The 72,089-nt window shown below is 39.5% G+C and overlaps 2 protein-coding genes across 3 annotated transcripts in view; both read left to right on the top strand.

Moving 5' to 3' along the window:
- The first annotated feature begins 22,998 nt into the window (after positions 1 to 22,998).
- Positions 22,999 to 30,318, top strand: LOC147003633 (vomeronasal type-1 receptor 4-like). The gene is made up of 3 exons (XM_085842281.1): positions 22,999 to 23,132; positions 25,022 to 25,145; positions 27,821 to 30,318. Exons 2-3 carry the CDS (start codon positions 25,073 to 25,075, stop codon positions 28,741 to 28,743), a joined length of 996 nt encoding a protein of 331 aa, XP_085698407.1. The 5' UTR covers positions 22,999 to 23,132; positions 25,022 to 25,072; the 3' UTR covers positions 28,744 to 30,318.
- A 32,894-nt stretch (positions 30,319 to 63,212) lies between these two features.
- Positions 63,213 to 72,089, top strand: part of LOC147003632 (vomeronasal type-1 receptor 4-like) — an 8,937-nt gene continuing 60 nt past the window's right edge. Inside the window, exons 1-4 of one of the 2 annotated variants that reach the window (XM_085842280.1) lie at positions 63,213 to 63,389; positions 65,279 to 65,402; positions 68,088 to 68,704; positions 70,152 to 72,089. The exon at positions 70,152 to 72,089 is cut by the window's right edge and continues 60 nt beyond it. In XM_085842280.1, the coding sequence (XP_085698406.1) occupies positions 65,330 to 65,402; positions 68,088 to 68,704; positions 70,152 to 70,340 (879 nt within the window). In that variant the 5' untranslated portion in view covers positions 63,213 to 63,389; positions 65,279 to 65,329 and the 3' untranslated portion in view covers positions 70,341 to 72,089. Of the gene's footprint in view, positions 63,390 to 65,278; positions 65,403 to 68,087 lie in introns of both variants that reach the window. The other variant, XM_085842279.1, reaches the window with a different exon arrangement.

Genomic DNA, 72,089 nt, shown 5'->3' with positions numbered 1-72,089 from the left:
GAGAGCACTTGTCAAGTCACCCTGGAGTTGTGAGGGCTGCCAAGGCTCAGAGCTGGAAAATACACCATAGCTGTCTCTCGGTTTCTCTGGCCTTGCAAAAGGGCTGTGCTTGGGTATCTAGTTGGCATCAGGCACAAGTGATAATCTGATGTGAACCCAGGCAGTTATTCCATCCACTTTTGATGGAGGTCAGGGTGGTCAGCAATACCAAGAATGGCCCTCTCCACTTTGCTTCCCAGTGTTCAGTACAATGTCTCTTGACATATACCTAACCTCCAACTTGGTACTTGTGTGGAACATCTGGAGTACCTGCGTTATACAGGGTACTAATATTAGGCCACAATTCCAGGTGGCTGATCTGGAAAGCTTGCAATTAAGCCATAAGATCCTTGTCAACCTGAAAAGTCACTCTGGGGGGATCAAGAGCCAAGGGAGTGGGTGTTCCATGCAGGATCTCAAAAGGGGTCCTGTTAAAATAGTAGGGGGTTTTCAGGGCCACAGGGAGGGGCACCAACCAGTCCAAGCCAGTCTCCAAGGTCAATTTAGTCAAGGTCTCTTGTAGGGGTTCTGTTTATTTTCTCTACCTGCCCTAAGCTCTGGGGATGAACATACAATGGGGCTTCCAATTAGTTCCCAATAGCTCTGCCAACCCCTGACTTACGTTAAGAGACAAAAGCAGGACTATTGAGCAATCCAATTATCTTTGGCACTCTGAACCTCTGGAAATTTTTCTTCTAACATATTCTTAGCTACCACAGTAGCTGTTTCCTGCTTGGTAGGCAATGTTTCAACACATCTAAGGAAAACATCTACAAACACTAGAAGGTATTTGTAACCCATATTTTCCTGGCTTAACTTCTGCAAAAATCGACCTACCAATAAACTTTAGGCAGTTCTCCCCTAGGTCTTTTGCCCTGTTTACTCTTGGCTGCATAAGCATTTACTTGCTGGCATACCTTACATTGTTCTACTATCTCTCTGGTCCAGAACCTGAGGTCTATTATATATACTTTAGGTCCCTTAACTGCTTGGACAAGCTTATTATCCCCTAAATTAGTCCATTGGTGCATTTGGCCCAATACGTTTTTTACTTGCTTTCTGGGGAGTATAGTTCTCCCTTCTCGTGTATGCTATTGTCCTACCTTCTCTTGGTAATAGTTGGTAGGGTGGCTAACAATCTGAGTCCTTTTTTCATATATATATTTAAGTGAAGCCATCTCTTAGTCCAGTCCCATTTCCAGCAGGTTTTCCTTGCAGGCCCATAACCATGATAGGCTCCTGTATAGCCTGGTTATTGCCCAGGGACACTGAGTCTCTTCCCTTCTGATGTCTTGAGCAATGAATAATACTCACAGATTCTGGCTACATCTGATGGAATATTTCCTGCTTGTTTCTCTTCCATCTGATTTGAGCAGTCCTTTCTCTTGGTATATAGTCTTGTGGGCATGGGCTGTGGCAAAGGCATACCTGCTATCTGTGTAGATGTTGATCTTTTTGTCTGACCCCAGGTCCAAGACTTTGGTCAGAGCTATTAGCTATGTCATTTTGGCTATCATTCCAGGAGGATGCAGTTCTGCCCAGACCACCTTGTGCCCATCCACAATGGAGGCCCCTGCCTTGCATTATCCCTCCACCATGTAGCTGCTGCCATCAGTGAACCAGGTCACCTCAGCATCAGGGAGTGGCTGATCAACGGGTCCTTTCACTTGGGGTCAGAAAACGGAGTGGCCAGGTTGAGGGCCACTGATGACATGAAGGTCACCCAATCTGAATTTAGCAACAGAGTCTGGTAATGAGTCATGCAGGCATTGGTCAGCCATTGATCCTGGGGCTAGTGAACAATGCTTTCCAAGGCATGTCACAGACAGGTTCTGCCCCAGAGTCAATTTATCAGCATCTAAAACTGGTACCACTGCCACTATCCATAGGCAAGCAGGCCACTCAGCAGTGACAGGGTCTAATTTCTTTGACAGACAGGCAACTGGGGGTTTCCAGGTACCCAGCCACTGAGTGAGCACCCCCTTGGCTATCCCCCTGTTCTCAGCCACATAAATGTGGAACAGTCTACTGTCACCAGGCAGTCCTAGAGCAGGGACCTTGAGCAGAGCCTGCTTAATCATGTGAAAAGCCTTTGACCTTCCACCATTTTTAGTCAGGGGGTAGAGGGGATGGGTCAGCCAATTCAACAAACCTTGGGATCCATAGCCAGCAGAATCCAGCCCTACCTAGAAATTCCTGTGCCTGCTTGGGGCTTTTTCTCTGGCAGATTTGAGCCTTCTTGGCTGAGACAATGTGTCTCAACCCTCCAAGCTCCTCCAAGGGTATTTAGTCCCCTCTAGACAGTCTTCCTTTGTCTTTGGCCCCAGGTTTCTTCACAGGCAGGAGGGAAGTATTCCAAGCCAATTGGCACTTCTACAGGATCCTTTGTTCCAGGAACCTGACAATGTGAGGCCAGATTCTGTCCCAGGCCTCCCTCAACATCAGATATTGGTGCACAGAGATTGGGAAGTCTTGGGCTCTGAGCTCCATATGGATGGGAAACTGGTTGGTGGCCCTTGCCACCCCTGCTTTCTCAGCCCAGGCCTGGGAAAAGGCCTTAAGCCACCAGTCTGAGACCTGGGGTGCCCTGCCCAAGGTCTCAAAGAACTTGCATTCATCCTCTAGCCTGAGAGTCAGGATTCTCTTTAGATTCCTTCCCTTCACTTTTCTTTCTCTCTCTGCTCCTTTTCTTCCTCTGTCTCCCTGTTATAGTAGACTTTCTCAGCAATCTGCACTAAATCCCTCAAAGACTTATCCCGTCTTTCTAGCCTCTGACACTTTTTCTTGATATCTCTACTAACCTGGTCTGAAAGCCAATGTCACATTAGTTTTGTGCTCTTTGCTGCTGGGGTCATGGGGTGTTTATTGGTGCTCTAAAAAGGCTGCAGGCAACTCATCTGGTCTCTGCTTAACCTCACATACCATGGTCAAATTTGTGGGTTGTCATGCAGTCTCCTTGAGACATGCCAGTGGAGTTTGGTGGTAGACCTTGCCCCTTACCTTTTACAATATTAAAGTCCCAGTCAGGTCTAGTCACGGAAAACCAGCCTGGTCAATGAATGGTGACCCTGTGTCCTAGGGGGTATTCTTTCTGGCTTCTGGCTTCCTGCATTATAAATAAAACAGTCTCAAAGAGATTAACAGGCCCTTAGTGGGAAAGCCACTGTAATATCAGATGAGGTGGCACTCAGATTATATGTCCCCATCCAGGATGGGGAAGTTGGGAGTCTCCTTCTATTCCTCCCTCCAGTAAAGGGGGGGGGGGGGTTGCAATGGCCCCAGTCTCCTATGGGCTGAGGATCCTGGAACAAGTACTGGCACTGGTAGGGCCATGAGAGTAAGGGTAGGGAGATATGGAGGAGGAGGGTCTTGGAGCAACAGGTCTGCTGGTGAAGGGTCTTGGAGGATCAACTTCTTCTCAGGTCTGGATCTCTCCTCCCGTGCTCCCTTCTTCCTGACAGCCAGAACCTGTGAGGTGGGTCTTAGGAAAGGAAGACTTTTAACCTTGAGGGGGGTGTCCCCCACTAGACTTTTCCAGGTAACTATATAGAATACTTGGTCTGGGTGCCTCAGGAATCCTGGCCTCTCTCCTCTCCTGCTTTGATCATGTGCAATTCGAAGATCCCTACAGGTGACTACCCTACTCTGAAAGTGGGCCATTGGGAGAAACAGAGAGTGACTAACTTGTTTTTCAATCTGTCCAATGTCCAAAAAATATCCATCAGTCTAAGTCCAAGAACATAGAACAAGATACTAACAAACACAGAGAAAAACAGTCAACCACACAGACAGCTCAACCCTGCCACGGGTGGGCATCCAGGTCCAAGAACATAGAAAAAGACAATTAACACAGTTTGCCTCTTTCGTGGGCCCAGTTACAGACACCAGGTGCTCCTGCCTATACGTCAGGAGCCAAGTAAGCCAGGTTATAGCAAGACTCAGCTCCTGCTGATATTGCCTTGCTGTTTCCAGAAGGAGCAGAGCCCTCCCGATTTTCTCCGTGGGGGGTGGGGGGCTGAAGCATCTGTCAGCACCCACACATGGTCATGATGTTAAAGCATGTCTGCCCATCCCAGTTAACCATACCAGACACGGTAGGCTCTCTGAGCCTCCTGACACTTGCAAGCAAAAGTTCAAACAGACTTACAGACTCAGACTCTGATGAACAGAAAGACAAACAGGAACCATGGTAAAAGCTCAAGACCTCTGAATCACTGCTCCAGTGTGTTCCCACAAGGAGTCACTTCCTGGCCAATGCACCAAATGTAAGACTCCAGGGAGCCTTAGCTTACCAGAGACTCCCTGAGTGGACCACATGGAACTGGGATTGATGCAAAAAGCAAGAAGAATATATTATTCAATTTCACTGGGGTTGTCCCAGACCCAAAGGAGAGGCGCTGACCTCCAGCACCCATTCAGCAATTTTTTCTATGGTTTCCAGGAGCAGAATAGAGCATTAGCAACTAGGCACAAAACGATATGGCAGAACAGTGCACACTTTAAACTAATTGGTCTTTAGGGAATGAGGTGACAAGGACTTCCCTTGTCTGAAGGTGGGTAACAGTCTGTCCTGTGTAATGTGTTCCCACTTGCAGGTCAGTTCTGCCCTGTTGTCTGAGACATGTTAATTAGCCTCTCCCTTCAAGAGGCACAAGTGTTTCATTGACCCTCCCAAAGTTCCTAAGCTGACCTTTTCACCTTCACAGAAGATGATCTTCAGAAAGCTCAGATATTCACCATAGCAGTTTCTCATCACTATGAAGAAATGCATTGAGTACATATTTATATGTCCTACATGGTTTTAGTCTGAATGGGCAAAAGGTGTGCTTATGAGGGCCAGTGATCAGACACAGGCAACTGTAATTCTTGAGCTCTTATCAACCTAAGACAGAGACAAGCACCAAAAAGGCTATTTGTCCAAACAAACACTAACAAGCTGTGCTTGTTCTCCCAGAAAGGGAGAACATATTTCCTAGAAGGGGTCATGGAATACAAGTAAATCTTGTGCCCTTTGTTCTGCTCATCTACACACACACATCTACATGGCTGCTGGACAGCTATAGTCTGTGAGCTGTATCTTGGTTATTATGAGCTGTTTGTCTAATATGGATTCATCAGTTAGTGCATACGATGTGTGTTCTTTCGTGACTGGGTTACCTCACTCAGAATATTTTCTAGTTCCATCCATTTGCCTAAGAGTTTCATGAACTCATTGTTTTTAATAGCTGAGTAGTACTCCATTGTATAAATGTACCACTTTTTTTTTTAATCCATTCCTCTGTTGAGGGACATATGGGTTGTTTCCAGATTCTGGATATTATAAATAAGCCTGCTATGAACATACTGGAGCATGTGTACTTGTTATATGTTGTAGCATCTTTTGTGTATATGCCTAGGAGTGGTATAACTGGATCCTTAGGTATATCCAATTTTCTGAGGAAGGAAGCACTAGATTAGTTTCCAGGAAGGTTATACCAGCATGTAATTCCACCAGCAATAGAGGAGTGTTCCTCTTCTCCACATCCTTGCCAGCATCTGCTGTCACCTAAATTTTTGATCTTAGCCATTCTGACTGGTGTGAAGTGGAATCTCAGGGTTGTTTTGATTTGTATTTCCCTGATGACTAAGGAGACTGAAGCACCTAAAGAGGTGCTTCTCACTCATTCGATAGTCCACAGTTGAGAATTATTTATCTCTATACCCCATTTTTAATAGGGCTATTTGATTCTCTGGAGTCTCTGGAGATAAAATTATGTTGTATCTTTTTTCAAAGCCTAGATTTGCAAAATTCTCAATCATTAACAGAAATGTGGAAGGAGCTGAAAAATTTCAAACACACTATATATACAATCCTACACATCAAGTCAGTAAGAGTTCCTATTATTTCAGATTATTTCAGAGTTCCTATTTTGTTTGGGTTTTTGTTTCCTTGTTTGATTAATTGGTTGGTTTGTCACTTTTATTTGTCATTTGCAACTTGGTTTCCTTACGTAGTCCTGGTTGGCCTTGGAATTACCCTCCCTCTGCTTCTCAAGTGCTATGTAAAATGTTTTGACCACCATACCATTCCAGTTAAGTATTATACTACATATACACTTAGAGTTTTATTTTAAGTTTAGAATTTCATGATTGGGACTACATACCAAGTACACTGCTCCCACAATATCCAGTCATGTTCCTGAGAGCAGAGAACTTGTGCTTCTTTGAGACAATGCACTTAAAGGACAATCAGGTTAAGTTAGGCCAATCTAGAAACATGGACTGGAAAAAGCAACTCAATATGGGAAGAATTTTCCCATGATTAGACTAAAGAGTCATATTGAATGTAATTAGAAAAATAAAATCATCCTGAGTGAGGAAAAACAAACCATGAAAGACAGACATAGTATATACTCATTTATAAATGGAAACATCCAGTTATAAGCTGCAAAGTAAAAGATAAACATGCTGTAATCCATAAATCCAGAGAGGCTAAGTGACAAAGAGGACTGAAGACAGGATGCAAGGATCTCCCTGGAAAGGAAATAGACAATATTTTCTTTTCACCCTGATATCAACTTCCCACAAGAACAGCAAGGTATGGGACCATAACATATATATATGTAGAGGACCCAAATCAGATCTCTACAGACTCCCTGATTTCTGTGAGCCCCCATAAATCCTAATCAGTTGATTCTCTAGCCCATGTTGCCATGGTGTCCCTGACCCCTCCAGTTCCTATGATTCTTCTCTATATATGTGACCTTCAGAGCTCTGCTTATGTTTGGATGTAGGACTCTGTGTCTGCTTTGATCAGTTGCTAGGTGAAATATCTCTGGTCTTGATGATAATTATGATAAGCTCCAGACCCAGAACACTTTGTAAGCAGAACAAACTGCAAGTCAAAGCTTTTATAGCTAAGTTTGCAACCCAATCACTCCACTTATGGCCTTGCCTGCTTAGAGAAGATGGCCAGTTCTGGTCCCTATCCTCTCTTACTGGTAATCTGCTAGTCATACATTCCATGCTGCTTTCATAGATTCCATGAAGTTTCTATTGCACTAGGTTTCCACCTCATTCCCAATATTCTCCTCCACCACTTCACCCTTTTATCCCAGTATATTCTCCCTCCCCTCAATATTATCACTTCTGTTCCAAACCCATTTCACCCCCAGTCCACTTGGAAAAGCTATTTTATTTCCCCTTAACAGGGATACTCTTAAATTTCCTCCTACAGCCCTACTTTGTACTTAGCTTCTCTGGGTCTATGGATAACAGTGTAACCATCTTTTGCTTTACACCTAATGTATACTTAGAAATGAATACATTTCATATTTCTTTTTCTGAGTTTGGATTACTTCACTCAGGTAGCTCTTTTTTAAATGACATCTGTTGATTTCAAATTTCCTGACATCATTAATTTTAAGAGCTGAGTAATACACCATTGTATACCTGAACCACATTTACTTTACCCATTCTCCAGTTGAGGGGCATTTAGGCTATTTCCAGTTTCTGCCTCTTATGAATTAAGATGAATTAAGATGTAATTAGACACCAATAAATAGATAACCCAATTAAAAATTGCCGTAGCTGGGCAAATGCCTGTGTGTCATGATGGGTATATACCCAGATTTGGTATAGTTGAGCCTTGAGGTAGACTGATTCTCAATTTTCTGCAAAACAGTCATATTGACACAAAAGTAACTGTGGAAGACTACACTACCACCAATATTTGAGGAATGTTCCTCTTGCTGGACATCCTTGCCAGCATTAGCTGTCACTTGTGTTTTTGATAATAACCATTCTGACAGGAGTAAGATGAAATTGCAACATCATTTTTAATTGCATTTCCCTGTTGGCTATGGCTGAGGATCCATGAATGTTGAATTTTTCTTTAAATGTTTTTCTCCAGATTCCTATGTTGAGAGTTCTCTTTGTAGATCTGTACACAAATTTTAATTGGGTTATCTATTTATTGGTGTCTAATTACATGAGTTCTTTATATATTTTAGATATTAGCCCTAAGTCAAATGTAAGGTTGGTGAAATCCTTTTCCCATTAGGTGGGCTGCCATTCTGTCCTATTAAATGTTTCTTTTCCTTTAAAGACCATTTTAATTCCATGAGGTACAGTTTGATCAACTGATGATAGTAGTGCCTATCTTACATTGTGTTCTGTTCAAGTTTTCTCCTCTGCCAAAGTATTCAAGATTGTTCCCCATATTTTCTTCTATCAGACTCAGTGTATCTGGATTATGTTGAGGCCTTTGATCTTCATGGACATAAGGTTTAACCAAGGTTGTAAACATAGGTCTATTGGCATTCTTCTACATATTGACATCTAGTTAGACCAGCACTATTTTTTTAAAGATTTTGTTTCCAGTGTATATATTTCAGTCTTCCTCAAAATTGAATTATTCATAGGTTTGTGTATTTGTCTGGTATTTCAATTATCTTTATCAATGTATCTGTTTTTATGACAATTCCATGTAGTTTTTTATTACTACTTTTCTGTAGTTCAGCTTGTTATTCTTTTCCTTTCTTTCCTTTTATTTGTAATTTTGCAAGATAGAGTATATCTGTGTATTCTGAATGTCCAGGAAGTCATTTTGTAGACTAGGTTGGCTTTGAAATCACAGAGATCTACCTGATTCTGTCCCCAAAGTACTGGGATTAAAAACACGTTCCATTATCACACCAGCTTGCCATTCTTTTTTTTTCCCATGTTGCCTCATTATTTTTTATTGGATATTTTCTTTATTTACATTTCAAATTTTATCCCCTTTCCTGCCCCCTCCCCCAGAAACCCTCTATCTCATCCTCCCTTCCCCTGCTTCTATGTGGGTGTTCCTCCACACACCAACCCACTTCCACCTCCCTGTCCTCAGTTCCCCTTCACTGGAGCATCTATCAAGCCTTCATAGGACCAAGGACCTCTCCCCCTATTGATGCATGACAAGGCCATCCTCTGCAATGTATGCAGCTGGAGCCATGCCTACTTCTTTGTTAATGGCTTAGTCAGTCCCTGGAAGCTCTTGGGGAACTTGTTGGTTGGTATTGTTGATCTTCCTGTGGGGTTACAATACCCCTCAACTCCTTTGGTCCTTTCTCTAACTCCTCCATTGGGGACCCCATGCTCAGTCCAATGGCCGCAAGCATCTGTCTTTGAATTTGTAAGGTTCTGACAGGGCGACTCAGGAGACAGCTATATCAGGCTCCTTTCAGCATGCACTTTTTGGCATCCACAATAGTGCCTGGGTTTAGTAACTGTATATGGGATAAATCCCCAGGTGGGACAGTGTCTGGATGGGTTTTCCTTCAGTCTCTGCTCTAGACTGTATCTCCATATTTGCTCTTGTGGGTATATTGTGTTCTCCTTCTAAGAAGGACCAAGACACCTACACTTTGGTCTCCCTTCTTCCAGCTTGCCATTCTTAAGAAGCATTAACATTTTATTTTCTAGCTATCTGTGACACCACTAAGCCATGTGCACCAGCTTCAACTCTGTTTATTGAATCTGTATCCTCACTTTTAAGATTAATTTGTTCAGATATCTCATTTTCAGTTTTACTTTCATTTGTCTATTTCATTAAAAAGGACAATTATCTTTATTTTTATTTGTATGAAGCTTAACACTGTTTTAAATCATCTCAGATTTGCCTGTTGTCTAATACAGTATCTGAGAGTTTTCTCTACATTTACATATACATATCTCTACATGTACATATTTGTAGTTTTTCTGATGAAAATACAATTTATATGTGAACATTCTTCAAACTAAAAGGCTTGCTAAATGCTACAATTAATACTGCATCAGATTTTTTTCTTTTCATTTTTGGAATGATTTTCTTTCTTTTTTTATTAAATTATTTTATTTATTTACTTTCCAAAAGTTGCCCCATTTCCTGGTCCCCTCTCCTTGAGATCTTCATCCTCTCCACACTCCCCTATCTCCCTGCCTCTGAGTTGGTGCACTCCCACCTGTCCACCCATCCCCACCTCATCCACATCAGCTTCCCTCTTCCCTGGGATGTCAAGTTTCCACCAGATTAAATGCATCCTCTCTCACTGAGACTATACAAGGCAATCCTCTGCTACATGTTTCCAGGGTCATGAACCAGCCCATGTTTGCTCCTTGGTTTCAGGCTTAGTCTTTCAGAGCTATGAGGGTCTGAGCTGGGTAACACTGTTGTTCTTTCTATAGGGTTTCAAACTCACTCAGCTCTTTCAGTCCTTTGTCTAACTCATCTATATTGGTCCCGACCTCAACCCATTTTTGGCTGAAAGTATATGCATTTGTCTCAGTCAGTTATTGGGTGAGCTTCTCAGAGGACAGCCATGCCAGTCTCCTATCTGTACACAAAATATGGCCACAGTTATAGTATCAGGATTTGGTGTACACACATGGGATGGAAGCCAAATTGATCGAAAGTGCTTTGTATCTTTTGCCACCAAAGATGCCATTGCGATTTTGGGGGAAATGTGATAATAAGAAATGTGATAATATTGCTACATGGATATAAATAATCTGGGTGGCTTTATACACGTTTGTGTACACAGCAGAAATTGGATGTTGTAAATTATGAAAAATAAAAGACATGAAGCTGCAATGGCATCTGAATATTGGGATGAATCTAGAGGACTTAAGAGGATAAGTAAGGGTGTGAAAATGATCAATGTGCACTTATGCATATATAACACTCTCAAATAATTAGTAAAAATGCTTTATTTCAAAAACCCCAGAATAAACATAAGCCTGACTTCAATCTACACAGGCAAATATTCCAAGTGAGCAGTACACTTCTGTGATGAAAAAAGAGTTCAGAGGAAATACTCTTAAACACCCATCCATATAAATTACTTTATACATACAATGGAAATTGTAATTAAAAAAAAAAAAACATTCACAATTGAAGAGTAACATGAATCTGTCCTTTAGGAAATATGGACTGAAGAAAGAGACACAAAGGTCATTCACTGTAACTCCTTTCTTCAGGTTTATTAATTCTGTTTCTATTTAGAGTCTAAACATATATCTGAGGATGTCTAGATATTGGAAATAGTTCTCAACTTGTTCTGTATTCATGAACTTCACATTGGCTCTTTGTGCTTTCTGCATCCCTCCTTGTAACACTGTGGGATCACAGAGCTCTTTACTTCCTAAGTATTCCTAATTGCTTCATTGCATTTGTTCCTGTGATATGCACACCTTTGCACTGACATATAATTGTTAGAAAGTCATTTAAAATTTTTTTCTCAGCCCTCTATGTTGATGGTGTTGTGGATCTAGAGTTGAGTTGAAAATCACTTCTGTAGTAGAAAGGAGACCTGTGAATAAATACCTACACATCAAGGGCCAGAATCTCATGTCAACACAGAACAGACTTAGCCTTTAAACTCAGCACTTTTTCTTGTGGCAATGCACAATATGCAGGTGAGAAGTGCTTTCATGTCAAGTGGTGGATAATTATAAACTTGAAACTCACCTAGATACAGAGATATTGACCATGATGCTATGACTGGAATTGAGACTTGAAATGATTTTAAGAGGAATTGGAAGATATTTATTGCAGAAAAATTTGTGTCAACTCTTCATGTGAAAATAGGATTTACCTCTACAAGATCCCAAAGACTCTCCTTGATATCTTTCTCCTTTAACTGGGATTCTGCTCTTCATTTCTTCTTTCTGCTGCCTAGGTATTTCTTCATCCTAATCTCCCTGCATTTTCATTCTACTTTTGATAAAAATTTGTTAAATTTCTAGCACTTATCAAGGAGAAACCTGCAAATAATAGCTACTAGGGCAGGTAAAAGCAGTTCTCTTCACTAAAGTGATACCAGGAATATCAACCACATTGAGGTCAGGCCTCATACTCAGGAATCATTGGGCAACAGTTTTCAGACTAATTTTAGTGATATTTTCCCCTTTTTGTCTTTGGTGTTGCCTTTTCTCAAGAAGGAGAATGAATATAAAGTTTAGTGTGTATGGGTTAAGGGGGTATTTGAGAGGAGTTGATCAATGTGATAGAATCTACTTTAATATACTTTATCAATTGTCAAAGAATAAACATTTTAAATGTTTGAACAATAATATGAAGAAATATAGATATTACACCTCAAATTCTAAAATTTCTTCAATAATCCAAAATATTATTATCCAAAAAAGATTTTTTTTTTGCTTCACCAAAGCCTTTTACGATGTTGAATTGAAAATGTATGTGTGACAGATGGAGAAAAACTAACACGTGTGTGTGTCTTATTTCTCTTGGACAGCTGTGTGTGATTTGATGTGGAAAGCAAGTTCATATTGAAGACTGATTTTGGTTAGTTGAGAAAAAATTTTGGCAATTAAGTATTATGCTGCTTATGCAAATGAATACCAGGGAAAGTAGCTATTATCGTTCTATATTACACAGTTAACTACCACCATAGGCATTTATCCATCATAGTCTAGGGATTAAGGGTGAACATTGACTAATGTGAATCTGTTATGCTGTGAATCTGAGGACCAGAGTATGAAATGAAACCAGGATGTTATAAGGAACAAAAAAAAATATTGGAGTTGAGTTTAGACTATAAATTAATATCCCTCTCATATGAGTCAGAAAGAAGAATGTCCCTTTAAAAGATGTGTCTATTAGTTGATTCCAAAGATTCCACTCAGCCAAGAGTGGACAGAGGCACAAAATACATTGGTCCCTCCTGTTTGTGGAATAATGGGAAACACTATTCTCCTAGGCATGTATCTAAAGATGCTCCACAATATTACAAGGACACATGTTTCACTATGATCCTAGAAACCTTATTTATCTGAGCCAGAAGATAGAAGTAACCCAGATGTTCCTCAACTAAAGAATGGACAAAGAAAATGTGGTTGATTTACACATCATGATACTATTCAGCTATTAAAACAAGGATATCATTATTTTTGCTGGAAAAATGGATGAAACTAAAAAATATTATTCTAAGTAAAGCAACCCAGACTCCAAAAGACATGGATTATATGTACTCACTGTAAAGTGAACATTAGCCAAAATGTATGGAATACCTGTGACACACCCCAGAGAACCTAAGATGTTAAACAAGAAGGAAGGCACAAGTGAAAATCCTTCCATCCCACTTAGAAATGGAACAAAATAATCATGGGAGGCAGAAGGAGGGAGAGACCTGGGTGATACAGGGAGAGGACAGGGAAAATGATGTGTAGGGAGGGAGGAAAAAGGCCCAGATGTCCAATAGAATGAATGGAAATATGCAGCTGCAAGGGTAGGGGTAGGTGTAACCTAGAAAGTTTCAGAGATGTAAGATGAGATAAATTTCCAGGATACAATGTGGGGACCTTTGCCAAAATGTCCAACATTATGGATATGGATGCTGAAGAACACACTTCCAGTAGATAGATAAGACCCCCAGTGAAAGAATGGGGGACACCAAACCATCTTCAAATTTTTTGACCCAAAGTTGTTCCTGCCAAAATGAAATGCAGGAATAAAAGTGGAGCAGAGACTGAACAAATGGCCAACCAGTGACTAGGCCAACTTGGAATCCATCTTATGAGCAAGCAGCAGTCCCTAACACCATTACTGAAGTTATGTTGTGCTTGCAGACAGGAGCCTATCATGGGTGATCTCTGAGAGGCTCAACCTGCAGCTAACTGAGACAGATGCAGATACTCACAGCCAAGCATTGGACTGAGGTCTGGGACCCCTAAAGAAAGAGTTAAGGGAAGGACTGAAGGAACTGAAGGGGGTGGCAACTCCATAGAAATACCAACAGTGTCAAAAATTCTGGACCCCTGAGAACTCCTAGAGACTAAGCCACCAACCAAAGAACCTATGCGCATTAGGCCAAGGCCCTTGGAACATATATAGCAGAGGACTACCTTGTCTGTCCTCAGTGGGAGAGGATGTGTCTAATCCTGTAGAGACTTGATACTCCAGGGAGGGAGCTTTTCAGAGGCTAAGGGCAGGGCATAGGAGGGGAAGAACTCTGAGATGGGGTATTAGAGAGGCAACACTTGGGATGTAAATAAATAAAATATTCAATACTACTACTAACAATAATAGTGAATTAATAATGGCATGTGGATAGTCAGATATCAACTTGATGATACAACTACAACTATAAACCTAGAAATATGTACCTGTATCATTTATAGTCCTGGCAGTCAGCAAAAGCATGCCTAATCTAGGCTATATGAAAGCCTCTTAGAAAAGAGGAGCAATTATTCTTTTCTTTATAAACAGTTTGCAGTGTTTTGAGATTTGTTTGTTTGTTCATGTGTTTTGCATCATATAAATATTTTACTTGCATGGACGTATGTTTTCCTTTGTTTTTATTTTGATATTTTCTTTATATACATTTCAAATTTCAAATGCTATTCCGAAAGTTCCCTATACCCAACCCCCGCCCTGCTCCCCTACACACCCATTATTGCTTCTTGGCCCTGGCATTACCCTGTACTGGGGCACATAAAGTTTGCAATACCAAGGGGTCTCTCTTCCCAGTGATGGCCGACTAGGCCATCTTCTGCTACATATGCAGCTAGAGACATGAGCTCTGGGGGGTACTGGTTAGTTCATATTGTTGTTCCACCTATAGGGTTGCAGACACCTTCAGCTCCTTGGATGTTTTCTCTAGCTTCTCCATTGGGGGCCCTGTGTTCCATCTTATAGATGACTATGAGCATCCACTTCTGTATTTGCCAGACACTGACATAAACTCATATGAGACAGCTATATCAGGATCCCTTCAGCAAAATCTTGCTGGCATATGCAGTAGTGTCTGGGTTTGGTTGTTGATTATGGGATGGATCTCCGGGTGAGGTAGTCTCTGGTTAGTTTATCCTCAAAGAATGAAGATGTATGTTGTTCTTAGTGGGTGGATTGTTTGGATTTACGAAACCATGCTTGACAACAATGTCTTGACTATCCATGTAACCCCCATAACATGCTAGGGCATGGCTTAGCATTGAACCTTTCTTTCATTTTTTTCTTCTTCTAGGAGCACACTGAGTGCTCATGGACTCATGGGAAAAGTTTCTTTGCAACACATTGTAATTGATTTCTTGAACTTATTTGTTCAATTTGTTCATATTTTACTCCAAGATAATATTAAGGGAAAGTGACTTAAAAGTAATTTTCAATCCTTTAGGTAGATGGTATTACAGACATACAGTGGTTCTGAAAATAACAATTGCTCTGTTTGGAAAGACTGAAGGAAATCCTAAATTTACTTGTGAGGGAAGTGAAAACAGATAGGTCAGCTGCAGCAATTCCTGGAACACTACTGAAGTGAACAGTCCTGTTAATATTCTTGGTAATCGGGTGGACTCCCTTCTCATCACCCAGAAAGAAAACTAGCATGAGCTAGTGGAGGTGTTTTTTTTTGTTGTTTTGTTTTGTTTTGTTTTTTGTTTTTTTTTTGTTTTTGTTTTGTTTTGTTTTGTTGAGTTCCTCAGGATATCAGAAGAGCTACTCAAGGCACCAGATCTAGGAACTGAGCCTTGGGGCAACTTTTTCTGAAGATGTCCCTATGGATGTACTGGAGAAAAGTCTTTGTGACACTAGGGCCAGAGAAGTGACCTCTCCTTCCTGTGTGTTCTCTGCAGCACTGTGGTTATAAGTGTATTTGAAGGGTCTGGGACATTCCTCATATTTATGTGGTTTGGGGACTCAGTGGAATCTCTTTTGGTGACCCTCACATGTAGAGATTGCCTCATAATTCTTGCAAACAAGGACAGGCTCAGAGGAAGGCTGCCTACCTGGAAAACTACCCTAAAGCCCTCCTTTGTGCTTATCTTTACTAGGACTGTGAATGATAGCATGATTGCCTTTTGCTTTTCAATTAATGTCCACTTACAAAGGAGAATACACCAGATTTTGGGGGGGGGGTCTGGATTACCCCACTCAGGATGGTCTTTTCTAATTTCATCCATTGAGTTCAAATTTCATGATACTATTACTTTTAATAGCTGATTAATACGCCATCATATAAATGGATCACATTTTCTTTATCAACTCTCTAGTTGAGGGGCATCTAGGCTGTTTCCAGTTTCTGAACATTATGAATTAAGCTGCTACGAACCTAACTGTGCAAGTGCCATTATAGTGTGGTGGGCCATTCTTTGGTTATATACCTATGAGTGGTATATCTGGACCTTGTGGTAGTTTGATTTTCAATTTTCTTAGCAATTGGCAAACTAATTCCGAAAGTGGCTGTAGAATATTGCACTTCTGCCAACACTGGAAGAATGCTCCCCTTGCTTCACATCCTTTCCATCATGAGCTGTCATTTGTGTTTTGATCTCAGCCACTCGGTCAGGTGTAAGATAAAATGTCATTTTTATTTGCAGTTCCATGATTACTATCATCAAGGATGTTGAGCAGTTGAGCATTTTGTAAGTGCTTCCCATTCATTTGACATTCTCTTGAGAATGCTCTCTTTTTTTTTTTTTTTTTTTTTTTTTTTTTTTTGAGACAGGGTTTCTCTGTATAGCCCTGGCTGTCCTGGAACTCACTTTGTAGACCAGGCTGGCCTCGAACTCAGAAATCTGCCTGTCTCTGCCTCCTGAGTGCTGGGATTAAAAGTTTGTGCCACCATGCCCGGCTCTGTACTCCATTCTTAATTAGGTTGCTAGGTTTGTGGGTGTTTAAAATCTTGAGTTCTTATATTTTAGATATTAACTCCCTGTCAGATGTAAAGTTGGTGAAAATCTTTTGCTATTCTGTGGGCTATCATTTTGTCCTATTGATGAGGTCTTTTGCCTTAAAGGACCATTTTGGTTTCTTGGTATTCAATATATTGATTGATGACATAGCTTCCTGTACTATTGGTGTTCTGTTCAAGAAGTCTCTTCTACCAATGTATTCAGGACTATTTGCCACTTTATCTTTTATCAGACTCAGTGTATCTGGTTTATGTTGAGGTCTTTGATCTAATTGGATTTGAGATTTGTCCATGGTAATAAATATAGTTCTATTTAAATTCTTCTGAATATGGACACCTTGCTAAAGTAAAAACATTTGTTCAAGATGCTTTCTGTTTTCTGTTGTTTATGTCTTGTTTATCAACATTCAAGTACCCATTGTATTGTAGAATTAAGTCTGGTTTTTCGATTCTGTTCCCTTGACTAACATCTGTTTTTATGATAATGTCATTCCATTTTTTTTACTATAGCTCTGTAGCACACCTTACCAATCTCTTTTTCTCTTTTCTTTTCTTTTTTCCCTTTTTTTTTTTTTGTTGTTGTTTTTCAAGATAGAATCTCTGGGTAGCCCTGTATGTCCTGCAATTCACTCTGTAGACCAGGATGTCTTTGAACTCTCAAAGACTGGCCTGCCTCTGCCTCCCTGTACTGGTACTAAAGGCATGTGTCACCACCATCCCAGCTTGCCATTCTCAAGAGGCAATGACATACTGTTTTCTAAATAACTGTGGCATCACTAAGCCATAAGCAGCAGCCTCAAGTGTCTTTACAGGGTCTGTATCCACACTCTTTAGGTTGTTTTATTTATATATTTCACTTTTAGTTTTACTTTCATTTGCCCATTTCAAAAAAAAAGAAAGGACAATTGTCCTTATCTTTTTTTTGAAAGAAGTTAAATATTGTTATAAATCTCTGATTTAATTCTTAGCATATTAACTAATGAACTATCTATGAGATTTCTCTGCACATTACTGAAATTATTACTTGGTGATCAGATCCAAAACATCTGAGGATTTTGTTCTCATTTTATACTTGTCAGTAATTTGTCTTATCTTAGTGAATCTTTCTTTGACAAAATACAATTTGGATATAAACATACACTAAAGAAAGATGGTTGTTAAATACTATATTTTGTCCTGGCTTAGATTTTTTTTTCACAAGGATGCTTTGTTTCCTTTGCCCCAAAGGTAGTACTATGATTACTGGAAAAATATGAAATACGCTAAGGGATGATATAATGTTTCAACATGTATAAATAATCTGGATAGCCTCATACACCTATGTGTACATAGACAGCAGAAACTGGATGTGTGGTTATAAAAAAAAAGAGAGAACATGAAGCTACAAGAGGTTGGGAATGTGAGGGTGGATCTAGAAGACGTTAGAAGGTGTGTAAGGGAATGAACATGACCAGGACTGTGAAAAGTAGCCTTGTTTCCAGTTGAGCTAAGACTTGAAACCCCAGTGATGCTGAAGGGACAGTAGGTGTTTTACCTGTTCCTCGGCATGAGGCCACAGCTCTCCATATATTTGTGGCCATCAGTCACATAAGGGCAACACCCTATCCCCTTCAAATGTAGAGGACATGACCACAGGTCACATAGGCTCAAGACAGAGCTCCATTTTAATTAGGTACTTAAAGGCCTGGAGGCTTAGACAGTAAACTTTCCTTCCCAGACACTCCTCCCTGCAAAAGGCCTTTAACCTCAGGCTTGCCCTGAGAAGTGGGGTATGGTTTTAATCATCATCTTTCTGCCATTAAAATAAATGCCTTAAAATCATGGATGACCTCTTTTCATAGGGATCTGCTATGGGAAGCCTGTAGAGCTGCTGTCTAACCTCCTATAAAAGGCCTCTCTATGCTCTCAGCCATGGCCACCACCAAGCCAAGTCCAAGCCAAACACTGTCAAGCCAAGGACTTTCCCTCAATGAACCAGCCAGAGCTCCCCTTTTACTCTCCCCTCTCCCCCCTCCCTCGGGCTAGATCTAGCTCAAAGGCCCCCACTCTGTTCTCAGCTCTTCCAGGGCTTCCAGTGGAGCCTGGGTGTCCACGAGCTTGAGAACCAGACTGCCCTGGCCTCCTTGCAGGCCCAGGGACAACCCCCAACCCAGCCACTTCAGGATGTCCCACATATCAGACTATGCTTCCCAACCCCTGAATTGGTGTCCCTGGGGCTGCTTTATTGCCCTACACCACCCTAGTGACAGTGTGGGGTAACTACAGTGGAATCCCCCCCCCCCCCGCATCCTGCCTCCCTGAGTAGTGGAGCCCTGTGGTGGAGTGGATGCGGGACTCCATGAACCCTACAATGACCAATGTTCATTTATTAATTGGCTAATTAATAAACAATACATAATTTCAAACTACACTAAGAATCACAAGGCTTTCTCTTCAGTCTGCATAGGCAAACATGCATGTGTGTACTACAATATGTTGAAAGAATAAGTCCAGAGCAAACTGATCTTGAATAAGAGTCACACATTAACTTTCCGTATTAATGACTTTATGCATATATTGGAGTAAACTGTAATTCAAAAGGAATGAATGACAATTGCTCAGTAAAATGAACCTACCTTTAAAAATATCACATTAATAAAGGAAGACAAAACAAATTACTGTAACTCCTTGATTCAGGCCTATTAATTCTGTTGTTCTTCAAAGTTTAAACATATATCAGAGTATTTCTGGGAATTGAAAAAGGCTCTAAGACTGTACCACATTTATCAAGATCATGAATCAACTTCATATTCTTAGCACTGGCTTTGAATCCCTTGTGACACTGTGGGCTCACACAGATGTTTTCTTCCTTATTATTCTTAACTGCTTCATTGCATTTGATCTTGTGATGTGGACACATTTGCACTGTTGCTTAATTTATTGAAAGTCATTTAAAAGTTTTCTCAGTCTTTATGTAGATGGTGTTGTGGATCTAGATTTGAGCTGGCAAACATGCCAGTCAGCAAGCAACATGAAAGAAAAAGTGAGTGAGGAACCCTGCAGATGGAGTATTACAGCAGAGTGGTCTTGGGATTCACATTTATCTCCCATTAATTCTGATTCTGTGTAGTCACATGTGGCTTCTTCCATTGTTGTAAATACTTCCTGTTTTACACAGAGGTTTAGATCCCAAATTTTGCATGAACATGGTCAAAGTATTAACTATGGAATGAGATAAGGGCAAGAAGCAACCAGAAATAGTCTGAGCATAATATAAAAAATGTCTAAGGATGAACCAGATTAACTTTTTCTACACAGAGAGGAAAGTATATTTCCTTCTTATAAAACATTAATGATTGATAGACCAGATGAGGAATTAAAATGAGTGGCCAGAAACCAGGAATTTTGGGTTCTCCTTTTTCATTCCATTTCTATTTTTTTGCTACTAGCATGTTTCAGCAAATATTGTCTCATAGCCTAGACTATACTCATAAACTTATTAGGCAATGGAGAAAATTGTTTGAGACAGACTCTCTCTTATTCAGCAATTTCTACCTGGGGTGAAGTATCCCTGAAGCTCATAGAGATCCTCTTGTCTTCATTCTCCACATCTCTTAGGAAGCAGATATAACAGAAATGCACTACTGTAATAGACTTCCCAAAAAATTATTTAATGTGTTTATGACTAAGTGTATTATGTATGTATCTCATGTGTGAAAGAGGCTTTATATGTCATAAGAGGCATGGTTTCCCTGAATCTGGAATTCCAAGACTTGTAATTCTGTGTAATTATTGTGAACTAACCTGGATCATCTGAACAAGTAATAGAGATTCTTAAATACTGAGCCATCTCTCTAACTCTTAGATGTGAGTTTTGCTGAGCTGTTTAGATGAAAACTCAGGTCATCATAATTCTAAATCCAGTGCTTCTATCCCACAAGTGCTTAAAATTCAACAATGTAACTCATGTGAGAGGACTGAATGTTCCAGCCAGAAGAAGCGAAAACCAGACAGTGTTCCACACATTCTTCCCATTACGTACTTTACTATGTAGGAACTAGTTTTGTCTTTTCACTATGTGGAACCCTCAGATGGAATTTAGATCCTCATATTAGTGGGCAAGGGCTATTATGTGAGGAGGTATTTCATCAGATGTTTTCAGTGTACCCCAGCACTAGCAAGTAACCTACAGGTGATAATGGCTGATTATTGATGTTGTACAATACAATAGTATCCACACATAGATACCAAAATAGTAAATACTTTCCAATTATTGATTCCACAATGACAGTAAGACAGGAAGGAGCTTGACTTGGGAAATCAGGTAAAGCCAGTAGAGAAAAGGAATTCTGTGCAGATGGAGGTACTGGATTGAGGCTGGTCAATGGATTCACTTGCAGTTCACTTCTAGTAGTATACTAAACAGGCAAGGAGTTTTACATGTTAAAAGGCTTAAATAATGGTAAGGAGATAATGATATCTACTTGATGACACTTGCACAACCATAAATCTACTAATTATGTACCTACGCAGTATGCAGTCCTTGGAACTGAGGTACTATACTAGAGTATCACCATGTGTTTAGCTGTTTTGCACAAGGCTATAAGGAACAATTAGTGTTTTCTCATGGAGCTAGTTTGCAGTTATTTGTGGTTTATTTTGCAGGCTATGCATATTTTGCCTGAATGTATGTATGTATGTATGTATGTTGTTAATGTGTTGGTTGTGTGGATTGGTTTATGTAACCACTTTTGGCAACAAAAGTCTTGAATTCCAATGTCATCTCCAATACTGACTAGGGCATTGCTTAGTATTGAAACGTTGTGCCATCTATGCTTTTTCAAGGAATACACTGAGCATTCCAAGAACTCATGGAAAAAGAGTCCTTCCAACTTCTTGAATTTATTTGTGTAATTTGTTCTTCCTTTTACTACAAGATAATATTAAATGAAAGTGACATGAAAGTTTTAATCCTTCGGATAGACAGTGCTATCAATACAAATTTGTTATGAAAATAACAATTTGCCTATATGGAAAGAGACCTGGAAATAATAAATATATTTTCACTGGATATGAAAACTGTGAAGACTATAATATTTTCTGGAATGCTACTGAAATAAAGAGTGGTGTTAATAGTCCTGGAAATGAGATGGACTCCCTTCTCATTATCCAGGAAGAGAGGTAGTCTGAGCCTGAATATAAAGGTAATTTTTGTGGAATTCCTTTGGATGCCAGAAGAGCAAATCAAAGTATCTCCAGTTCCTAAGATGTAAGCCTGGGGCAAGCTTTTATCAAGATGTTCCTATGGTTGAATCAGGGTTTGCATCTGAGGCAGAAAAGCAACTTTGGGGCCATTCGCTATCTGCAAGTGTCATGAGGAAAACTCCACATGTGAGATTCACTGAGGTATTCTATTGATTCCCTAACCATACAAATATTAGGAATATTCCAGAGCCTTCACATGTACTGTAACTATTGTTCTACAGAGAACACATAGATGTAGAAGTCATTTCTCTGTCCCTACTGTGATAAATTTCTACATGAACAAACCAAGGAATCATTAAGAATGAGACTTTTAATGCATATATGAGGTATAAAATAGCTAAAGGTATCAGAAAGTCTCCAGAGTAGGTATAGTGCATCCTACAGTAGACATGCCCTGTGGACTGAATAAGTCACTAGAGAAGATAGAAGAGTTGTCAGAGGTGAGAGAGTCTCCAAGGGAAGCAAGAAGACAAAGTGCCAAGAGAAGAACCAAGTGAAAGAGAACCAAGAGAAAAACTAGGAACCCAAAAGCACATGGTGAAAATATCTGGGTTTTATAAGAAAAAGAAACTGGGGAGAGAAAAATGAAACTCATGGGTTAGACAGGATTAAGGTACAAGGATGTAGTGAGAAGGGCTGGGAAGAGCCAGGACTCTCTAAGAGGTACTTGCAAGGCTCTGATAATATGACAGTTAATATGTGTTTTGATATGCTAATAGGCATATAACTTAGCCATTTGTCCTGTGTGTCTATGGAATCAAGTTTTGAGATGTTGAAACTGTGTGAAAGGCTGAGTGATAGGGTAAGGTCCTCTAGGAAAAAGTCCATGTAACATTCTTATACTTTAATAGTTTTGAAGTTCCCTCTGAGTACCTCTCTGCCATAAGTTTTGTGCTCTAAGGACTGACAGAAAAGTTCCTGTCTATATTCCTAATTGCTTTCTTGGAGTAGCTCATATAATTTGCACTTCTTGGTTTGTTTAGTTTTGTACTGTTTTCTGAGATGAAGGTGATTAAAAGTTACTGATCCTTGTGGAGAAGCTGTCATCATGGGTCCAGAGTTGAGGTGAAAACCACCAATGTTCTGGGAAAAAATACCAGGAGATCATGACCCTTTAAATGAGCAAGAGTGTCTCAACATAGTTTCAGCAGAGATTCACATCTCAAGGTGAAAGACATAACCATGGTATCAACAAGCACAGAAGTAAGTGACCAGAGCACAGGAGTAGTAAAAACTAAGATATTAGAAAGAAATCCTTAGAAAAGCCAGGCATGTGCTCTCTATTCATCTTATTTTCCTCCTGAGTGTCTCTCTTAACCTTAATTGTACTTAAAATATGTATTAAGGATGTATTAAAACATCTCTGCTGCAAAGAAAAATGATGGAAGGAGAATGGAAGGAGTAAGGAAGACGACTTTTTAAAAAAGAAAATATAAAGTAAAGAAGAAAGAAAGAAATGAAGGAAGGAGGGAAGGAAGACAGATGTGAGGGAGGAAGGGAAGGAAGGAGAGAGAGACACAGAGAGATACAGAGCTAAGGAGGGAGGAAAACGCAAGATAGACCAGTTAAGGGAAAGGCACTCAGGTACTGTTTAGGAAGTGGGAACTTGAATGCACTTTTGGGTAAAATTGAAGTAATTTCTGGTGAGAGTAGACTATCTCTCCCTCAGCTGAATGATCCCTGTTCTTCTAATAAGTTCCTGCTGTGTCTCTCTTATTATTGCTATCACCTCATTTTCTTCTTTCTTTTCTTCACTTAGCCTCTGTCTCTATCTCTCCTTTGTGTTTTGTCTTTATCTTCTTTATCACCTTATCTCTGTCACTTTTTTTGCATGTGTCTTCCAACTTTTGGTTTTTAAAAGATTTTTTTTGACTTTTCATTTTTCTATAATGATGGCACTGGAGTTCAGACCCAGGAATCTTAAGGCTAAATGAGTCATGATCTACATCCCCATCTTATGCTAAAGAGCTTGAAGTATTTTACTCTTCTAATTCCTTCTACTTACCTATTATTTGTTCCTGAAAATGCTACATTCAATTTTTTTGTTTCAAGAATTGTAATGTAGAAATAGGTTATATAAATATTGATATTAGTAATTAAAATTATATCATCAAATATAGCATTACAGGGTGATTTTCTATGAGGAAAAATAAATTTTGTAGAAGATTGAGAATTAGAATTAAAAGTAAAATGAATAACAAGAAAGTAGTAAATGCATAGTGGGAATAAGTTCATTTTCTTGGTACTTCAGCTATTCTGAAATATGTCAGATATTTTCCTGATTCTGTTTCTAATCATCCCTTAGATTGGTTGATATAGAACACCAGCTTACCTGTTAGAAAGAACATGCCGACTCAAGGTTCTTTTAAACAAAGTGGTAAACAAGGATGTCTACCACTTGAAATTTTACCCACATGTTCAGCTTTCTCTATTGCAATTTCATAGTCACTGTTGAGAATATCAGAAGTTGCCATATATCTGCCTGAGGTCAGGTGTTACTGTTAATAAGTAAAACCCAAAACAACAACAACAAGACTCTGTCGTATCATAATCTTTTCTAATACAGATCTAAATCTTCCTTTTTTACACAAATATGAAAATCTATCATGGTGACCCTAAGTTTTATATCAGAAAGATATAAGCACAAGTCAGTGTCCTGTATAGTTATCACTATAGCTCCACACTACAAAACATAGCGAAAACTTCTCATTTATTAACCATATATAATATTGGATTTCATTATGAAATTTTCAAAAACACTTATTTTTGTTTCTCTTCTTCTAGATTTCATCATTTATCCCTCCAACCTCTTGCACTTCTATCTAACCTTTATAAGCCTATTCACCCTTTGACACATATGCTGTGTTTCCTGCCCTAAATTTGGTTCCTCAACATCTCTTTGCTCTACATTTTTCATCTGTTTTCTACTTTTATAGTCCATAATGACTTTTTCTCCACATACATTCATATGGACATGTCCTGATTTGACAAACAACATGTGATTTTTGTTATTTTTGCATCTATCATCTTGCTTAACTCTTTCTCAATCCATCTCCTTACTGAGTATTTCATGTTTTTATTTTCTGTTATAGTTGAACAAAATTCCTCCATGAATTTCCGTCGTCTACTGATGAACATATAGGATGGACATCATGTTTCGCTACTGTGAAAAAAGCAGCAACTCCTGTGAAAAAAAGCTGTGCAAACTTCTCTGTGGTAGGACAGAGAGTTCTTTGAGTATATATCCAGAAACTATATAGTTGTGTTATATGGTAATTCTAATTTTAATTTCTTGACGTATCTTTGTATTCATTTCTATGATGAATGCTTCACTTTACCCTCTCACCAGTTTAGAATGACGATTGCTTTTCTCAACATTACATTAACCACTTGTTATTGTCTATTCTCTTCATGATAATCATTCTAAGGTGTCCAAAGTAATCTCAAAGTATATGTAATTTTCATTTCACAGGAATGCTAAATAAGACGACCACTTGTAAAAAGCATTTACTACTTTCTTCTTTAAAGAAATTTCTGTCAATTTCATTACCCAGTTTGTTGACTGGAGAGTTTGTAAAGATATAGCTTAATCTACATTTTTGTTAAAGATGGTAGGTATTAAGTTCCTGATTGAAGTAAAAAAGTCAATATTTTTCTACCATTCTGTAGGTTTTACCTCAGTAGGCTTTTACTTTCCTTTAATGTGAACAATGCTATTCTAATTTCTTTGTTCTTTGTCCATATTATTGAGTCTTGTTACCTTTATCTACCTCTAGTGTACTAACATTTTCCTCTGAAAGTTGTAGCACTTTGGCATAATAATAAATTAACAATTTTTGTGAAAAGTGAGAGGATATAATCAAATCCAATTTTTATGCATTCTGATACTTATTTTATACAAAATAATTCAGGGTCAGAAATTCTGACTACCAAATACTAAAGAAAGAAATGATGGGGGCTTTTCAAATTCTATCTGACCACTGCTGAGACTCAATTGGGCAATGGAAGGAAAACTCAGACCATTCATTTATTCTTCTTACTCAAAAGTAGTCATTTCCTGTATGGCTTGGTTTGTTTCAGGATCACAGATTCTTTTGACATGTCAATTGGAATTTGGTCATGATATATCGGTTTAATAAAGAAAAACAATACTAACATAGTTGATAAAACAATACTTTCCTATAAAATCTGCACATGGATTCTTACTTCACTCAGCAGCTTTAACTCTTCACTCTTATACTCAGCAGCTTTAACTCCTGCCTTTATTTATGATGCTTTGTTTTGGTTAACACCTGTTTACACAGAATGTGATAATTTCTCAGCACAGCTTTGATTTGCATCTTTTCATTGTATTCCTTTAATTATAGGTGATATTGGGCCTCATTTTGCACACCTCCTTGACATCTGAACAGTTTTGTATAACTTGTTTTATAGTTTATGTTGTTTTTCAAATGTAGATTCAAATATTATTGCAGGATAGAGGGGTAAGCCAGTTATTAAGAGTGCATATTGGTATTACTTTCTATGTGAGTTAACTTTGTAGCTTCTATTTGTGGCTTACAATCTTCTGGCCCCTGCTGGCACATTCACTTGCATGTAGCCACTCTCATAATTAAAAACATATAATGAAAAACTGTATAAATTTAAAATTAAATATGCTATATATATATTAAATTCCAGGTTTCATTTCCCTCTCGTTCCACCATCCTACTCCTCCACATCCCATACCTCCTTCCCATCCCCCTTTCTCAACAAGGATGCCCCCAGGCCCGAACTCTCTGCTCCAGACCTCTAAACTCCATGGGGCCTCCAGTCTCTTGAGGCTTAGGTGCATCCACTCTGACTAAACTCAGACCCAGCAGTCCTCTGCTGTACATGTATTGAGGGCCTTATATCAGCTGGTGTTTGCTGCCTGGTTGGTGTTCCAGTATCCGAGAGATCTCAGGGTCCAGGTTAATTGAGACTGCTGGTCCTCCTACAGGGTTGCCCTCCTCCTCAGCTTCTTCCAGCTTTCTCCTAATTCAACCACAGGGGTCAGCATCTTCTCTCCATTGGTTGGGTGCAAATATCTGCATCTGACTCTTTTAACTGCTTATTTGGTCTTTCAGAGGTCCTTTTTGTGATAGGTCCTTTTTTAGGAGCACTCTATAGCCTCAGTAATAGTGTCAGGTCTTGGAGCCTCCTCTTGAGCCAGATCCCACTTTGAGCCTGTTGCAGTTCTTTCAGACAGAAACAATTATGGGTCAGAGTTTTGACTGTAGAATGGCAACCCCATCCCTCACTTGATGCCCTGTCTTTCTGCTGGAGCTGGGCTCTACAAGTTCCCTCTCCCCAATGTAGGGTATTTCATCTAAGGTCCCTCTCTTTGAGTCCTAAAATTTTCAAATATTAACTGCTGTTTTTCTGAATAAGTTTGGTATTTCTTGTGCATTTCAGAATTAATAAATTTTAAAAATTCTGTTTTTGAAAATTGACATCAAGTTGTATTGGTTAGATAAAGAAATGAATGTATTTAGCATTTTTGGAATGAGATTATAGAGTTTTTTGTTATATAACTCTGGCAGCCTTAGATATAAATCTGTAGACCAGGTGAGCCTCAAATTCATTTGTCTGTGTGATACTATCTCTTGATGGCTATGTTGAAGGTCATGCATTACCTTATCCAGCAAAAACATTAATCTTAAGGGAAGATATTCAAACTTTCCATACAAAAAATAGAGAATACTTAGTTTAACAATTAATAATCCTTTGAATGTTCTTCAGTGGGAGAGCTATACAAATGGAATAAAGTGATAACTACGTTCCTTTAGATAACATCATGAAATAGTACACACTGATAATATATTTCTAGGGACTCATAACCATATTAAATTTATTTACTTTTTTAATAGGAAAGAAAATGGCTTTTGAAAACTTTGCAATGGGAATTTTTCTCTTCTCCCAGATTACAGTGGGAATGCTTGGAAATTCTTCAATACTATTTTATTATAGCATTTTGATATCAACTAGAAAGCCCTTAATGCCCAAAGACCTGATTATAGAGCATTTGACTTTTGCCAACTGCTTGTCTATCATCTCAAGAGGTATTCCACAGACACTGTCAAATTATGGATTTAAAGATTTCCTGGATGATATTGGATGTAAGTTAATAAACTTTATTTACCGAATAACAAGGGGAATGTCCCTGTATGCTATGTGCCTACTGAGTTGCTTCCAAGCAATCACAATCAGCCCCAGAAACTCCATGTGGATGATACTTAAACACAGAGCCACCAAGTACATTGGTCCCTCCTGTTCAATAAGCTGGCTTGTGCATCTCTTTCTAAACATCATGATTCCAGTAAGAATGTCTGGTCCCAGATACAACAAAAATGTTACTAACTGGATGGATTATGAATACTGCTCATGGTTTGTTCCTGGAAATATAGGAACTGCACTGTATATGTTCTTACTGTCCTTCTCTGATGTCTTGTGTCTGGGGCTCATGGCCTGCTCAAGTGTCTCCATGGTGAGTATCCTTTATAGACATAAGAAACAAGTTAAACATATCCGTAGTTCTCAGCAAGTTTTAAATGCCTCACCTGAAAACAGAGCCACCCAAACTATCCTCATCCTGGTGTGCACTTTTGTCATCTCTTACTCATTCTCCTCCATTGTGACTGTCTTTATATCTTACTCCAAACATCAAATGTTATTGGGAGTAAGTTTATTTACGTTTCTAGAAATATGCTTTCCAATATTTTGCCCCTTTGTTCTCATCACCAATATCAAGCCTGGTTTTAACCTCTTTTTATCCTGCTTTTGGAAGAGATAGCCTCCGCCAAGTACAACATAAGCCCCGGAGCCCATAAATCTTCTCTTATACCTTGGCATATTCTTTTTTAAGTCCCATACAACTTTAATTGATAATTTTTTGGCTATTTTATTTATTTACAATTCAAATGTTGTTCCCTCTCCTGATCTCTCCTCCCCAACGCCCCAGCCTATTCTCCTTTTCTTTTTGCCTCTAAGAAGGTATTCCCCCACTCACACATCCACTCCTGACTCACCACTGAAACATGCCCCTATGCTGAGACATCAAGCCTCCACAGAACTTAAGACCTCCCCTCTCATTGATGCCAGATAAGGCAATCCTCTGCTACATATATATCTGGAGCCATGAAGCCATCATTGTATACTCTTTGGTTTGTGATTTAGTCCCTGAGAGCTCTTGGGAATCAGTTTAGTTGATATTGTTGTTCTTCCCATGGAGTTAATATCATGTTCAGCTCCTTCAGGTCTTCCCCTAACTCTTCCATTGGGGTCTCTGGTCTCATTCTGATGGTTGGCTGTGAGTGTCTGCATCTGTCTTAGTCAGATCCTGGGGAATCCTCTCAGGGGGCAGCCATACGCTTTTATCGGTTGTACAATGCTAAAACTGCAGTTTGAAAATATCAAGCTTCCTATAACTGATCCCTTCATAATGTGGAGTCATCAGTAGTCGTTTATCAGGTATCATGTGGGGCAATGGGCTACACACAGGCAGCCTGGTTTCCAGTCGAGGCTAGATCTTGAACCCCGGGACCTGGTAATGATAATTCAATTGCATGGGATAGAAGGAGTTCTCTCATGTCTCCTGGAATCTGGTTCCTGTCCGAGTTACCGCCCCCATAACCCCCACAGGAGAGGCATGGCTATCAGCCACTTAGGAATAGCACCAAGCCTTCCCACATGCAAATAAGGTTTCCCCCAAACTCTCGGTCCAAGCCAATGAGAAGTGCCTGCTCTCAAACCCTGAATCACCCCCAGAACTGTATATAAAGCCATGCAGGGAATTACAGGTATGTGAGAACTGTTCCTTTGTCTGAGCCTTTTGTTCCAAGAGCTGTATGTAACACTTGTGAAGATATCTTCTCTCCTGAATAGCGACCAGAGGTCCTGCCACACTCCTCACTGGATTGTCAGTTTTTCCCCAGCTCAGCCTGACCGGATTCACTTCAGAGAGGCTCGGAGTTACTGAGCTACCTGGAAGACATGGCAGAGACTTCATGTACCTGCCTGCACTAACTTCCCTTCACTGGAACCTTCCCATCCGGCCTAGACAGAGGTCTCTGTGGAAAACCTCTGGTACCCAGACCCAAAGTATGACAACATTTTTTACATAATTTACTAACCAATAATGAGCAACATTTCAAATATATAAGAATATCATATTGTACAAATAGTTATATGATATTAGGCAAAGTATAGTGAACATGAGAAAATCCCAGCAATTGGGAGGCAGAGACAGGTAGATTTCTGAGTTCAAGGCCAGCCTGGTCTACAAAGTGAGTTCCAGGACAGCCAAGGCTATACAGAGAAACCCTGTCTCAAAAAAACAAAAAGAGAGAGAGGGAGGGGCAGAGGGAGAGAGAGAGAGAGAGAGAGAGAGAGAGAGAGAGAGAGAGAGAGAGAGAGAGAGAGAGAGAGAGAGAGAGAGAGAGAGAATACATTTGGAAGACTAGGAATCATCTTATGGCCCAGGAAAATCTCTCTCTCTCTCTCTCTCTCTTTATCTCTCTCTCTCTCTCTCTCTCTCTCTCTCTCTCTCTCTCTCTCTCTCTCTGTAATATTTTCTTTTAATTTTATATGAATGGGCATTTTTCTTGTATGAATGTCTGTATATCTCAAGTACAAAATACCTGTGGAACTTAGAAGATATTTTGTACCCATTAAGACTAGAGTTACTGACAGTTTTGAGCATGCAAATCTTGAGTTATGGGAATGAACTGCTGGAATTCTGGAAAAATCGTCACTTTTATTAAGTTCCCAGCCATCCTTCAAGAACTAAAACTTTTGTCCAAGAATTTCATAAATCCATTGTTTTAATTGCTGAATAGTACTCCATTGTGTAAATGTACCACATTTTCTGTATCCATTCTTCTGTTGAGGAACATCTGGGTTCTTCCCAGCTTCTGGCTATTATAAATAAGGCTGCTATGAACATAGTGGAGCAGGTGTTCTTATTACAAGTTGGAACTTCTTCTGGGTATAAGCCCAGGAGAGGTATTGCTGGATCTTCCAGTAGTATTATGGCCAATTTTCTGAGGAACCTCCAGACTGACTTCCAGAGTGGTTGTATAAGCTTGCAATCCCACCAGCAGTGGAGGAGTGTTTCTCTTTCTCCACATTCTCACCAGCATCTGCTGTCACTTGAATTTTTTATCTTAGCCATTCTGACTGGAGTGAGGTCGAATCTCAGGGTTGTTTTGATTTGCATTTCCCTGATGATTAAGGATGTTGAACATTTTTTTCAGGTGCTTCTCAGTCATCGGTATTCCTCTGTTGAGAATTATTTGTTTAACTCTGAACCCCATTTTTTAATGGGGTTATTTGAATTTTTGGAGTCTAGCTTCTTGAGCTATTTGTTAATATTGGATATTAGTCCCCTATCAGATTTAGGATTGGTAAAAATCCTTTCCCAATCTGTGGGTGGCCTTTTTGTCTTATTGACAGTGTCTTTTGCCTTATAGAAGCTTTGCAATTTTATGAGGTCCCATTTGTCAATTCTTGATCTTACAATGCAAGCCATTGCTGTTCTGTGCCCATCCTTAGTGAGGTAACCCAATCACAAAAGAAGTCATTAGATATGCACTCACTGATAAGTGGATGTTAGCCCAGAAACATAGAACACCCAAGATACAATTTGCAAAACACAAGAAAATCAAGAAGAGGGAAGACCAATGGGTGGATACTTTATTCCTCCTTAGAATAGGGAACAAAATACCCATGAAAGGAGTTACAAAGACAAAGTTTGGAGCTAAGATGAAAGGATGGACTATCCAGAGACTACCCCACCCCGGGATCCATCCCACAATCAGCCACCAAACCCAGACACTATTGCACAATGTCAGAAAGATTTTTCTGAAGGGACCCTATTATAGCTGTCTCATATGAGGCTATGCCAGTGCCTGACTGTTGGGGCTGTCCTGCGGCTCTCATGTCCAGGTTCGAGCCTGGGAGGCATCCTGGAGCTGAAAGAGAAGAGGGAATCTAGGCGAGTAGAGAAATAATGGAACAAAAACAACCTAGTCTGCTCAGAGTTCAAATGTTTAATAATAAAATCTGCACGTATAAAGAGGGAAGCCCATCCCCAGTCAAACCAAGTTTCTTGATGTAGAGATGGGAAGTTGTCAAAACAGTCTTTTAGCAGAAACTCGCCAAATTCACAGTTTGCTGCTAACTCCGGAAAATCTTGGAGAACCCTTTCGGCCTCAGGGCAGGTGCCAGGCAGTGTAACATCAAAGGAGAGTGATGAGAAGCAGCACAGCAGGTGTCCCTGCCTCAGTGGCATATGGTCTGAACCAGCCTATCTATGCTAAAGGAGGATACATTTTCCCCCTTTAAATAATATTTTAAAAAAAACTGGACTGAGGCATAAAATTAACTTATGCTACATAGTCCTGCCCAGGAGTTATGGTGGCTGGTGGACCCACCTGTCTTAGGAAATCCTAAATCTTCCTGAATCTTCCTTATCCATCATAGGAGCATATGTGCAGCTTTTTTGTGTTTATTTTACACAAAACATGGCTCTGTGGTGTATTATTAACAGCCACGGCCTCTTGGCATGTACTCCTGTCTTAGATTGGTATGATTCCGAGTTTTGGGTGCCTGTCATTGACTCTCAGGCCCTCATTAGCACACCTTACTCCCAATTCAGACCAAAGCCACAATATGTACTTAAAATGCCTCTTGATGAAGATTAATAACTGCCACCTAAGCTGTTGGAGGCAAGGCTTCACTCCCGCTGCAGTCAGGCTGAATGGTGGCTGACCTGCTTGAGAAACAAAGGTGGGGCAGTGAAAAGCAACAGTATAAAAACTTCTTTGTGGAAACCCAGGTACTTTATTCAGTTGCAAATTAGCAAAGATCAAGCTCAGGTTCTGGCCTCCTGGTGTGGGTTTGAGAATTAGCAGAAAAACCAGAGATTCTCTGGAAGTGGAGGCTGTGCTCCAAATTAACTTTGCTAGGTAATTAATATTTTTAGCTATCTTCAATAGGAATCTCTAATATTGGAATTATTACTAGACCAGTCCAAGATTGACTTAGAATAACTGGTTACATTGAAGGAAAGAGAAGAATCATTATAACTCTATTATATGACTAATCTTTCCAAGTCAGATTACACAGTCTCTGATGTTCTTTTTTACCATAAAGTTAAAAAGCTTGAAGCAAGGCAGTTTCACTTGTTCAAACTGGAAAAAATGGCAAGCAATGATGGGTTGAAAACATGTACCCAATTCAGCTTCCTTGTCACTACAGTCAGGGCACTGAGCGAACTCACCTGTCAGCTTGTCACACGAATTAGCCATCATGCTTCTGCAGTGTTCTGTAAAGAGAACCTATGCTTTTCCCTTTCCTAATAAGGTAGCTATTCAGGATCAAGCCATATGCCAATAAGTAGATCCTTTTAAAATACTGTAAGGCATTTATTAAGTTCTTTCACATATAAATTTCAAAATTCTAAAATAAATTATGATTTAAATAATGTGCATGGGAATACATTAAATAATATGCACGGGGATATAATTTCCCCCTTCTTTGTCTTTTAAAAAGCTAAAGTTTTAAAGTTCCACAATACCTTGTCCTTGAGAATTAATAATTTGTTGACAAAACGTCTCAAATATTTGACTGTTATAGTCAGTATTAATGTAACATGGGCAGTGACTAATTGCACTTTCAATTGTTTCTCTTAAAGAGCGGTTGTAACTAGAAAGCTTGAAAAGTTATTAATAGTCACATGTGTATAATTTATTTATTTATTAAATCAGAAATTAGAGCACTTACTTGCAGCAATTTATTAAGTATAAGTCCTCAAGAATTAACACTACTATGTGGAAACAGGTAGTAACTGAGGACACTAAGAGCAAAGAACTTTTTACAATTTGACATGCACATTTTCCAAGAATACTAAAATATTATCTTAAACCATAGCTGTTTTGAATATATAAAGAGTAAGATTATATATCCAGTCCATCTTATATGTAGGACCTATAGACTGCCTGAGATATAATTCCAGCATGGCATTGCTTTAAGATGTCCAGGAAATTCAGAACAATTTATTAAATGTCCAAAAACAGCCTTCTTAAAAGGACAGCATTTTATCTAATGAGTTGTATATGCATAAGCAATTGCAAATTTGTGAATAAATAGCATCCGAGGGACGAACAATCTTAAGCAATTGTGAGCTCTGAGATATAATATTGACTATTAATATACAAATTAAGGTTTGATTGTTCAGCATTTTAAAACACCATCCACAATACACAATATAAAAACTCAAAAGAATGAACGTGTGATTTAATTCACATCTACTTATTTTCCCATAGAAGGGTTGTTTTTAAACACAATAATTGGGATGCATGCATTCTTGAATTTATAGAAGATACTAAAGCATGCATAAAAACAATTTTTTAACTTATCTTTGGGATAATGATTGTCAATTTTATTCAAAATGATGGTATGCAATAGATCAAATATTAATATTCTGTAATTACCAAATTAATTGCTGTTTAGAACAAGGAATAGACACTTTTTAAGATTCCTAAGACACAATTTTTGTTACAGGTTTTCCAAAATACACGAATATATCTTACAATTCTTTATTAGCACCACAGTAGTTTCAAAAGGATGCTGAAACTCTGCTTTGAAGTGAGTGCCACCTCAGCCTAGCCCCACCACCTCGGCCTTCCTCTCAGGCAGAAGAGGCTGAAGGCAGCCCAGTCTGTTGTGGGCCAAAAAGTCCAAACGAGGACTGCAGAGCACCCCAAGTCTTAGTGGGAAAAATACGACTACCCCAGCAGGGACAGGAGGAGTCTCATGGGGGCAATGGCGATGGTGGACCTCCCCTGAGTTTGCTACAAAGCCACCCACTTTCTGGTGGCCTCCCATGCCACCACGGGCACAGAAAGCTGTGTGCCCCAAGGCCCTGCAGCAGCCAGCAGCAGGCTAGTAAGGAGGATAAGAATAATGTTTTCTCTTGCCAAAGAATACAGAAAATAAAGGGGGTAGGAAGTCACAGCAGGCAAAGTATCTTGAAGTTACCTGACACGAAACAAAGGAATGACTTCAAAAGGATTTACAGGGACCAGATAAATGTTTACAGTAAAGATAAAGTGGTTCTGCTTTAGGGTCAGCTTAATGACAGCTAAAGTTTTCACACCCTAGTCACAATGCAGCCTGCTAAAGAATTGCTGTGGGCACATTTAATATTTAATTATCATTGATTATAATTGATAACAATTATAAAAGCTTTCTTTATTTTCTGCAAAGCCTCTGTAGCAAACTACAACCCTAAGTATTAAAAAGATATTGCCTCGGAATCTTTTCTGGAGCAACAGCTACTACCCAGAACTAAAAAGCTCCTTGTGTGAGAGCAAGTATTTAAAGTAAACTTCTCTTGAGAGGCAAGGAGAGGCAAATTTCAAGAACTTCCTTAGGCACACCGTTTGCAAAACAAAAGAAAGTCACACAAACCTCGCTGAGGCTGCCCTGAACTTTGTATGGCTGTATAGCCATAGAGAGCTGTGTTAGTGCTCTCATAAGATGATTACTCTTGTAATTATCTTAATTAACAATATATGGGTGAGTATAAAATCTTAAATTTTGATCAAACTGCCAGCTGCAGTTAAAGGAACACTGGCAATTTTTTTTTTATCTGTTTACTGTTTATTGGATATAATACTCTTTTTTTTTATTTTTTTAATTACATATTTTCCTCAATTACATTTCCAATACTATCCCAAAAGTCCCCCATAGCGCCCCCCACTTCCCTACCCACCCATTCCCATTCTTTTGGCCCTGGCATTCCCCTATATTGGGGCATATAAAGTTTGCAAGTCCAATGGGCCTCTCTTTCCATTGATGGCCGACTAGGCCATCTTTCGATACATATGCAGCTAGAGACAAGAGCTCCAGGGTTCTGGTTAGTACATCATGTTGTTCCAACAATAGGGTTGCAGATCCCTTTAGCTCCTTGGGTACTTTCTCTAGCTTCTCCAATGGGAGCCCTGTGATACATCCAATAGCTGACTGTGAACATCCACTCCTGTGTTTGCTAGGCCCCGGCATCGTCTCACAAGAGACAGCTATATTTGGGTCCTTTCAGCAAGATCTTGCTAGTGTATGCAATGGTGTCAGCGTTTAGAAGCTGATTATGGGACGGATCCCTGGATACAGCAGTCTCTAAATGGTCCATCCTTTCATCACAGCTACGAACTTTGTCTCTGTAACTCCTTCCCTGGGTGTTTTGTTCGCAATTCTAAGAAGGTGCACAGTGTCCACACTTTGGTCTTCATTCTTCTTGAGTTTCATGCGTTTATCAAATTGTATCTTATATCTTGGGTATCCTAAGTTTTGGGCTAATATCCACTTATCAATGAATACATATTGTGTGAGTTCTTTTGTGATTGTGTTACTTCACTCAAGATGATGCCCTCCAGGTCCATCCATTTGGTTAGGAATTTCATAAATTCATTCTTTTTAATAGCTGAGTAGTACTCCATTGTGTAAATGTACCATAATTTCTGTATCCGTTCCTCTGTTGAGGGACATCTGGGTTCTTTCCAGCTTCTGGCTATTATAAATAGGGCTGCTATGAACATAGTGGAGCATGTGTCCTTTTTACCGGTTGGGACATCTTCTGGATATATGCCCAGGAGAGGTATTGCTGGATCCTCCGGTAGTACTATGTCCAATTTTCTGAGGAACCACCAGACTGATTTCCAGAGTGGTTGTACAAGCTTGCAATCCCACCAACAATGGAGGAGTGTTCCTCTTTCTCCACATCCTCGCCAGCATCTGCTGTCACCTGAATTTTTGATCTTAGCCATTCTGACTGGTGTGAGGTGGAATCTCAGGGTTGTTTTGATTTGCATTTCCCTGATGATTAAGGATGTTGAACATTTTTTCTGGTGCTTCTCTGCCATTCGGTATTCCTCAGGTGAGAATTCTTTGTTCAGTTCTGAGACCCATTTTTTAATGGGGTTATTTGATTTTCTGGAGTCCACCTTCTTGAGTTCTTTATATATATTGGATATTAGTCCCTTATCTGATTTAGGATAGGTAAAGATCCTTTCCCAATCTGTTGGTGGTTTTTTTGTCTTATTGATGGTGTCTTTTGCCTTGCAGAAGCTTTGCAGTTTCATGAGGTCCCACTTGTCAATTCTCGATCTTACAGCACAAGCCATTGCTGTTCTATTCAAGAATTTTTCCCCTGTGCCCATATCTTCAATGCTTTTCCCCACTTTCTCCTCTATAAGTTTCAGTGTCTCTGGTTTTATGTGAAGTTCCTTGATCCACTTAGTCTTGACCTTAGTACAAGGAGATAGGAATGGATCGATTCCCATTCTTCTACATGATAACAACCAGTTGTTCCAGCACCATTTGTTGAAAATGCTGTCTTTCTTCCACTGGATGGTTTTAGCTCCCTTGTCGAAGATCAAGTGACCATAGGTGTGTGACTTCATTTCTGGGTCTTCAATTCTATTCCATTGCTCTACTTGTCTGTCACTATACCAGTACCACGCAGTTTTTATCACAATTGCTCTGTAGTAAAGCTTTAGGTACGGCATGGTGATTCCACCAGAGGTTCTTTTATCCTTGAGAAGAGTTTTTGCTATCCTAGGTTTTTTGTTATTCCAGATGAATTTGCAGATTGCACTTTCTAATTCGTTGAAGAATTGAGTTGGAATTTTGATGGGGATTGCATTGAATCTCTAGATTGCTTTTGGCAAGATAGCCATTTTTACAATGTTGATCCTGCCAATCCATGAGCATGGGAGATCTTTCCATCTTCTGAGATCTTCTTTAGTTTCTTTCTTCAGAGACTTGAAGTTTTTATTATACAGATCTTTCACTTCCTTAGAGTCACGCCAAGGTATTTTATATTATTTGTGACTATTGAGAAGGGTGTTGTTTCCCTAATTTCTTTCTCAGCCTGTATATTCTTTGTGTAGAGAAAGGCCATTGATTTGTTTGAGTTAATTTTATATCCAGCTACTTCACCGAAGCTGTTTATCAGGTTCAGGAGTTCTCTGGTGGAATTTTTAGGGTCACTTATATATACTATCATATCATCTGCAAAAAGTGATATTTTGACTTCATCTTTTCCAATTTGTATCCCTTTGATCTCCTTTTGTTGTCGAATTGCTCTGGCTAGGACTTCAAGTACGATGTTGAATAGGTATGGAGAAAGTGGACAGCCTTGTCTAGTCCCTGATTTTAGAGGGATTGCTTCAAGCTTCTCACCATTTACTTTGATGTTGGCTACTGGTTTGCTGTAGATTGTTTTTATCATGGTTAGGTATGGGCCTTGAATTCTTGATCTTTCTAAGACTTTTATCATGAATGGGTGTTGGATCTTGTCAAATGCTTTTTCCGCATCTAACGAGATGATCATGTGGTTTTTGTCTTTGAGTTTGTTTATATACTGGATTGCGTTGATGGATTTCTGTATATTGAACCATCCCTGCATCCCTGGGATGAAACCTACTTAGTCAGGATGGATGATTGTTTTGATGTGTTCTTGTATTCGGTTAGCAAGAACTTTATTGAGGATTTTTGCATCAATATTCATAAGGGATATTGGTCTGAAGTTTTCTATCTTTGTTGGGTCTTTTTGTGGTTTAGGTATCAGAGTAATTGTGGCTTCATAGAATGAATTGGGTAGAGTTCCTTCTGTTTCTATTTTGTGGAATATTTTGTGAAGAACTGAGATTAGATCTTCTTTGAAGGTCTGATAGAACTCTGCACTAAACCCATCTGGTCCTGGGCTTTTTTTTGGTTGTGAAACTATTAATGACTGCTTCTATTTCTTTCGGGGATATAGGGCTGTTTAGATCATTAACCTGATCTTGATTCAACTTTGGTACCTGGTATCTGTCTAGAAACTTCTCTATTTCATCCAGGTTCTCCAGTTTTGTTGAGTATAGCCTTTTGTAGAAGGATCTGATGGTGTTTTGGATGTCTTCAGGATCTGTTGTTATGTCTCCTTTTTCATTTCTGATTTTGTTAAGTAGAATGCTTTCCCTGTGCCCTCTAGTGAGTCTGGCTAAGGGTTTATCTATCTTGTTGATTTTCTCAAAGAACCAGCTCCTTGATTGTTTGATTCTTTGAATAGTTCTTCTTGTTTCCACTTGGTTGATTTCGCCCCGGAGTTTGATTATTTCCTGTCGTCTACTCCTCTTGGGTGAATTTGCTTCCTTTTGTTCTAGTGCTTTTAGGTGTGTTGTCAAGCTGCTAATGTGTGCTCTCTCTAGTTTCTTTTTGGAGGCACTCAGAGCTATGAGTTTTCCTCTTAGAAATGCTTTCATTGCATCCCATAAGTTTGGGTATGTTGTGGCTTCATTTTCATTGAACTCTAAAAAGTCCTTAATTTCTTTCTTTATTCCTTCCTTGACCAAGGTATCATTGAGAAGAGTGTTGTTCAGTTTCCATGTGAATGTTGGCTTTCTATTATTTATTTTGTTATTGAAGATCAGCCTTAGTCCATGGTGATCTGATAGGATGCATGGGACATTTTCAATATTTTTGTATCTGTTGAGGCCTGTTTTGTGACCAATTATGTGGTCAATTTTGGAGAAGGTACCATGAGGTGCTGAGAAGAAGGTATATCCTTTTGTTTTAGGATAGAATGTTCTGTAGATATCTACCAGATCCATTTGATTCATAACTTCTGTTAGTTTCACTGTGTCCCTGTTTAGTTTCTGTTTCCATGATCTGTCCATTGGTGAAATTGGTGTGTTGAAGTCTCCCACTATTATTGTATGAGGTGCAATGTGTGCTTTGAGCTTTACTAAAGTTTCTTTAATGAATGTGGCTGCCTTTGTATTCGGAGCATAGATATTCAGAATTGATAGTTCCTCTTGGAGCATTTTACCTTTGATGAGTATGAACTGTCCCTCCCTGTCTTTTTTGATGACTTTGGGTTGGAAGTCAATCTTATCAGATATTAGAATGGCTACTCCAGCTTGTTTCTTCATACCATTGGCTTCTCTTCTCTTGAGGTCACATATATGTTTTTCTTCCCCCCCCCCAACCCCCACAGGACACTTTTCAATTTTTGGGTGTCCCCACCCTAAGCCCTACCCTCCACAGCCACTTCTGGGTTGAGGTCTAGATTAACAAGTCTCTTGTGCCCCACATTAAAGCAATCCCTCCCCAAGTGTGTACAGGGCAGGGATACCCCAGTCCTCAAAGCCCACCACTAAATCACAGAGATCAAAGACAGGGTCCAGCCACCAGATACAACTCCTGTAGTGGACTAAGCCACATTATCAGTGGCTGAGAGCACTTGTCAAGTCACCCTGGAGTTGTGAGGGCTGCCAAGGCTCAGAGCTGGAAAATACACCATAGCTGTCTCTTGGTTTCTCTGGCCTTGCAAAAGGGCTTTGCTTGGGTATCTAGTTGGCATCAGGCACAAGTGATAATCTGATGTGAACCCAGGCAGTTATTCCATCCACTTTTGATGGAGGTCAGGGTGGTCAGCAATACCAAGAATGGCCCTCTCCACTTTGCTTCCCAGTGTTCAGTACAATGTCTCTTGACTTATACCTAACCTCCAACTTGGTACTTGTGTGGAACATCTGGAGTACCTGCGTTATACAGGGTACTAATATTAGGCCACAATTCCAGGTGGCTGATCTGGAAAGCTTGCAATTAAGCCATAAGATCCTTGTCAACCTGAAAAGTCACTCTGGGGGGATCAAGAGCCAAGGGAGTGGGTGTTCCATGCAGGATCTCAAAAGGGGTCCTGTTAAAATAGTAGGGGGTTTTCAGGGCCACAGGGAGGGGCACCAACCAGTCCAAGCCAGTCTCCAAGGTCAATTTAGTCAAGGTCTCTTGTAGGGGTTCTGTTTATTTTCTCTACCTGCCCTAAGCTCTGGGGATGAACATACAATGGGGCTTCCAATTAGTTCCCAATAGCTCTGCCAACCCCTGACTTACGTTAAGAGACAAAAGCAGGACTATTGAGCAATCCAATTATCTTTGGCACTCTGAACCTCTGGAAATTTTTCTTCTAACATATTCTTAGCTACCACAGTAGCTGTTTCCTGCTTGGTAGGCAATGTTTCAACACATCTAAGGAAAACATCTACAAACACTAGAAGGTATTTGTAACCCATATTTTCCTGGCTTAACTTCTGCAAAAATCAACCTACCAATAAACTTTAGGCAGTTCTCCCCTAGGTCTTTTGCCCTGTTTACTCTTGGCTGCATAAGCATTTACTTGCTGGCATACCTTACATTGTTCTACTATCTCTCTGGTCCAGAACCTGAGGTCTATTATATATACTTTAGGTCCCTTAACTGCTTGGACAAGCTTATTATCCCCTAAATTAGTCCATTGGTGCATTTGGCCCAATAAGTTTTTTACTTGCTTTCTGGGGAGTATAGTTCTCCCTTCTCGTGTATGCTATTGTCCTACCTTCTCTTGGTAATAGTTGGTAGGGTGGCTAACAATCTGAGTCCTTTTTTCATATATATATTTAAGTGAAGCCATCTCTTAGTCCAGTCCCATTTCCAGCAGGTTTTCCTTGCAGGCCCATAACCATGATAGGCTCCTGTATAGCCTGGTTATTGCCCAGGGACACTGAGTCTCTTCCCTTCTGATGTCTTGAGCAGTGAATAATACTCACAGATTCTGGCTACATCTGATGGAATATTTCCTGCTTGTTTCTCTTCCATCTGATTTGAGCAGTCCTTTCTCTTGGTATATAGTCTTGTGGGCATGGGCTGTGGCAAAGGCATACCTGCTATCTGTGTAGATGTTGATCTTTTTGTCTGACCCCAGGTCCAAGACTTTGGTCAGAGCTATTAGCTATGTCATTTTGGCTATCATTCCAGGAGGATGCAGTTCTGCCCAGACCACCTTGTGCCCATCCACAATGGAGGCCCCTGCCTTGCATTATCCCTCCACCATGTAGCTGCTGCCATCAGTGAACCAGGTCACCTCAGCATCAGGGAGTGGCTGATCAACGGGTCCTTTCACTTGGGGTCAGAAAACGGAGTGGCCAGGTTGAGGGCCACTGATGACATGAAGGTCACCCAATCTGAATTTAGCAACAGAGTCTGGTAATGAGTCATGCAGGCATTGGTCAGCCATTGATCCTGGGGCTAGTGAACAATGCTTTCCAAGGCATGTCACAGACAGGTTCTGCCCCAGAGTCAATTTATCAGCATCTAAAACTGGTACCACTGCCACTATCCATAGGCAAGCAGGCCACTCAGCAGTGACAGGGTCTAATTTCTTTGACAGACAGGCAACTGGGGGTTTCCAGGTACCCAGCCACTGAGTGAGCACCCCCTTGGCTATCCCCCTGTTCTCAGCCACATAAATGTGGAACAGTCTACTGTCACCAGGCAGTCCTAGAGCAGGGACCTTGAGCAGAGCCTGCTTAATCATGTGAAAAGCCTTTGACCTTCCACCATTTTTAGTCAGGGGGTAGAGGGGATGGGTCAGCCAATTCAACAAACCTTGGGATCCATAGCCAGCAGAATCCAGCCCTACCTAGAAATTCCTGTGCCTGCTTGGGGCTTTTTCTCTGGCAGATTTGAGCCTTCTTGGCTGAGACAATGTGTCTCAACCCTCCAAGCTCCTCCAAGGGTATTTAGTCCCCTCTAGACAGTCTTCCTTTGTCTTTGGCCCCAGGTTTCTTCACAGGCAGGAGGGAAGTATTCCAAGCCAATTGGCACTTCTACAGGATCCTTTGTTCCAGGAACCTGACAATGTGAGGCCAGATTCTGTCCCAGGCCTCCCTCAACATCAGATATTGGTGCACAGAGATTGGGAAGTCTTGGGCTCTGAGCTCCATATGGATGGGAAACTGGTTGGTGGCCCTTGCCACCCCTGCTTTCTCAGCCCAGGCCTGGGAAAAGGCCTTAAGCCACCAGTCTGAGACCTGGGGTGCCCTGCCCAAGGTCTCAAAGAACTTGCATTCATCCTCTAGCCTGAGAGTCAGGATTCTCTTTAGATTCCTTCCCTTCACTTTTCTTTCTCTCTCTGCTCCTTTTCTTCCTCTGTCTCCCTGTTATAGTAGACTTTCTCAGCAATCTGCACTAAATCCCTCAAAGACTTATCCCGTCTTTCTAGCCTCTGACACTTTTTCTTGATATCTCTACTAACCTGGTCTGAAAGCCAATGTCACATTAGTTTTGTGCTCTTTGCTGCTGGGGTCATGGGGTGTTTATTGGTGCTCTAAAAAGGCTGCAGGCAACTCATCTGGTCTCTGCTTAACCTCACATACCATGGTCAAATTTGTGGGTTGTCATGCAGTCTCCTTGAGACATGCCAGTGGAGTTTGGTGGTAGACCTTGCCCCTTACCTTTTACAATATTAAAGTCCCAGTCAGGTCTAGTCACGGAAAACCAGCCTGGTCAATGAATGGTGACCCTGTGTCCTAGGGGGTATTCTTTCTGGCTTCTGGCTTCCTGCATTATAAATAAAACAGTCTCAAAGAGATTAACAGGCCCTTAGTGGGAAAGCCACTGTAATATCAGATGAGGTGGCACTCAGATTATATGTCCCCATCCAGGATGGGGAAGTTGGGAGTCTCCTTCTATTCCTCCCTCCAGTAAAGGGGGGGGGGTTGCAATGGCCCCAGTCTCCTATGGGCTGAGGATCCTGGAACAAGTACTGGCACTGGTAGGGCCATGAGAGTAAGGGTAGGGAGATATGGAGGAGGAGGGTCTTGGAGCAACAGGTCTGCTGGTGAAGGGTCTTGGAGGATCAACTTCTTCTCAGGTCTGGATCTCTCCTCCCGTGCTCCCTTCTTCCTGACAGCCAGAACCTGTGAGGTGGGTCTTAGGAAAGGAAGACTTTTAACCTTGAGGGGGGTGTCCCCCACTAGACTTTTCCAGGTAACTATATAGAATACTTGGTCTGGGTGCCTCAGGAATCCTGGCCTCTCTCCTCTCCTGCTTTGATCATGTGCAATTCGAAGATCCCTACAGGTGACTACCCTACTCTGAAAGTGGGCCATTGGGAGAAACAGAGAGTGACTAACTTGTTTTTCAATCTGTCCAATGTCCAAAAAATATCCATCAGTCTAAGTCCAAGAACATAGAACAAGATACTAACAAACACAGAGAAAAACAGTCAACCACACAGACAGCTCAACCCTGCCACGGGTGGGCATCCAGGTCCAAGAACACAGAAAAAGACAATTAACACAGTTTGCCTCTTTCGTGGGCCCAGTTACAGACACCAGGTGCTCCTGCCTATACGTCAGGAGCCAAGTAAGCCAGGTTATAGCAAGACTCAGCTCCTGCTGATATTGCCTTGCTGTTTCCAGAAGGAGCAGAGCCCTCCCGATTTTCTCCGTGGGGGGTGGGGGGCTGAAGCATCTGTCAGCACCCACACATGGTCGTGATGTTAAAGCATGTCTGCCCATCCCAGTTAACCATACCAGACACGGTAGGCTCTCTGAGCCTCCTGACACTTGCAAGCAAAAGTTCAAACAGACTTACAGACTCAGACTCTGATGAACAGAAAGACAAACAGGAACCATGGTAAAAGCTCAAGACCTCTGAATCACTGCTCCAGTGTGTTCCCACAAGGAGTCACTTCCTGGCCAATGCACCAAATGTAAGACTCCAGGGAGCCTTAGCTTACCAGAGACTCCCTGAGTGGACCACATGGAACTGGGATTGATGCAAAAAGCAAGAAGAATATATTATTCAATTTCACTGGGGTTGTCCCAGACCCAAAGGAGAGGCGCTGACCTCCAGCACCCATTCAGCAATTTTTTCTATGGTTTCCAGGAGCAGAATAGAGCATTAGCAACTAGGCACAAAACGATATGGCAGAACAGTGCACACTTTAAACTAATTGGTCTTTAGGGAATGAGGTGACAAGGACTTCCCTTGTCTGAAGGTGGGTAACAGTCTGTCCTGTGTAATGTGTTCCCACTTGCAGGTCAGTTCTGCCCTGTTGTCTGAGACATGTTAATTAGCCTCTCCCTTCAAGAGGCACAAGTGTTTCATTGACCCTCCCAAAGTTCCTAAGCTGACCTTTTCACCTTCACAGAAGATGATCTTCAGAAAGCTCAGATATTCACCATAGCAGTTTCTCATCACTATGAAGAAATGCATTGAGTACATATTTATATGTCCTACATGGTTTTAGTCTGAATGGGCAAAAGGTGTGCTTATGAGGGCCAGTGATCAGACACAGGCAACTGTAATTCTTGAGCTCTTATCAACCTAAGACAGAGACAAGCACCAAAAAGGCTATTTGTCCAAACAAACACTAACAAGCTGTGCTTGTTCTCCCAGAAAGGGAGAACATATTTCCTAGAAGGGGTCATGGAATACAAGTAAATCTTGTGCCCTTTGTTCTGCTCATCTACACACACACATCTACATGGCTGCTGGACAGCTATAGTCTGTGAGCTGTATCTTGGTTATTATGAGCTGTTTGTCTAATATGGATTCATCAGTTAGTGCATACGATGTGTGTTCTTTCGTGACTGGGTTACCTCACTCAGAATATTTTCTAGTTCCATCCATTTGCCTAAGAGTTTCATGAACTCATTGTTTTTAATAGCTGAGTAGTACTCCATTGTATAAATGTACCACTTTTTTTTTTAATCCATTCCTCTGTTGAGGGACATATGGGTTGTTTCCAGATTCTGGATATTATAAATAAGCCTGCTATGAACATACTGGAGCATGTGTACTTGTTATATGTTGTAGCATCTTTTGTGTATATGCCTAGGAGTGGTATAACTGGATCCTTAGGTATATCCAATTTTCTGAGGAAGGAAGCACTAGATTAGTTTCCAGGAAGGTTATACCAGCATGTAATTCCACCAGCAATAGAGGAGTGTTCCTCTTCTCCACATCCTTGCCAGCATCTGCTGTCACCTAAATTTTTGATCTTAGCCATTCTGACTGGTGTGAAGTGGAATCTCAGGGTTGTTTTGATTTGTATTTCCCTGATGACTAAGGAGACTGAAGCACCTAAAGAGGTGCTTCTCACTCATTCGATAGTCCACAGTTGAGAATTATTTATCTCTATACCCCATTTTTAATAGGGCTATTTGATTCTCTGGAGTCTCTGGAGATAAAATTATGTTGTATCTTTTTTCAAAGCCTAGATTTGCAAAATTCTCAATCATTAACAGAAATGTGGAAGGAGCTGAAAAATTTCAAACACACTATATATACAATCCTACACATCAAGTCAGTAAGAGTTCCTATTATTTCAGATTATTTCAGAGTTCCTATTTTGTTTGGGTTTTTGTTTCCTTGTTTGATTAATTGGTTGGTTTGTCACTTTTATTTGTCATTTGCAACTTGGTTTCCTTACGTAGTCCTGGTTGGCCTTGGAATTACCCTCCCTCTGCTTCTCAAGTGCTATGTAAAATGTTTTGACCACCATACCATTCCAGTTAAGTATTATACTACATATACACTTAGAGTTTTATTTTAAGTTTAGAATTTCATGATTGGGACTACATACCAAGTACACTGCTCCCACAATATCCAGTCATGTTCCTGAGAGCAGAGAACTTGTGCTTCTTTGAGACAATGCACTTAAAGGACAATCAGGTTAAGTTAGGCCAATCTAGAAACATGGACTGGAAAAAGCAACTCAATATGGGAAGAATTTTCCCATGATTAGACTAAAGAGTCATATTGAATGTAATTAGAAAAATAAAATCATCCTGAGTGAGGAAAAACAAACCATGAAAGACAGACATAGTATATACTCATTTATAAATGGAAACATCCAGTTATAAGCTGCAAAGTAAAAGATAAACATGCTGTAATCCATAAATCCAGAGAGGCTAAGTGACAAAGAGGACTGAAGACAGGATGCAAGGATCTCCCTGGAAAGGAAATAGACAATATTTTCTTTTCACCCTGATATCAACTTCCCACAAGAACAGCAAGGTATGGGACCATAACATATATATATGTAGAGGACCCAAATCAGATCTCTACAGACTCCCTGATTTCTGTGAGCCCCCATAAATCCTAATCAGTTGATTCTCTAGCCCATGTTCCCATGGTGTCCCTGACCCCTCCAGTTCCTATGATTCTTCTCTATATATGTGACCTTCAGAGCTCTGCTTATGTTTGGATGTAGGACTCTGTGTCTGCTTTGATCAGTTGCTAGGTGAAATATCTCTGGTCTTGATGATAATTATGATAAGCTCCAGACCCAGAACACTTTGTAAGCAGAACAAACTGCAAGTCAAAGCTTTTATAGCTAAGTTTGCAACCCAATCACTCCACTTATGGCCTTGCCTGCTTAGAGAAGATGGCCAGTTCTGGTCCCTATCCTCTCTTACTGGTAATCTGCTAGTCATACATTCCATGCTGCTTTCATAGATTCCATGAAGTTTCTATTGCACTAGGTTTCCACCTCATTCCCAATATTCTCCTCCACCACTTCACCCTTTTATCCCAGTATATTCTCCCTCCCCTCAATATTATCACTTCTGTTCCAAACCCATTTCACCCCCAGTCCACTTGGAAAAGCTATTTTATTTCCCCTTAACAGGGATACTCTTAAATTTCCTCCTACAGCCCTACTTTGTACTTAGCTTCTCTGGGTCTATGGATAACAGTGTAACCATCTTTTGCTTTACACCTAATGTATACTTAGAAATGAATACATTTCATATTTCTTTTTCTGAGTTTGGATTACTTCACTCAGGTAGCTCTTTTTTAAATGACATCTGTTGATTTCAAATTTCCTGACATCATTAATTTTAAGAGCTGAGTAATACACCATTGTATACCTGAACCACATTTACTTTACCCATTCTCCAGTTGAGGGGCATTTAGGCTATTTCCAGTTTCTGCCTCTTATGAATTAAGATGAATTAAGATGTAATTAGACACCAATAAATAGATAACCCAATTAAAAATTGCCGTAGCTGGGCAAATGCCTGTGTGTCATGATGGGTATATACCCAGATTTGGTATAGTTGAGCCTTGAGGTAGACTGATTCTCAATTTTCTGCAAAACAGTCATATTGACACAAAAGTAACTGTGGAAGACTACACTACCACCAATATTTGAGGAATGTTCCTCTTGCTGGACATCCTTGCCAGCATTAGCTGTCACTTGTGTTTTTGATAATAACCATTCTGACAGGAGTAAGATGAAATTGCAACATCATTTTTAATTGCATTTCCCTGTTGGCTATGGCTGAGGATCCATGAATGTTGAATTTTTCTTTAAATGTTTTTCTCCAGATTCCTATGTTGAGAGTTCTCTTTGTAGATCTGTACACAAATTTTAATTGGGTTATCTATTTATTGGTGTCTAATTACATGAGTTCTTTATATATTTTAGATATTAGCCCTAAGTCAAATGTAAGGTTGGTGAAATCCTTTTCCCATTAGGTGGGCTGCCATTCTGTCCTATTAAATGTTTCTTTTCCTTTAAAGACCATTTTAATTCCATGAGGTACAGTTTGATCAACTGATGATAGTAGTGCCTATCTTACATTGTGTTCTGTTCAAGTTTTCTCCTCTGCCAAAGTATTCAAGATTGTTCCCCATATTTTCTTCTATCAGACTCAGTGTATCTGGATTATGTTGAGGCCTTTGATCTTCATGGACATAAGGTTTAACCAAGGTTGTAAACATAGGTCTATTGGCATTCTTCTACATATTGACATCTAGTTAGACCAGCACTATTTTTTTAAAGATTTTGTTTCCAGTGTATATATTTCAGTCTTCCTCAAAATTGAATTATTCATAGGTTTGTGTATTTGTCTGGTATTTCAATTATCTTTATCAATGTATCTGTTTTTATGACAATTCCATGTAGTTTTTTATTACTACTTTTCTGTAGTTCAGCTTGTTATTCTTTTCCTTTCTTTCCTTTTATTTGTAATTTTGCAAGATAGAGTATATCTGTGTATTCTGAATGTCCAGGAAGTCATTTTGTAGACTAGGTTGGCTTTGAAATCACAGAGATCTACCTGATTCTGTCCCCAAAGTACTGGGATTAAAAACACGTTCCATTATCACACCAGCTTGCCATTCTTTTTTTTTCCCATGTTGCCTCATTATTTTTTATTGGATATTTTCTTTATTTACATTTCAAATTTTATCCCCTTTCCTGCCCCCTCCCCCAGAAACCCTCTATCTCATCCTCCCTTCCCCTGCTTCTATGTGGGTGTTCCTCCACACACCAACCCACTTCCACCTCCCTGTCCTCAGTTCCCCTTCACTGGAGCATCTATCAAGCCTTCATAGGACCAAGGACCTCTCCCCCTATTGATGCATGACAAGGCCATCCTCTGCAATGTATGCAGCTGGAGCCATGCCTACTTCTTTGTTAATGGCTTAGTCAGTCCCTGGAAGCTCTTGGGGAACTTGTTGGTTGGTATTGTTGATCTTCCTGTGGGGTTACAATACCCCTCAACTCCTTTGGTCCTTTCTCTAACTCCTCCATTGGGGACCCCATGCTCAGTCCAATGGCCGCAAGCATCTGTCTTTGAATTTGTAAGGTTCTGACAGGGCGACTCAGGAGACAGCTATATCAGGCTCCTTTCAGCATGCACTTTTTGGCATCCACAATAGTGCCTGGGTTTAGTAACTGTATATGGGATAAATCCCCAGGTGGGACAGTGTCTGGATGGGTTTTCCTTCAGTCTCTGCTCTAGACTGTATCTCCATATTTGCTCTTGTGGGTATATTGTGTTCTCCTTCTAAGAAGGACCAAGACACCTACACTTTGGTCTCCCTTCTTCCAGCTTGCCATTCTTAAGAAGCATTAACATTTTATTTTCTAGCTATCTGTGACACCACTAAGCCATGTGCACCAGCTTCAACTCTGTTTATTGAATCTGTATCCTCACTTTTAAGATTAATTTGTTCAGATATCTCATTTTCAGTTTTACTTTCATTTGTCTATTTCATTAAAAAGGACAATTATCTTTATTTTTATTTGTATGAAGCTTAACACTGTTTTAAATCATCTCAGATTTGCCTGTTGTCTAATACAGTATCTGAGAGTTTTCTCTACATTTACATATACATATCTCTACATGTACATATTTGTAGTTTTTCTGATGAAAATACAATTTATATGTGAACATTCTTCAAACTAAAAGGCTTGCTAAATGCTACAATTAATACTGCATCAGATTTTTTTCTTTTCATTTTTGGAATGATTTTCTTTCTTTTTTTATTAAATTATTTTATTTATTTACTTTCCAAAAGTTGCCCCATTTCCTGGTCCCCTCTCCTTGAGATCTTCATCCTCTCCACACTCCCCTATCTCCCTGCCTCTGAGTTGGTGCACTCCCACCTGTCCACCCATCCCCACCTCATCCACATCAGCTTCCCTCTTCCCTGGGATGTCAAGTTTCCACCAGATTAAATGCATCCTCTCTCACTGAGACTATACAAGGCAATCCTCTGCTACATGTTTCCAGGGTCATGAACCAGCCCATGTTTGCTCCTTGGTTTCAGGCTTAGTCTTTCAGAGCTATGAGGGTCTGAGCTGGGTAACACTGTTGTTCTTTCTATAGGGTTTCAAACTCACTCAGCTCTTTCAGTCCTTTGTCTAACTCATCTATATTGGTCCCGACCTCAACCCATTTTTGGCTGAAAGTATATGCATTTGTCTCAGTCAGTTATTGGGTGAGCTTCTCAGAGGACAGCCATGCCAGTCTCCTATCTGTACACAAAATATGGCCACAGTTATAGTATCAGGATTTGGTGTACACACATGGGATGGAAGCCAAATTGATCGAAAGTGCTTTGTATCTTTTGCCACCAAAGATGCCATTGCGATTTTGGGGGAAATGTGATAATAAGAAATGTGATAATATTGCTACATGGATATAAATAATCTGGGTGGCTTTATACACGTTTGTGTACACAGCAGAAATTGGATGTTGTAAATTATGAAAAATAAAAGACATGAAGCTGCAATGGCATCTGAATATTGGGATGAATCTAGAGGACTTAAGAGGATAAGTAAGGGTGTGAAAATGATCAATGTGCACTTATGCATATATAACACTCTCAAATAATTAGTAAAAATGCTTTATTTCAAAAACCCCAGAATAAACATAAGCCTGACTTCAATCTACACAGGCAAATATTCCAAGTGAGCAGTACACTTCTGTGATGAAAAAAGAGTTCAGAGGAAATACTCTTAAACACCCATCCATATAAATTACTTTATACATACAATGGAAATTGTAATTAAAAAAAAAAAAACATTCACAACAGAAGAGTAACATGAATCTGTCCTTTAGGAAATATGGACTGAAGAAAGAGACACAAAGGTCATTCACTGTAACTCCTTTCTTCAGGTTTATTAATTCTGTTTCTATTTAGAGTCTAAACATATATCTGAGGATGTCTAGATATTGGAAATAGTTCTCAACTTGTTCTGTATTCATGAACTTCACATTGGCTCTTTGTGCTTTCTGCATCCCTCCTTGTAACACTGTGGGATCACAGAGCTCTTTACTTCCTAAGTATTCCTAATTGCTTCATTGCATTTGTTCCTGTGATATGCACACCTTTGCACTGACATATAATTGTTAGAAAGTCATTTAAAATTTTTTTCTCAGCCCTCTATGTTGATGGTGTTGTGGATCTAGAGTTGAGTTGAAAATCACTTCTGTAGTAGAAAGGAGACCTGTGAATAAATACCTACACATCAAGGGCCAGAATCTCATGTCAACACAGAACAGACTTAGCCTTTAAACTCAGCACTTTTTCTTGTGGCAATGCACAATATGCAGGTGAGAAGTGCTTTCATGTCAAGTGGTGGATAATTATAAACTTGAAACTCACCTAGATACAGAGATATTGACCATGATGCTATGACTGGAATTGAGACTTGAAATGATTTTAAGAGGAATTGGAAGATATTTATTGCAGAAAAATTTGTGTCAACTCTTCATGTGAAAATAGGATTTACCTCTACAAGATCCCAAAGACTCTCCTTGATATCTTTCTCCTTTAACTGGGATTCTGCTCTTCATTTCTTCTTTCTGCTGCCTAGGTATTTCTTCATCCTAATCTCCCTGCATTTTCATTCTACTTTTGATAAAAATTTGTTAAATTTCTAGCACTTATCAAGGAGAAACCTGCAAATAATAGCTACTAGGGCAGGTAAAAGCAGTTCTCTTCACTAAAGTGATACCAGGAATATCAACCACATTGAGGTCAGGCCTCATACTCAGGAATCATTGGGCAACAGTTTTCAGACTAATTTTAGTGATATTTTCCCCTTTTTGTCTTTGGTGTTGCCTTTTCTCAAGAAGGAGAATGAATATAAAGTTTAGTGTGTATGGGTTAAGGGGGTATTTGAGAGGAGTTGATCAATGTGATAGAATCTACTTTAATATACTTTATCAATTGTCAAAGAATAAACATTTTAAATGTTTGAACAATAATATGAAGAAATATAGATATTACACCTCAAATTCTAAAATTTCTTCAATAATCCAAAATATTATTATCCAAAAAAGATTTTTTTTTTTGCTTCACCAAAGCCTTTTACGATGTTGAATTGAAAATGTATGTGTGACAGATGGAGAAAAACTAACACGTGTGTGTGTCTTATTTCTCTTGGACAGCTGTGTGTGATTTGATGTGGAAAGCAAGTTCATATTGAAGACTGATTTTGGTTAGTTGAGAAAAAATTTTGGCAATTAAGTATTATGCTGCTTATGCAAATGAATACCAGGGAAAGTAGCTATTATCGTTCTATATTACACAGTTAACTACCACCATAGGCATTTATCCATCATAGTCTAGGGATTAAGGGTGAACATTGACTAATGTGAATCTGTTATGCTGTGAATCTGAGGACCAGAGTATGAAATGAAACCAGGATGTTATAAGGAACAAAAAAAATATTGGAGTTGAGTTTAGACTATAAATTAATATCCCTCTCATATGAGTCAGAAATAAGAATGTCCCTTTAAAAGATGTGTCTATTAGTTGATTCCAAAGATTCCACTCAGCCAAGAGTGGACAGAGGCACAAAATACATTGGTCCCTCCTGTTTGTGGAATAATGGGAAACACTATTCTCCTAGGCATGTATCTAAAGATGCTCCACAATATTACAAGGACACATGTTTCACTATGATCCTAGAAACCTTATTTATCTGAGCCAGAAGATAGAAGTAACCCAGATGTTCCTCAACTAAAGAATGGACAAAGAAAATGTGGTTGATTTACACATCATGATACTATTCAGCTATTAAAACAAGGATATCATTATTTTTGCTGGAAAAATGGATGAAACTAAAAAATATTATTCTAAGTAAAGCAACCCAGACTCCAAAAGACATGGATTATATGTACTCACTGTAAAGTGAACATTAGCCAAAATGTATGGAATACCTGTGACACACCCCAGAGAACCTAAGATGTTAAACAAGAAGGAAGGCACAAGTGAAAATCCTTCCATCCCACTTAGAAATGGAACAAAATAATCATGGGAGGCAGAAGGAGGGAGAGACCTGGGTGATACAGGGAGAGGACAGGGAAAATGATGTGTAGGGAGGGAGGAAAAAGGCCCAGATGTCCAATAGAATGAATGGAAATATGCAGCTGCAAGGGTAGGGGTAGGTGTAACCTAGAAAGTTTCAGAGATGTAAGATGAGATAAATTTCCAGGATACAATGTGGGGACCTTTGCCAAAATGTCCATCATTATGGATATGGATGCTGAAGAACACACTTCCAGTAGATAGATAAGACCCCCAGTGAAAGAATGGGGGACACCAAACCATCTTCAAATTTTTTGACCCAAAGTTGTTCCTGCCAAAATGAAATGCAGGAATAAAAGTGGAGCAGAGACTGAACAAATGGCCAACCAGTGACTAGGCCAACTTGGAATCCATCTTATGAGCAAGCAGCAGTCCCTAACACCATTACTGAAGTTATGTTGTGCTTGCAGACAGGAGCCTATCATGGCTGATCTCTGAGAGGCTCAACCTGCAGCTAACTGAGACAGATGCAGATACTCACAGCCAAGCATTGGACTGAGGTCTGGGACCCCTAAAGAAAGAGTTAAGGGAAGGACTGAAGGAACTGAAGGGGGTGGCAACTCCATAGAAATACCAACAGTGTCAAAAATTCTGGACCCCTGAGAACTCCTAGAGACTAAGCCACCAACCAAAGAACCTATGCGCATTAGGCCAAGGCCCTTGGAACATATATAGCAGAGGACTACCTTGTCTGTCCTCAGTGGGAGAGGATGTGTCTAATCCTGTAGAGACTTGATACTCCAGGGAGGGAGCTTTTCAGAGGCTAAGGGCAGGGCATAGGAGGGGAAGAACTCTGAGATGGGGTATTAGAGAGGCAACACTTGGGATGTAAATAAATAAAATATTCAATACTACTACTACTACTAACAATAATAGTGAATTAATAATGGCATGTGGATAGTCAGATATCTACTTGATGATACAACTACAACTATAAACCTAGAAATATGTACCTGTATCATTTATAGTCCTGGCAGTCAGCAAAAGCATGCCTAATCTAGGCTATATGAAAGCCTCTTAGCAAAGAGGAGCAATTATTCTTTTCTTTATAAACAGTTTGCAGTGTTTTGAGATTTGTTTGTTTGTTCATGTGTTTTGCATCATATAAATATTTTACTTGCATGGACGTATGTTTTCCTTTGTTTTTATTTTGATATTTTCTTTATATACATTTCAAATTTCAAATGCTATTCCGAAAGTTCCCTATACCCAACCCCCGCCCTGCTCCCCTACACACCCATTATTGCTTCTTGGCCCCGGCATTACCCTGTACTGGGGCACATAAAGTTTGCAATACCAAGGGGTCTCTCTTCCCAGTGATGGCCGACTAGGCCATCTTCTGCTACATATGCAGCTAGAGACATGAGCTCTGGGGGGTACTGGTTAGTTCATATTGTTGTTCCACCTATAGGGTTGCAGACACCTTCAGCTCCTTGGATGTTTTCTCTAGCTTCTCCATTGGGGGCCCTGTGTTCCATCTTATAGATGACTATGAGCATCCACTTCTGTATTTGCCAGACACTGACATAAACTCATATGAGACAGCTATATCAGGATCCCTTCAGCAAAATCTTGCTGGCATATGCAGTAGTGTCTGGGTTTGGTTGTTGATTATGGGATGGATCTCCGGGTGAGGTAGTCTCTGGTTAGTTTATCCTCAAAGAATGAAGATGTATGTTGTTCTTAGTGGGTGGATTGTTTGGATTTACGAAACCATGCTTGACAACAATGTCTTGACTATCCATGTAACCCCCATAACATGCTAGGGCATGGCTTAGCATTGAACCTTTCTTTCATTTTTTTCTTCTTCTAGGAGCACACTGAGTGCTCATGGACTCATGGGAAAAGTTTCTTTGCAACACATTGTAATTGATTTCTTGAACTTATTTGTTCAATTTGTTCATATTTTACTCCAAGATAATATTAAGGGAAAGTGACTTAAAAGTAATTTTCAATCCTTTAGGTAGATGGTATTACAGACATACAATGGTTCTGAAAATAACAATTGCTCTGTTTGGAAAGACTGAAGGAAATCCTAAATTTACTTGTGAGGGAAGTGAAAACAGATAGGTCAGCTGCAGCAATTCCTGGAACACTACTGAAGTGAACAGTCCTGTTAATATTCTTGGTAATCGGGTGGACTCCCTTCTCATCACCCAGAAAGAAAACTAGCATGAGCTAGTGGAGGTGTTTTTTTTTTGTTGTTTTGTTTTGTTTTGTTTTTTGTTTTTTTTTTGTTTTTGTTTTGTTTTGTTTTGTTGAGTTCCTCAGGATATCAGAAGAGCTACTCAAGGCACCAGATCTAGGAACTGAGCCTTGGGGCAACTTTTTCTGAAGATGTCCCTATGGATGTACTGGAGAAAAGTCTTTGTGACACTAGGGCCAGAGAAGTGACCTCTCCTTCCTGTGTGTTCTCTGCAGCACTGTGGTTATAAGTGTATTTGAAGGGTCTGGGACATTCCTCATATTTATGTGGTTTGGGGACTCAGTGGAATCTCTTTTGGTGACCCTCACATGTAGAGATTGCCTCATAATTCTTGCAAACAAGGACAGGCTCAGAGGAAGGCTGCCTACCTGGAAAACTACCCTAAAGCCCTCCTTTGTGCTTATCTTTACTAGGACTGTGAATGATAGCATGATTGCCTTTTGCTTTTCAATTAATGTCCACTTACAAAGGAGAATACACCAGATTTGGGGGGGGGGTCTGGATTACCCCACTCAGGATGGTCTTTTCTAATTTCATCCATTGAGTTCAAATTTCATGATACTATTACTTTTAATAGCTGATTAATACGCCATCATATAAATGGATCACATTTTCTTTATCAACTCTCTAGTTGAGGGGCATCTAGGCTGTTTCCAGTTTCTGAACATTATGAATTAAGCTGCTACGAACCTAACTGTGCAAGTGCCATTATAGTGTGGTGGGCCATTCTTTGGTTATATACCTATGAGTGGTATATCTGGACCTTGTGGTAGTTTGATTTTCAATTTTCTTAGCAATTGGCAAACTAATTCCGAAAGTGGCTGTAGAATATTGCACTTCTGCCAACACTGGAAGAATGCTCCCCTTGCTTCACATCCTTTCCATCATGAGCTGTCATTTGTGTTTTGATCTCAGCCACTCGGTCAGGTGTAAGATAAAATGTCATTTTTATTTGCAGTTCCATGATTACTATCATCAAGGATGTTGAGCAGTTGAGCATTTTGTAAGTGCTTCCCATTCATTTGACATTCTCTTGAGAATGCTCTCTTTTTTTTTTTTTTTTTTTTTTTTGAGACAGGGTTTCTCTGTATAGCCCTGGCTGTCCTGGAACTCACTTTGTAGACCAGGCTGGCCTCGAACTCAGAAATCTGCCTGTCTCTGCCTCCTGAGTGCTGGGATTAAAAGTTTGTGCCACCATGCCCGGCTCTGTACTCCATTCTTAATTAGGTTGCTAGGTTTGTGGGTGTTTAAAATCTTGAGTTCTTATATTTTAGATATTAACTCCCTGTCAGATGTAAAGTTGGTGAAAATCTTTTGCTATTCTGTGGGCTATCATTTTGTCCTATTGATGAGGTCTTTTGCCTTAAAGGACCATTTTGGTTTCTTGGTATTCAATATATTGATTGATGACATAGCTTCCTGTACTATTGGTGTTCTGTTCAAGAAGTCTCTTCTACCAATGTATTCAGGACTATTTGCCACTTTATCTTTTATCAGACTCAGTGTATCTGGTTTATGTTGAGGTCTTTGATCTAATTGGATTTGAGATTTGTCCATGGTAATAAATATAGTTCTATTTAAATTCTTCTGAATATGGACACCTTGCTAAAGTAAAAACATTTGTTCAAGATGCTTTCTGTTTTCTGTTGTTTATGTCTTGTTTATCAACATTCAAGTACCCATTGTATTGTAGAATTAAGTCTGGTTTTTCGATTCTGTTCCCTTGACTAACATCTGTTTTTATGATAATGTCATTCCATTTTTTTTACTATAGCTCTGTAGCACACCTTACCAATCTCTTTTTCTCTTTTCTTTTCTTTTTTCCTTTTTTTTTTTTTTTTTTGTTGTTGTTTTTCAAGATAGAATCTCTGGGTAGCCCTGTATGTCCTGCAATTCACTCTGTAGACCAGGATGTCTTTGAACTCTCAAAGACTGGCCTGCCTCTGCCTCCCTGTACTGGTACTAAAGGCATGTGTCACCACCATCCCAGCTTGCCATTCTCAAGAGGCAATGACATACTGTTTTCTAAATAACTGTGGCATCACTAAGCCATAAGCAGCAGCCTCAAGTGTCTTTACAGGGTCTGTATCCACACTCTTTAGGTTGTTTTATTTATATATTTCACTTTTAGTTTTACTTTCATTTGCCCATTTCAAAAAAAAGAAAGGACAATTGTCCTTATCTTTTTTTTGAAAGAAGTTAAATATTGTTATAAATCTCTGATTTAATTCTTAGCATATTAACTAATGAACTATCTATGAGATTTCTCTGCACATTACTGAAATTATTACTTGGTGATCAGATCCAAAACATCTGAGGATTTTGTTCTCATTTTATACTTCTTGTCAGTAATTTGTCTTATCTTAGTGAATCTTTCTTTGACAAAATACAATTTGGATATAAACATACACTAAAGAAAGATGGTTGTTAAATACTATATTTTGTCCTGGCTTAGATTTTTTTTTTCACAAGGATGCTTTGTTTCCTTTGCCCCAAAGGTAGTACTATGATTACTGGAAAAATATGAAATACGCTAAGGGATGATATAATGTTTCAACATGTATAAATAATCTGGATAGCCTCATACACCTATGTGTACATAGACAGCAGAAACTGGATGTGTGGTTATAAAAAAAAAGAGAGAACATGAAGCTACAAGAGGTTGGGAATGTGAGGGTGGATCTAGAAGACGTTAGATGTGTAGGGAATGTAAGTGTGTAAGGTGTGTAAGGGAATGAACATGACCAGGACTGTGAAAAGTAGCCTTGTTTCCAGTTGAGCTAAGACTTGAAACCCCAGTGATGCTGAAGGGACAGTAGGTGTTTTACCTGTTCCTCGGCATGAGGCCACAGCTCTCCATATATTTGTGGCCATCAGTCACATAAGGGCAACACCCTATCCCCTTCAAATGTAGAGGACATGACCACAGGTCACATAGGCTCAAGACAGAGCTCCATTTTAATTAGGTACTTAAAGGCCTGGAGGCTTAGACAGTAAACTTTCCTTCCCAGACACTCCTCCCTGCAAAAGGCCTTTAACCTCAGGCTTGCCCTGAGAAGTGGGGTATGGTTTTAATCATCATCTTTCTGCCATTAAAATAAATGCCTTAAAACCATGGATGACCTCTTTTCATAGGGATCTGCTATGGGAAGCCTGTAGAGCTGCTGTCTAACCTCCTATAAAAGGCCTCTCTATGCTCTCAGCCATGGCCACCACCAAGCCAAGTCCAAGCCAAACACTGTCAAGCCAAGGACTTTCCCTCAACGAACCAGCCAGAGCTCCCCTTTTACTCTCCCCTCTCCCCCCTCCCTCGGGCTAGATCTAGCTCAAAGGCCCCCACTCTGTTCTCAGCTCTTCCAGGGCTTCCAGTGGAGCCTGGGTGTCCACGAGCTTGAGAACCAGACTGCCCTGGCCTCCTTGCAGGCCCAGGGACAACCCCCAACCCAGCCACTTCAGGATGTCCCACATATCAGACTATGCTTCCCAACCCCTGAATTGGTGTCCCTGGGGCTGCTTTATTGCCCTACACCACCCTAGTGACAGTGTGGGGTAACTACAGTGGAATCCCCCCCCCCCCCCGCATCCTGCCTCCCTGAGTAGTGGAGCCCTGTGGTGGAGTGGATGCGGGACTCCATGAACCCTACAATGACCAATGTTCATTTATTAATTGGCTAATTAATAAACAATACATAATTTCAAACTACACTAAGAATCACAAGGCTTTCTCTTCAGTCTGCATAGGCAAACATGCATGTGTGTACTACAATATGTTGAAAGAATAAGTCCAGAGCAAACTGATCTTGAATAAGAGTCACACATTAACTTTCCGTATTAATGACTTTATGCATATATTGGAGTAAACTGTAATTCAAAAGGAATGAATGACAATTGCTCAGTAAAATGAACCTACCTTTAAAAATATCACATTAATAAAGGAAGACAAAACAAATTACTGTAACTCCTTGATTCAGGCCTATTAATTCTGTTGTTCTTCAAAGTTTAAACATATATCAGAGTATTTCTGGGAATTGAAAAAGGCTCTAAGACTGTACCACATTTATCAAGATCATGAATCAACTTCATATTCTTAGCACTGGCTTTGAATCCCTTGTGACACTGTGGGCTCACACAGATGTTTTCTTCCTTATTATTCTTAACTGCTTCATTGCATTTGATCTTGTGATGTGGACACATTTGCACTGTTGCTTAATTTATTGAAAGTCATTTAAAAGTTTTCTCAGTCTTTATGTAGATGGTGTTGTGGATCTAGATTTGAGCTGGCAAACATGCCAGTCAGCAAGCAACATGAAAGAAAAAGTGAGTGAGGAACCCTGCAGATGGAGTATTACAGCAGAGTGGTCTTGGGATTCACATTTATCTCCCATTAATTCTGATTCTGTGTAGTCACATGTGGCTTCTTCCATTGTTGTAAATACTTCCTGTTTTACACAGAGGTTTAGATCCCAAATTTTGCATGAACATGGTCAAAGTATTAACTATGGAATGAGATAAGGGCAAGAAGCAACCAGAAATAGTCTGAGCATAATATAAAAAATGTCTAAGGATGAACCAGATTAACTTTTTCTACACAGAGAGGAAAGTATATTTCCTTCTTATAAAACATTAATGATTGATAGACCAGATGAGGAATTAAAATGAGTGGCCAGAAACCAGGAATTTTGGGTTCTCCTTTTTCATTCCATTTCTATTTTTTTGCTACTAGCATGTTTCAGCAAATATTGTCTCATAGCCTAGACTATACTCATAAACTTATTAGGCAATGGAGAAAATTGTTTGAGACAGACTCTCTCTTATTCAGCAATTTCTACCTGGGGTGAAGTATCCCTGAAGCTCATAGAGATCCTCTTGTCTTCATTCTCCACATCTCTTAGGAAGCAGATATAACAGAAATGCACTACTGTAATAGACTTCCCAAAAAATTATTTAATGTGTTTATGACTAAGTGTATTATGTATGTATCTCATGTGTGAAAGAGGCTTTATATGTCATAAGAGGCATGGTTTCCCTGAATCTGGAATTCCAAGACTTGTAATTCTGTGTAATTATTGTGAACTAACCTGGATCATCTGAACAAGTAATAGAGATTCTTAAATACTGAGCCATCTCTCTAACTCTTAGATGTGAGTTTTGCTGAGCTGTTTAGATGAAAACTCAGGTCATCATAATTCTAAATCCAGTGCTTCTATCCCACAAGTGCTTAAAATTCAACAATGTAACTCATGTGAGAGGACTGAATGTTCCAGCTAGAAGAAGCGAAAACCAGACAGTGTTCCACACATTCTTCCCATTACGTACTTTACTATGTAGGAACTAGTTTTGTCTTTTCACTATGTGGAACCCTCAGATGGAATTTAGATCCTCATATTAGTGGGCAAGGGCTATTATGTGAGGAGGTATTTCATCAGATGTTTTCAGTGTACCCCAGCACTAGCAAGTAACCTACAGGTGATAATGGCTGATTATTGATGTTGTACAATACAATAGTATCCACACATAGATACCAAAATAGTAAATACTTTCCAATTATTGATTCCACAATGACAGTAAGACAGGAAGGAGCTTGACTTGGGAAATCAGGTAAAGCCAGTAGAGAAAAGGAATTCTGTGCAGATGGAGGTACTGGATTGAGGCTGGTCAATGGATTCACTTGCAGTTCACTTCTAGTAGTATACTAAACAGGCAAGGAGTTTTACATGTTAAAAGGCTTAAATAATGGTAAGGAGATAATGATATCTACTTGATGACACTTGCACAACCATAAATCTACTAATTATGTACCTACGCAGTATGCAGTCCTTGGAACTGAGGTACTATACTAGAGTATCACCATGTGTTTAGCTGTTTTGCACAAGGCTATAAGGAACAATTAGTGTTTTCTCATGGAGCTAGTTTGCAGTTATTTGTGGTTTATTTTGCAGGCTATGCATATTTTGCCTGAATGTATGTATGTATGTATGTATGTTGTTAATGTGTTGGTTGTGTGGATTGGTTTATGTAACCACTTTTGGCAACAAAAGTCTTGAATTCCAATGTCATCTCCAATACTGACTAGGGCATTGCTTAGTATTGAAACGTTGTGCCATCTATGCTTTTTCAAGGAATACACTGAGCATTCCAAGAACTCATGGAAAAAGAGTCCTTCCAACTTCTTGAATTTATTTGTGTAATTTGTTCTTCCTTTTACTACAAGATAATATTAAATGAAAGTGACATGAAAGTTTTAATCCTTCAGATAGACAGTGCTATCAATACAAATTTGTTATGAAAATAACAATTTGCCTATATGGAAAGAGACCTGGAAATAATAAATATATTTTCACTGGATATGAAAACTGTGAAGACTATAATATTTTCTGGAATGCTACTGAAATAAAGAGTGGTGTTAATAGTCCTGGAAATGAGATGGACTCCCTTCTCATTATCCAGGAAGAGAGGTAGTCTGAGCCTGAATATAAAGGTAATTTTTGTGGAATTCCTTTGGATGCCAGAAGAGCAAATCAAAGTATCTCCAGTTCCTAAGATGTAAGCCTGGGGCAAGCTTTTATCAAGATGTTCCTATGGTTGAATCAGGGTTTGCATCTGAGGCAGAAAAGCAACTTTGGGACCATTCGCTATCTGCAAGTGTCATGAGGAAAACTCCACATGTGAGATTCACTGAGGTATTCTATTGATTCCCTAACCATACAAATATTAGGAATATTCCAGAGCCTTCACATGTACTGTAACTATTGTTCTACAGAGAACACATAGATGTAGAAGTCATTTCTCTGTCCCTACTGTGATAAATTTCTACATGAACAAACCAAGGAATCATTAAGAATGAGACTTTTAATGCATATATGAGGTATAAAATAGCTAAAGGTATCAGAAAGACTCCAGAGTAGGTATAGTACATCCTACAGTAGACATGCCCTGTGGACTGAATAAGTCACTAGAGAAGATAGAAGAGTTGTCAGAGGTGAGAGAGTCTCCAAGGGAAGCAAGAAGACAAAGTGCCAAGAGAAGAACCAAGTGAAAGAGAACCAAGAGAAAAACTAGGAACCCAAAAGCACATGGTGAAAATATCTGGGTTTTATAAGAAAAAGAAACTGGGGAGAGAAAAATGAAACTCATGGGTTAGACAGGATTAAGGTACAAGGATGTAGTGAGAAGGGCTGGGAAGAGCCAGGACTCTCTAAGAGGTACTTGCAAGGCTCTGATAATATGACAGTTAATATGTGTTTTGATATGCTAATAGGCATATAACTTAGCCATTTGTCCTGTGTGTCTATGGAATCAAGTTTTGAGATGTTGAAACTGTGTGAAAGGCTGAGTGATAGGGTAAGGTCCTCTAGGAAAAAGTCCATGTAACATTCTTATACTTTAATAGTTTTGAAGTTCCCTCTGAGTACCTCTCTGCCATAAGTTTTGTGCTCTAAGGACTGACAGAAAAGTTCCTGTCTATATTCCTAATTGCTTTCTTGGAGTAGCTCATATAATTTGCACTTCTTGGTTTGTTTAGTTTTGTACTGTTTTCTGAGATGAAGGTGATTAAAAGTTACTGATCCTTGTGGAGAAGCTGTCATCATGGGTCCAGAGTTGAGGTGAAAACCACCAATGTTCTGGGAAAAAATACCAGGAGATCATGACCCTTTAAATGAGCAAGAGTGTCTCAACATAGTTTCAGCAGAGATTCACATCTCAAGGTGAAAGACATAACCATGGTATCAACAAGCACAGAAGTAAGTGACCAGAGCACAGGAGTAGTAAAAACTAAGATATTAGAAAGAAATCCTTAGAAAAGCCAGGCATGTGCTCTCTATTCATCTTATTTTCCTCCTGAGTGTCTCTCTTAACCTTAATTGTACTTAAAATATGTATTAAGGATGTATTAAAACATCTCTGCTGCAAAGAAAAATGATGGAAGGAGAATGGAAGGAGTAAGGAAGACGACTTTTTAAAAAAGAAAATATAAAGTAAAGAAGAAAGAAAGAAATGAAGGAAGGAGGGAAGGAAGACAGATGTGAGGGAGGAAGGGAAGGAAGGAGAGAGAGACACAGAGAGATACAGAGCTAAGGAGGGAGGAAAACGCAAGATAGACCAGTTAAGGGAAAGGCACTCAGGTACTGTTTAGGAAGTGGGAACTTGAATGCACTTTTGGGTAAAATTGAAGTAATTTCTGGTGAGAGTAGACTATCTCTCCCTCAGCTGAATGATCCCTGTTCTTCTAATAAGTTCCTGCTGTGTCTCTCTTATTATTGCTATCACCTCATTTTCTTCTTTCTTTTCTTCACTTAGCCTCTGTCTCTATCTCTCCTTTGTGTTTTGTCTTTATCTTCTTTATCACCTTATCTCTGTCACTTTTTTTGCATGTGTCTTCCAACTTTTGGTTTTTAAAAGATTTTTTTTGATTTTTCATTTTTCTATAATGATGGCACTGGAGTTCAGACCCAGGAATCTTAAGGCTAAATGAGTCATGATCTACATCCCCATCTTATGCTAAAGAGCTTGAAGTATTTTACTCTTCTAATTCCTTCTACTTACCTATTATTTGTTCCTGAAAATGCTACATTCAATTTTTTTGTTTCAAGAATTGTAATGTAGAAATAGGTTATATAAATATTGATATTAGTAATTAAAATTATATCATCAAATATAGCATTACAGGGTGATTTTCTATGAGGAAAAATAAATTTTGTAGAAGATTGAGAATTAGAATTAAAAGTAAAATGAATAACAAGAAAGTAGTAAATGCATAGTGGGAATAAGTTCATTTTCTTGGTACTTCAGCTATTCTGAAATATGTCAGATATTTTCCTGATTCTGTTTCTAATCATCCCTTAGATTGGTTGATATAGAACACCAGCTTACTTGTTAGAAAGAACATGCCGACTCAAGGTTCTTTTAAACAAAGTGGTAAACAAGGATGTCTACCACTTGAAATTTTACCCACATGTTCAGCTTTCTCTATTGCAATGTCATAGTCACTGTTGAGAATATCAGAAGTTGCCATATATCTGCCTGAGGTCAGGAGTTACTGTTAATAAGTAAAACCCAAAACAACAACAACAAGACTCTGTCGTATCATAATCTTTTCTAATACAGATCTAAATCTTCCTTTTTTACACAAATATGAAAATCTATCATGGTGACCCTAAGTTTTATATCAGAAAGATATAAGCACAAGTCAGTGTCCTGTATAGTTATCACTATAGCTCCACACTACAAAACATAGCGAAAACTTCTCATTTATTAACCATATATAATATTGGATTTCATTATGAAATTTTCAAAAACACTTATTTTTGTTTCTCTTCTTCTAGATTTCATCATTTATCCCTCCAACCTCTTGCACTTCTATCTAACCTTTATAAGCCTATTCACCCTTTGACACATATGCTGTGTTTCCTGCCCTAAATTTGGTTCCTCAACATCTCTTTGCTCTACATTTTTCATCTGTTTTCTACTTTTATAGTCCATAATGACTTTTTCTCCACATACATTCATATGGACATGTCCTGATTTGACAAACAACATGTGATTTTTGTTATTTTTGCATCTATCATCTTGCTTAACTCTTTCTCAATCCATCTCCTTACTGAGTATTTCATGTTTTTATTTTCTGTTATAGTTGAACAAAATTCCTCCATGAATTTCCGTCGTCTACTGATGAACATATAGGATGGACATCATGTTTCGCTACTGTGAAAAAAGCAGCAACTCCTGTGAAAAAAAGCTGTGCAAACTTCTCTGTGGTAGGACAGACAGAGAGTTCTTTGAGTATATATCCAGAAACTATATAGTTGTGTTATATGGTAATTCTAATTTTAATTTCTTGACGTATCTTTGTATTCATTTCTATGATGAATGCTTCACTTTACCCTCTCACCAGTTTAGAATGACGATTGCTTTTCTCAACATTACATTAACCACTTGTTATTGTCTATTCTCTTCATGATAATCATTCTAAGGTGTCCAAAGTAATCTCAAAGTATATGTAATTTTCATTTCACAGGAATGCTAAATAAGACGACCACTTGTAAAAAGCATTTACTACTTTCTTCTTTAAAGAAATTTCTGTCAATTTCATTACCCAGTTTGTTGACTGGAGAGTTTGTAAAGATATAGCTTAATCTACATTTTTGTTAAAGATGGTAGGTATTAAGTTCCTGATTGAAGTAAAAAAGTCAATATTTTTCTACCATTCTGTAGGTTTTACCTCAGTAGGCTTTTACTTTCCTTTAATGTGAACAATGCTATTCTAATTTCTTTGTTCTTTGTCCATATTATTGAGTCTTGTTACCTTTATCTACCTCTAGTGTACTAACATTTTCCTCTGAAAGTTGTAGCACTTTGGCATAATAATAAATTAACAATTTTTGTGAAAAGTGAGAGGATATAATCAAATCCAATTTTTATGCATTCTGATACTTATTTTATACAAAATAATTCAGGGTCAGAAATTCTGACTACCAAATACTAAAGAAAGAAATGATGGGGGCTTTTCAAATTCTATCTGACCACTGCTGAGACTCAATTGGGCAATGGAAAGAAAACTCAGACCATTCATTTATTCTTCTTACTCAAAAGTAGTCATTTCCTGTATGGCTTGGTTTGTTTCAGGATCACAGATTCTTTTAACATGTCAATTGGAATTTGGTCATGATATATCGGTTTAATAAAGAAAAACAATACTAATATAGTTGATAAAACAATACTTTCCTATAAAATCTGCACATGGATTCTTACTTCACTCAGCAGCTTTAACTCTTCACTCTTATACTCAGCAGCTTTAACTCCTGCCTTTATTTATGATGCTTTGTTTTGGTTAACACCTGTTTACACAGAATGTGATAATTTCTCAGCACAGCTTTGATTTGCATCTTTTCATTATATTCCTTTAATTATAGGTGATATTGGGCCTCATTTTGCACACCTCCTTGACATCTGAACAGTTTTGTATAACTTGTTTTATAGTTTATGTTGTTTTCCAAATGTAGATTCAAATATTATTGCAGGATAGAGGGGTAAGCCAGTTATTAAGAGTGCATATTGGTATTACTTTCTATGTGAGTTAACTTTGTAGCTTCTATTTGTGGCTTACAATCTTCTGGCCCCTGCTGGCACATTCACTTGCATGTAGCCACTCTCATAATTAAAAACATATAATGAAAAACTGTATAAATTTAAAATTAAATATGCTATATATATATATATATTAAACTCCAGGTTTCATTTCCCTCTCGTTCCACCATCCTACTCCTCCACATCCCATACCTCCTTCCCATCCCCCTTTCTCAACAAGGATGCCCCCAGGCCCGAACTCTCTGCTCCAGACCTCTAAACTCCATGGGGCCTCCAGTCTCTTGAGGCTTAGGTGCATCCACTCTGACTAAACTCAGACCCAGCAGTCCTCTGCTGTACATGTATTGAGGGCCTTATATCAGCTGGTGTTTGCTGCCTGGTTGGTGTTCCAGTATCCGAGAGATCTCAGGGTCCAGGTTAATTGAGACTGCTGGTCCTCCTACAGGGTTGCCCTCCTCCTCAGCTTCTTCCAGCTTTCTCCTAATTCAACCACAGGGGTCAGCATCTTCTCTCCATTGGTTGGGTGCAAATATCTGCATCTGACTCTTTTAACTGCTTATTTGGTCTTTCAGAGGGCCTTTTTGTGATAGGTCCTTTTTTAGGAGCACTCTATAGCCTCAGTAATAGTGTCAGGTCTTGGAGCCTCCTCTTGAGCCAGATCCCACTTTGAGCCTGTTGCAGTTCTTTCAGACAGAAACAATTATGGGTCAGAGTTTTGACTGTAGAATGGCAACCCCATCCCTCACTTGATGCCCTGTCTTTCTGCTGGAGCTGGGCTCTACAAGTTCCCTCTCCCCAATGTAGGGTATTTCATCTAAGGTCCTTCTCTTTGAGTCCTAAAATTTTCAAATATTAACTGCTGTTTTTCTGAATAAGTTTGGTATTTCTTGTGCATTTCAGAATTAATAAATTTTAAAAATTCTGTTTTTGAAAATTGACATCAAGTTGTATTGGTTAGATAAAGAAATGAATGTATTTAGCATTTTTGGAATGAGATTATAGAGTTTTTTGTTATATAACTCTGGCAGCCTTAGATATAAATCTGTAGACCAGGTGAGCCTCAAATTCATTTGTCTGTGTGATACTATCTCTTGATGGCTATGTTGAAGGTCATGCATTACCTTATCCAGCAAAAACATTAATCTTAAGGGAAGATATTCAAACTTTCCATACAAAAAATAGAGAATACTTAGTTTAACAATTAATAATCCTTTGAATGTTCTTCAGTGGGAGAGCTATACAAATGGAATAAAGTGATAACTACGTTCCTTTAGATAACATCATGAAATAGTACATACTGATAATATATTTCTAGGGACTCATAACCATATTAAATTTATTTACTTTTTTAATAGGAAAGAAAATGGCTTTTGAAAACTTTGCAATGGGAATTTTTCTCTTCTCCCAGATTACAGTGGGAATGCTTGGAAATTCTTCAATACTATTTTATTATATCATTTTGATATCAACTAGAAAGCCCTTAATGCCCAAAGACCTGATTATAGAGCATTTGACTTTTGCCAACTGCTTGTCTATCATCTCAAGAGGTATTCCACAGACACTGTCAAATTATGGATTTAAAGATTTCCTGGATGATATTGGATGTAAGTTAATAAACTTTATTTACCGAATAACAAGGGGAATGTCCCTGTATGCTATGTGCCTACTGAGTTGCTTCCAAGCAATCACAATCAGCCCCAGAAACTCCATGTGGATGATACTTAAACACAGAGCCACCAAGTACATTGGTCCCTCCTGTTCAATAAGCTGGCTTGTGCATCTCTTTCTAAACATCATGACTCCAGTAAGAGTGTCTGGTCCCAGATACAACAAAAATGTTACTAACTGGATGGATTATGAATACTGCTCATGGTTTACTCCTGGAAATATAGGAACTGCACTGTATATGTTCTTACTGTCCTTCTCTGATGTCTTGTGTCTGGGGCTCATGGCCTGCTCAAGTGTCTCCATGGTGAGTATCCTTTATAGACATAAGAAACAAGTTAAACATATCCGTAGTTCTCAGCAAGTTTTAAATGCCTCACCTGAAAACAGAGCCACCCAAACTATCCTCATCCTGGTGTGCACTTTTGTCATCTCTTACTCATTCTCCTCCATTGTGACTGTCTTTATATCTTACTCCAAACATCAAATGTTATTGGGAGTAAGTTTATTTACGTTTCTAGAAATATGCTTTCCAATATTTTGCCCCTTTGTTCTCATCACCAATATCAAGCCTGGTTTTAACCTCTTTTTATCCTGCTTTTGGAAGAGATAGCCTCCGCCAAGTACAACATAAGCCCCGGAGCCCATAAATCTTCTCTTATACCTTGGCATATTCTTTTTTAAGTCCCATACAACTTTAATTGATAATTTTTTGGCTATTTTATTTATTTACAATTCAAATGTTGTTCCCTCTCCTGATCTCTCCTCCCCAACGCCCCAGCCTATTCTCCTTTTCTTTTTGCCTCTAAGAAGCTATTCCCCCACTCACACATCCACTCCTGACTCACCACTGAAACATGCCCCTATGCTGAGACATCAAGCCTCCACAGAACTTAAGACCTCCCCTCTCATTGATGCCAGATAAGGCAATCCTCTGCTACATATATATCTGGAGCCATGAAGCCATCATTGTATACTCTTTGGTTTGTGATTTAGTCCCTGAGAGCTCTTGGGAATCAGTTTAGTTAATATTGTTGTTCTTCCCACGGAGTTAATATCATGTTCAGCTCCTTCAGGTCTTCCCCTAACTCTTCCATTGGGGTCTCTGGTCTCATTCTGATGGTTGGCTGTGAGTGTCTGCATCTGTCTTAGTCAGATCCTGGGGAATCCTCTCAGGGGGCAGCCATACGCTTTTATCGGTTGTACAATGCTAAAACTGCAGTTTGAAAATATCAAGCTTCCTATAACTGATCCCTTCATAATGTGGAGTCATCAGTAGTCGTTTATCAGGTATCATGTGGGGCAATGGGCTACACACAGGCAGCCTGGTTTCCAGTCGAGGCTAGATCTTGAACCCCGGGACCTGGTAATGATAATTCAATTGCATGGGATAGAAGGAGTTCTCTCATGTCTCCTGGAATCTGGTTCCTGTCCGAGTTACCGCCCCCATAACCCCCACAGGAGAGGCATGGCTATCAGCCACTTAGGAATAGCACCAAGCCTTCCCACATGCAAATAAGGTTTCCCCCAAACTCTCGGTCCAAGCCAATGAGAAGTGCCTGCTCTCAAACCCTGAATCACCCCCAGAACTGTATATAAAGCCATGCAGGGAATTACAGGTATGTGAGAACTGTTCCTTTGTCTGAGCCTTTTGTTCCAAGAGCTGTATGTAACACTTGTGAAGATATCTTCTCTCCTGAATAGCAACCAGAGGTCCTGCCACACTCCTCACTGGATTGTCAGTTTTTCCCCAGCTCAGCCTGACCGGATTCACTTCAGAGAGGCTCGGAGTTACTGAGCTACCTGGAAGACATGGCCGAGACTTCATGTACCTGCCTGCACTAACTTCCCTTCACTGGAACCTTCCCATCCGGCCTGGACAGAGGTCTCTGTGGAAAACCTCTGGTACCCAGACCCAAAGTATGACAACATTTTTTACATAATTTACTAACCAATAATGAGCAACATTTCAAATATATAAGAATATCATATTGTACAAATAGTTATATGATATTAGGCAAAGTATAGTGAACATGAGAAAATCCCAGCAATTGGGAGGCAGAGACAGGTATATTTCTGAGTTCAAGGCCAGCCTGGTCTACAAAGTGAGTTCCAGGACAGCCAAGGCTATACAGAGAAACCCTGTCTCAAAAAAACAAAAAGAGAGAGAGGGAGGGGCAGAGGGAGAGAGAGAGAGAGAGAGAGAGAGAGAGAGAATACATTTGGAAGACTAGGAATCATCTTATGGCCCAGGAAAATCTCTCTCTCTCTCTCTCTCTCTCTCTCTCTCTCTCTCTCTCTCTCTCTCTCTCTCTCTCTCTCTCTCTCTCTCTCTCTCTGTAATATTTTCTTTTAATTTTATATGAATGGGCATTTTTCTTGTATGAATGTCTGTATATCTCAAATACAAAATACCTGTGGAACTTAGAAGATATTTTGTACCCATTAAGACTAGAGTTACTGACAGTTTTGAGCATGCAAATCTTGAGTTATGGGAATAAACTGCTGGAATTCTGGAAAAATCGTCACTTTTATTAAGTTCCCAGCCATCCTTCAAGAACTAAAACTTTTGTCCAAGAATTTCATAAATCCATTGTTTTTAATTGCTGAGTAGTACTCCATTGTGTAAATGTACCACATTTTCTGTATCCATTCTTCTGTTGAGGAACATCTGGGTTCTTCCCAGCTTCTGGCTATTATAAATAAGGCTGCTATGAACATAGTGGAGCAGGTGTTCTTATTACAAGTTGGAACTTCTTCTGGGTATAAGCCCAGGAGAGGTATTGCTGGATCTTCCAGTAGTATTATGGCCAATTTTCTGAGGAACCTCCAGACTGACTTCCAGAGTGGTTGTACAAGCTTGCAATCCCACCAGCAGTGGAGGAGTGTTTCTCTTTCTCCACATTCTCACCAGCATCTGCTGTCACTTGAATTTTTTATCTTAGCCATTCTGACTGGAGTGAGGTCGAATCTCAGGGTTGTTTTGATTTGCATTTCCCTGATGATTAAGGATGTTGAACATTTTTTTCAGGTGCTTCTCAGTCATTCGGTATTCCTCTGTTGAGAATTATTTGTTTAACTCTGAACCCCATTTTTTAATGGGGTTATTTGAATTTTTGGAGTCTAGCTTCTTGAGCTATTTGTTAATATTGGATATTAGTCCCCTATCAGATTTAGGATTGGTAAAAATCCTTTCCCAATCTGTGGGTGGCCTTTTTGTCTTATTGACAGTGTCTTTTGCCTTATAGAAGCTTTGCAATTTTATGAGGTCCCATTTGTCAATTCTTGATCTTACAATGCAAGCCATTGCTGTTCTGTGCCCATCCTTAGTGAGGTAACCCAATCACAAAAGAAGTCATTAGATATGCACTCACTGATAAGTGGATGTTAGCCCAGAAACATAGAACACCCAAGATACAATTTGCAAAACACAAGAAAATCAAGAAGAGGGAAGACCAATGGGTGGATACTTTATTCCTCCTTAGAATAGGGAACAAAATACCCATGAAAGGAGTTACAAAGACAAAGTTTGGAGCTAAGATGAAAGGATGGACTATCCAGAGACTACCCCACCCCGGGATCCATCCCACAATCAGCCACCAAACCCAGACACTATTGCACAATGTCAGAAAGATTTTTCTGAAGGGACCCTATTATAGCTGTCTCATATGAGGCTATGCCAGTGCCTGACT

This window comes from Mus caroli, unplaced genomic scaffold (assembly GCF_978045245.1).
Source record: "Mus caroli unplaced genomic scaffold, Mus_caroli_1 scaffold_8, whole genome shotgun sequence".
Classification (NCBI taxonomy): domain Eukaryota; kingdom Metazoa; phylum Chordata; class Mammalia; order Rodentia; family Muridae; genus Mus; species Mus caroli.
Note: the sequence above shows the minus strand (reverse complement) of the source record. Positions and strands in the feature narration are given on the sequence as shown.

Bases quoted from the DNA above. Each gene is read 5' to 3' on its own strand.
- LOC147003633 (XM_085842281.1), top strand. From the start codon at position 25,073: ATGGACATCATGTTTCGCTACTGTGAAAAAAGCAGCAACTCCTGTGAA. The intron at 25,146-27,820 runs GTAGGACAGAGA...CTTTTTTAATAG, and splicing joins GCTGTGCAAACTTCTCTGTG to GAAAGAAAATGGCTTTTGAA.